At 44.2% G+C, this 72,089-nt stretch overlaps 1 protein-coding gene and 1 long non-coding RNA gene across 2 annotated transcripts; one reads left to right on the forward strand and one right to left on the reverse strand.

Moving 5' to 3' along the window:
* The first annotated feature begins 9,832 nt into the window (after window positions 1-9,832).
* LOC123150534 (uncharacterized) lies at window positions 9,833-12,832 on the forward strand. Its single transcript, XR_006475160.1, has 3 exons — window positions 9,833-10,431; window positions 12,257-12,389; window positions 12,483-12,832. It is a non-coding gene; the product is annotated as an uncharacterized lncRNA (long non-coding RNA).
* Window positions 12,833-23,661: 10,829 nt separating this feature from the next.
* On the reverse strand, window positions 23,662-25,246 carry LOC123154706 (uncharacterized). Its single transcript, XM_044573360.1, has 2 exons — window positions 24,457-25,246; window positions 23,662-24,331 (listed from the first exon to the last, which is right to left on the reverse strand). The coding sequence occupies exons 1-2, from the start codon at window positions 25,059-25,061 to the stop codon at window positions 23,722-23,724; spliced, it is 1,215 nt and encodes a 404-aa protein (XP_044429295.1). The 5' UTR covers window positions 25,062-25,246; the 3' UTR covers window positions 23,662-23,721.
* Between the last annotated feature and the right edge of the window lie 46,843 nt (window positions 25,247-72,089).

A 72,089-nucleotide genomic window follows, 5' to 3' on the forward strand; every position in this document is an offset into this window, starting at 1 on the left:
GCAAGGCTTAAGTGATGTGCATTACCGAGAGGGCCCAGAGATACCTCTCCGACATTCGGAGTGACAAATCCTAATCTCGAAATACGCCAACCCAACATGTACCTTTGGAGACACCTGTAGAGCTCCTTTATAATCACCCAGTTACGTTGTGACGTTTGGTAGCACACAAAGTGTTCCTCCGGCAAACGGGAGTTGCATAATCTCATAGTCATAGGAACATGTATAAGTCATGAAGAAAGCAATAGCAACATACTAAACGATCGGGTGCTAAGCTAATGGAATGGGTCATGTCAATCAGATCATTCAACTAATGATGTGATCCCGTTAATCAAATAACAACTCTTTGTCCATGGTTAGGAAACATAACCATCTTTGATTAACGAGCTAGTCAAGTAGAGGCATACTAGTGACACTCTGTTTGTCTATGTATTCACACATGTATTATGTTTCCGGTTAATACAATTCTAGCATGAATAATAAACATTTATCATGATATAAGGAAATAAATAATAACTTTATTATTGCCTCTAGGGCATATTTCCTTCAGTCTCCCACTTGCACTAGAGTCAATAATCTAGATCACATCGCCATGTGATTTAACATCAATAGTTCACATCTTTATGTGATTGGTTCACATCTCCATGTGACTAACACCCAAAGGGTTTACTAGATTCAATAATCTAGTTCACATCGCTATGTGATTAAGACCCAAAAAGTGATCATGTTTTGCTTGTGAGAGAAGTTTAGTCAACGGGTCTGCCACATTCAGATCCGCATGTATTTTGCAAATTTCTATGTCAACAATGCTCTGCATGGAGCTACTCTAGCTAATTGCTCCCACTTTCAATATGTATCCAGATTGAGACTTAGAGTCATCTGGATCAGTGTCAAAACTTGCATCGACGTAACCCTTTACGACGAACCTTTTGTCACCTCCGTAATCGAGAAACATATCCTTATTCCAGTAAGGATAATTTTGACCGCTGTCCATTGATCTACTCCTAGATCACTATTGTACTCCCTCTCTTAACACAGTGTATGGTATACAATAGATCTGGTACACAGCATGGCATACTTTATAGAACCTATGACTGAGGCATAGGGAATGACTTTCATTCTCTTTCTATCTTCTGCCGTGGTCGGGCTTTGAGTCTTACTCAACTTCACACCTTGTAACACAGGCAAGAAACTTTTTCTTTGACTGTTCCATTTTGAACTACTTCAAAATCTTGTCAAGGTATGTACTCATTGAAAAAACTTATCAAGCGTCTTGATCTATCTCTATAGATCTTGATACTCAATATGTAAGCAGCTTCACCGAGGTCTTTCTTTGAAAAACTCCTTTCAAACACTCCTTTATGCTTTGCAGAATAATTCTACATTATTTCCGATCAACAATATGTCATTCACATATACTTATCAGAAATGTTGTAGTGCTCCCACTCACTTTCTTGTAAATACAGGCTTCACCGCAAGTCTGTATAAAACTATATGCTTTGATCAACTTATCAAAGCGTATATTCCAACTCCGAGATGCTTGCACCAGTCCATAAATGGATCGCTGGAGCTTGCATATTTTGTTAGCACCTTTAGGATTGACAAAACCATCTTGTTGCATCACATACAACTCTTCTTTAATAAATCCATTAAGGAATGCAGTTTTGTTTATCCATTTGCCAGATTTCATAAAATGCGGCAATTGCTAACATGATTCGGACAGACTTAAGCATAGATACGAGTGAGAAACTCTCATCGTAGTCAACACCTTGAACTTGTCGAAAACCTTTTGCGACAATTCTAGCTTTGTAGATAGTAACACTACTATCCGTGTCCGTCTTCCTCTTGAAGATCCATTTATTATCAATGGCTTGCCGATCCTCGGGCAAGTCCACCAAAGTCCACACTTTGTTCTCATACATGGATCCTATCTCAGATTTCATGGCCTCAAGCCATTTATCGGAATCTGGGCTCATCATCGCTTCCTCATAGTTCGTAGGTTCGTCATGGTCAAGTAACATGACCTCCAGAATAGGATTACCGTACCACTCTGGTGCGGATCTCACTCTGGTTTACCTACGAGATTCGGTAGTAACTTGATCTGAAGTTACATGATCATCATCATTAGCTTCCTCACTAATTGGTGTAGTAGTCACAGGAACAGATTTCTGTGATGAACTATTTTCCAATAAGGGAGAAGGTACAATTACCTTATCAAGTTTTCTACTTTCCTCCCACTCACTTCTTTCGAGAGAAACTCCTTCTCTAGAAAGGATCCATTCTTAGCAACGAATGTCTTGCCTTCGGATCTGTGATAGAAGGTGTACCCAACTGTCTCCTTTGGGTATCCTATGAAGACATATTTCTCCGATTTGAGTTTGAGCTTATCGAGATGAAACTTTTTCACATAAGCATCGCAACTCCAAACTTTAAGAAACGACAGCTTAGGTTTCTTGCCAAACCATAGTTCACACGGTGTCGTCTCAACGGATTTAGATGGTGCCCTATTTAACGTGAATGCAGCTGTCTCTAATGCATAACCCCAAAACGATAGTGGTAGATCGGTAAGAGACATCATAGATCGCACTATATCTAATAAAGTACGGTTATGACGTTCGGACACACCATTACACTATGGTGTTCCAGGTGGCGTGAGTAGTGAAACTATTTCACATTGTTTTAATTGAAGGCCAAACTCGTAACTCAAATATTTTACCTCTGCGATCATATCGTAGAAACTTTTATTTTCTTGTCACGATGATTTTCCACTTCACTCTGAAATTATTTGAACTGTTCAAATGTTTCAGACTTATGTTTCATCAAGTAGATATCCCCATATCTGCTCAAATCATCTGTGAAGGTCAGAAAATAATGATACCTGCTGCAAGCCTTAATATTCATCAGACCACATACATCAGTATGTATGATTTCCAACAAATCTGTTGCTTGCTTCATTGTTCCGGAGAACGGCGTTTTAGTCATCTTGCCCATAAGGCATGGTTCGCAAGCATCAAGTGATTCATAATCAAGTGATTCCAAAAGCCCATCAGCATGTAGTTTCTTCATGCGCTTTACACCAATATGACTTAAACGGCAGTGCCACAAATAAGTTGCACTATCATTATTAACTTTGCATCTTTTGGTTTCAATATTATGAATATGTGTATCACTACGATCGAGATCCAACGAACTTGTTTCATTGGGTGTATGACCATCGAAGGTTTTATTCATGTAAACAGAACAACAATTATTCTCTGACTTTAATGAATAACCGTATTGCAATAAACATGATCAAATCATATTCATGCTCAACGCAAAAACCAAATAACACTTATTTAGGTTCAACACTAATCCCGAAAGTATAGGGGAGTGTGCGATGATGATCATATCAATCTTGGAACTACTTCCAACACACATCGTCACTTCACCCTTAACTAGTCTCTGTTTATTCTGCAACTCCTGTTTCGAGTTACTACTCTTAGCAACTGATCCAGTATCAAATACTGAGGGGTTGCTATAAACACTAGTAAAGTACACATCAATAACATGTATATCAAATATACTTTTGTTCACTTTGCCATCCTTCTTATCCGCCAAATACTTGGGGCAGTTCTGCTTCCAGTGACCAGTCCCTTTGCAGTAGAAGCACTTAGTCTCAGGCTTAGGACCAGACTTGGGCTTCTTCACTTGAGCAGCAACTTGCTTGCTGTTCTTCTTGAAGTTCCCCTTCTTCCCTTTGCCCTTTTCTTGAAACTAGTGGTCTTGTTAACCATCAACACTTGATGTTTTTCTTGATTTCTACCTTCGTCGATTTCAGCATCACGAAGAGCTTGGGAATTGTTTCCGTTATCCCTTGCATATTATAGTTCATCACGAAGTTCTACTAACTTGGTGATGGTGACTAGAGAATTCTGTCAATCACTATTTTATCTGGAAGATTAACTCCCACTTGATTCAAGTGATTGTAGTACCCAGACAATCTGAGCACATGCTCACTGCTTGAGCTATTCTCCTCCATCTTTTAGCTATAGAACTTGTTGGAGACTTCATATTTCTCAACTCGGGTATTTGCTTGAAATATTAACTTCAACTCCTGGAACATCTCATATGGTCCATGACGTTCAAAACGTCTTTGAAGTCCCGATTCTAAGCCGTTAAGCATGGTGCACTAAACTATCAAGTAGTCATCATATTGAGCTAGCCAAACGTTCATAACGTCTGCATCTGCTCCTGCAATAGGTCTGTCACCTAGCGGTGCATCAAGGACATAATTCTTCTGTGCAGCAATGAGGATAAACCTCAGATCACGGATCCAATCCGCATCATTGCTACTAACATCTTTCAACACAATTTTTCTCTAGGAACATATCAAAATAAACATATGAAAGCAACAACGCGAGCTATTGATCTACAACATAGATATGCTAATACTACCAGGACTAAGTTCATGATAAATTAAAGTTCAATTAATCATATTACTTAAGAACTCCCACTTAGATAGACATCCCTCTAATCCTCTAAGTGATCACGTGATCCAAATCAACTAAACCATAACCGATCATCACGTGAAATGGAGTAGCTTTCAATGGTGAACATCACTATGTTGATCATATCTACTATATGATTCACGCTCGACCTTTCGGTCTCAGTGTTCCGAGGCCATATCTGCATATGCTAGGCTCGTCAAGTTTAACCTGAGTATTCTGCGTGTGCAAAACTGGCTTGCACCTGTTGTAGATGGACGTAGAGCTTATCACACCCGATCATCACGTGGTGTCTGGGCACGATGAACTTTGGCAACGGTGCATACTCAGGGAGAACACTTTTATCTTGAAATTTAGTGAGGGATCATCTTATAATGCTACCGTCAATCAAAGGAAGATAAGATGCATAAAAGATAAACATCACATGCAATCAAAATATGTGACATGATATGGCCATCATCATCTTGTGCCTTTGATCTCCATCTCCAAAGCATCGTCATGATTTCCATCGTCACCGGCATGACACCATGATCTCCATCATCTTAATCTATATCAATATGTCATCACATGGTCGTCTCGCCAACTATTGCTCTTGCAACTATTGCTATCGCATAGCGATAAAGTAAAGCAATTATTTGGCACTTGCATCTTATGCAATAAAGAGACAACCATAAGGCTTTTGCCAGTTGCCGATAACTTCAACAAAACATGATCATCTCATACAACAACTTATATCTCATCACGTTTTGACCATATCACATCACAACATGCCCTGCAAAAACAAGTTAGACGTCCTCTACTTTGTTGTTGCAAGTTTTACGTGGCTGCTACGGGCTTAAGCAAGAACCAATCTTACCTACGCATCAAAACCACAACGATAATTTGTCAAGTTGGTGCTGTTTTAACCTTCGCACGGACCGGGCGTAGCCACACTCGGTTCAACTAAAGTTGGAGAAACTGACACCCGCCAGCCACCTGTGTGCAAAGCACGGCGGTAGAACCAGTCTCGCGTAAGCGTACGTGTAATGTCGGTCCGGGCCGCTTCATCCAACAATACCGCCGAACCAAAGTATGACATGCTGGTAAGCAGTATGACTTATATCACCCACAACTCACTTGTGTTCTACTCGTGCATATAACATCAAACCATAAAAACCTAGGCTCGGATACCACTGTTGGGGAACGTAGTAATTTCAAAAAAATTCCTACACACACGCAAGATCATGGTGATGCATAGCAACGAGATGGGAGAGTGTTGTCTACGTACCCTCATAGACCGAAGTGGAAGTGTTGATGCAACATAGAGGAAGTAGTCGTACGTCTTCCCGGTCCAACTGATCCAAGCACTGTTACTCCGGTACCTCCGAGTTCTTGGCACACGTTCAGCTCGATGACGCTCCCCAGCTCCGATCCAGCAAAGCTTCGGGGAGGAGTTCCGTCAGCACGACGGCGTGGTGACGATCTTGATGTTCAACCGTCGCAGGGCTTCGCCTAAGCACTGCTACAATATGACCGAGGTGAAATATGGTGGAGGGGGGCACCGCACACGGCTAAGGAACGATCACGAAGATCAACTTGTGTGTCTATGGGGTGCCCCCTGCCCCCGTATATAAAGGAGTGGAGGAGGGGAGGGCCGGCCCTCTCTATGGCGCGCCCTAAGGGAGTCCTACTCCCACCGGGAGTAGGATTCCCCGTTTCCTAGTCCAACTAGGAGCCCTTCCATGTAGTAGGAGTAGGAGCCAAGGAAGGGGAAGGAAGAAGGAAAGGAAGGAGGGGGCGCAGCCCCTCCCCCTAGTCCAATTCGGACTAGGCCTTGGGGGGGCGCGAGGCCTGCCCTAGGCAACCACTCTCTCTTTCCCGTATGGCCCAATAAGGCCCAATACATCTCCCCCCGTATTCTCGTAACTCCCCGGTACTTCGAAAAATACCCGAATCACTCGGAACCTTTCCGATGTCCGAATATAGTCGTCCAATATATCGATCTTTACGTCTCGACCATTTCGAGACTCCTCGTCATGTCCCCGATCTCATCCGGGACTCCGAACTCCTTCGGTACATCAAAACTCATAAACTCATAATATAACTGTCATCGAAACCTTAAGCGTGCGGACCCTACGGTTCGAGAACAATGTAGACATGACCGAGACACGTCTCCGGTCAATAACCAATAGCGGGACCTGGATGCCCATATTGGCTCCTACATGTTCTACGAAGATCTTTTATCGGTCAGACCGCATAACAACATACGTTGTTCCCTTTGTCATCGGTATGTTACTTGCCTGAGATTCGATCGTCGGTATCCAATACCTAGTTCAATCTCGTTACCGGCAAGTCTCTTTACTCGTTCCGTAATACATCATCCCGCAACTAACTCATTAGTTGCAATGCTTGCAAGGCTTAAGTGATGTGCATTACCGAGAGGGCCCAGAGATACCTCTCCGACATTCGGAGTGATAAATCCTAATCTCGAAATACGCCAACCCAACATGTACCTTTGGAGACACCTGTAGAGGTCCTTTATAATCACCCAGTTATGTTGTGACGTTTGGTAGCACACAAAGTGTTCCTCCGGCAAACGGGAGTTGCATAATCTCATAGTCATAGGAACATGTATAAGTCATGAAGAAAGCAATAGAAACATACTAAACAATCGGGTGCTAAGCTAATGGAATGGGTCATGTCAATCAGATCATTCAACTAATGATGTGATCCCGTTAATCAAATAACAACTCTTTCTCCATGGTTAGGAAACATAACCATCTTTGATTAACGAGCTAGTCAAGTAGAGGCATACTAGTGACACTCTGTTTGTCTATGTATTCACACATGTATTATGTTTCCAGTTAATACAATTCTAGCATGAATAATAAACATTTATCATGATATAAGGAAATAAATAATAACTTTATTATTGCCTCTAGGGCATATTTCCTTCACAAAGTGCCGGCTTAAAAAATATTGGTCTTGAAAAACTCATCTGACTTTCAGCCGGCTTGTAAAACTTGCCGGTTTATCATTGCCAAAATATCCGGTTTGTCAATATTGATAGCACTGGGTCATAATTGTTGCCGACGCCGGGTCATAGTTATTGGTAACACCGGGTCAATCTGGTTTACTCAAAACTGAGAATTTGAAGATTTTTCTCCCTTATATCCATATTACCTGTAGCCCCCAAGTCTTGAGCAGAAACAAAGTGATGACTTAAGACTTGCTTCAATATAAATACTGCCACTTTGAAGAAATCCATGTTGTTCATCTTAGTCACTAGTAAAGACTGAATACTCCATATATGTAGCCCCCAAGTGCCGGGTTGTTATGCAATAATGAGCAGGGACTTTATAAATATGATCATATAGACTTGAACAACAACGTATAGCCCCCAAGGGCCGGCTCAGTAAGATAACACTGAGCTGGGACTTTATATATACTTCTTTGAAAAGAACATCATATGATGTAACCCCCATCATGGGGCTTGAACCCACGTCCACAAGGTTAAGAGCTTTGTGCTTTACCAACTGAGTAATGGACCCTTCAATATAAGGAAATAAAACTTATGTACCTTGAATTGTTGACAGGAGCAATTGGTAGCCCCCAAGGGCCGACTCGTTATGATGTGATGAGTCGGGTCTTCAATAAGGCCAGTAAAATTGTCTTTGCATTAGCCCCCAAGTGCCATGGTGCATGCTGGCAGTGACATGAGACTTGCATATTTGATGTAATCTCAATTTGAATAATGTAGCCCCCAAGTGTCGGGTCGTAAGCCTGCAGCGACTCGGGACTATTCCTTTCTTGTAGAATAAATCATATCCATTGATAAAATAATAGCCAATGCGCTGAAGCGACTTTGAAAACCTCAATAATATTAGTTACTGATAACCATAATAAAAATCCAGCCATGTTGGCTACTGAAGATTTGAATAACCCGGTTTGAAAACCTTAATCATTCAATATCATAATAAAAATCCAGTCAAGTTTGGCTATTTAAAGATTCAAATACCTTATCTGTTTGACAAGTAAATCCGGAGTTTTAAATACCCGGCGGCTCTTGGCCGGTGGCGATTTAATACGCCTTCATTGTAAGCCGGAATTTTTGTAACCCGACGGCTTATAGCCTTTGAGAAAATCAAGAATTGATAACCCTTTTGATACATCAATTTCAATCTTTGATGATGGGCTTGAACTTAATCATTTATGTAAGTCATAGCTCTGTAAATCCTGCAGAGTTTAAACAACATATGCCCTGGCTACTTAACGTCAAAAACCAGGGCGGGTAACCACCCAAATGTAGTCTTACCCTGCACACAAGTAGATCACAAGAACTCTTGGCGGTTTACCGCAGGGCGGGTCATAATACCTCACATATAACCACTGTGATATTGATTTTGTACTGCCGGTTTACATGACCTGTGCAATAAGGGTGATGACCCAATCCTTAGAAGCCAATGCTTCTACATAGATGATGATTGTCATAAGCTGGCGACTTATAGTCGAAAAGTCAAGCCAGGTTAAGTATAAACCACTCATATACATTTGAGATATAATCCAAAAAAGTCTCAAGTCAAAAACCAAAATTGTTCACAAAAAAGACTTTTAAAAATTTAAGCCTTCTGATTCGTATACGATCAGAAAACCGTTCCAAAGGGGTTGAGCTAAGATTCGAATACGATCATATAGCCCCCAGTGGCTTTGGCGTTGCGCCGATCAAGAGGGTACCGACAGCTATGTTCTCTTTGGTTCGAATACGACCTATGTTTGAACAGGAAGCCCCCAAATGACCTTGAGAGGTTTTTAACGACCCTGATTCGAATACGATTCAAGTCGGACCCAAAAGGGGTTAAGCTATGATTCAGATACGATCAAGAAGCCCCCTAGTGAGTTTGGCTTTGCGCCGATCAAAAGGGTTACGACAACTATGTTCTCTTTGGTTCGAATACGACCTATGTTTGAACAGGAAGCCCCCAAGTGACCATATATTAGTATTGCACCGATCAAGAGGGTACCGACAGCTATGCTCGATGAGCAGGAAGCCCCCAAGTGACCATAATAAGATAAGCTGTAAGGCAGGATACCCATGTTTAAACCACGCATTATGGCAGCAAGTTCTCTTTGGCAATCTTTTTTTTCTGAGAACTCAAATCTTGCAAGAGATTAATTCTTTTTGAACCGCAACTTTAAACCGGATATTGAGAGCTTCAAAGCTTTGTAAGAAACAAATTTACCTTGAGCTGGATGTTGAACCGGATTTGATAGCTTGAAAGCTTTGCAGGAGAGAGATGTCTCTTGAGCCGGATTTTGGTGCCGTGGCAAGTATACTATAGGTATGTTAGCCGTGGCAAGGAATTGGTGGATTGTTTTCCATTCAGTTGTGTTCAACACTGAAAAATGGTATATCATTTTTTGTCCTTTCCAAATTAAAATATCAATCCGTAATTTTTTTGTCATTCACAAATTAAATTATCAGTGTAGAAGTCTATTTGAGCATTCATTTCCTATCCTTTTATAAACTAGAAGGCCACGCTAGGTTTCTTAGTGTAGTATTTGGAATGTTTGACCCTGAACTGGCCCTCTGTTCCAACTAACGAAAAAATGACCCTTTGTTGTGATTTTAGTTTTTGTATGTAAAATGATATTTGTAAAATTTTGTATTCGGTCTGCCATTTGCCAGTGAATTAGGGCTGCATTTTAGATTAGAACCATGAAGTAACTATGATGTGCACCGCTTGAAACCAGAGTGAGTCTAATGAAAGACGGGCATTTGATCATGTTCTATTTAATTATCGTTTCATTCGTTTCGTCGTTCCATCCCTCCCTGAACTGACCTTACCCACAACTCTTACCTTTTCATTTCATTTTATCAAGGAAAGACTGTGGGGTTTGTGTATCCTTATCCAAGACATTGTGAAGGCTTCAGATGCAGTTTACAAGAAGCAATTGGTGAGCTAATTCAGAGGTTAGGCCAATAGTAGAAAAAGGGTCAAATGTGAAGCACATTAGTGCCGGTTTGATTTTGGCCCGGTACTAATGGTACCATTAGTGCCGGTTCGAACGGATTTGCATTAATGTCGGCTCGTGTTGAACCTTTAGTACCGGTTCGTGGCACGAACCGGTACTAAAGGGGTGGTGGCAGGCTGGCGTCAGGCCGGGGCTCCACGATCACCTTTAGTACCGGTTCGTGCCATGAACCGGTACTAAAGGGGTCTGACCTATAGTACCGGTTTATGACACAAACCGGCACTATGGGGCAATTTTCAAACTCTACCCCCCCCCCCCTCGTCTGTCGCCATTTCAGTTCTGAAAAAAATCAAAAGAAAATGATAAAAACTTCAAAAAATAAAATCCTTCGAGAGGTAGTTATATTACTACATCTACTAGTTAGGAAAATTTGAAAACTACAATTTGGACATGTTTTGCAAAAAGTGTAGGGAAAATGTAAAACGGCTATAACTTTTGCATACGATGTCGGAAAAAACGTATAATATATCAAAAAATTCAGCACGAAAGTCCGCATCCGATGGAGACGGCCTACGGCCTGTTTGGAATTTTTTAAAATCCTCAAATTCCAAAAGGAAAAAAAGATATGGTTAAATTTCAGTCTTTTTTAAAAATGTTGGTTAAATCTGGTCAAACTACTTATTCAAGAAGTATTAATGTTACTACATAATTATTCAAGAATATTAGTGTTACTAAATAATTATTTCAATTTTTTGAATTTTGGTCAAACTATGGTCAAACTGTGGTCAAACTATGGTCAAACTTATTTAAGAAATATTAGCGTTACTAAATAATTACTGTTTTTTTAGAATAATAGTTTCAAACTCAAACGGTGAAATGTGTGACTTCATGCTCAAGCTAAACTTCTGAGGGTTAATAGGATTGACATCTTACTATTGTCAGGAAAACAACAAGTGCAGACTCGGAAACGAAGGAGAATAGAACCTAAAGTTAAGCGTGCTCGGGCTGGAGTAGTGAGATGGATGGGTGACCGGTCGGGAAGTTAGATGATTTGGAATGAGTGATCCATACTTGAGCAGTTAAGAGAGCTGATTAGAGACTAAATCATTAAATAATTCAGAAAAATTAAAAATCGAAAAAAAATTCAAATTTTTTTTTCCAAAATTTTCAAAAAAAAAATTCAAAAAAAACCCTACCGGTTGGTAACGCTTGTTACCAACCGGTACTAAAGGTCCCCCATACCAGGGCACGAGCTCACGCCACGTGGTGGCACTTTAGCGCCGGTTCGGCACGAACCGGTACTAAAAGGGGGGGGGGGAGGGGGGGCCTTTAGTGCCCACCCTTTAGTGCCGGTTATGGAACCGGCACTAAAGACCCTTACAAACCGGCGCTAAAGCTCCGTTTTCTACTAGTGGGCAACGCTTGTCATGATTTTTTATTTCTGAAGCCACATTAGCAAGCATCATAAATATAACTAAATGTTTGCTGGCTTCCGTAATTGCCTACATCAATGTAATCTTCCACATTGAAAACACTCATTTGAGATTTGCAAGAAGCCTGCATACTACTTACTGTTGATGCATTAACATTGCATCCTTCAGAATTAGCAAGCAGGGCATAATGTTAGGTGTCTGTTTGCGGAATTGCTGAAAATAATTGGTCTATTTAATCCATGAGAAATAGGAAGATTCTTGTAAACTGTAGTGTGCTACTTGCTATACTGGCTAAGCTACATGACTTACTCTTTAGCGACATTTCATATCGGCAGTGTGCTACTTGCTATACTGGCTAAGCTTAATTTTCTTCTTCCTGTGAACATGTAGATAAGTGAAATGATAATAAGAAGGTTAAATAATGTTGTTCAATCTTTCCGTCAAGCAACCTGTTTGGCCCCAAATGTCCGCACCGACGCGGTGACGCCCGTGGGCGCCACCGTTCCTTCCTGAAGGGCATCGGGTATTCCCCTTCCCCATGCCCGTCCGCGTACCGGGGGAAACCCTAGGACTTGTTCGGGCAGTAGCGTCATTGTTGTCGTGTTCCTTTTTGAAGGTGTTGCTTGGCATGCGGAGGTTCAAGGTGCTAGGAGCGAGGTGGTAAATCTCCGGTGAGCGCAGCGGTTGCGGGTCATCATCATTTTCGTCGATCCGACGTTGTTGACATTATTTTCTCTCTTCTTTCTCTTTTTCTTCTTTTGGGCGTGCTTGTGCTGTTTGCCCCAGCATTGGACTCTTGATTGTATTGGGTTGTTGCTATATCTATATAGCGGGGCGAAAGCCTATTTCGTAAGATTCTTCCATGAATTCAAGACTTGGCAAACCACTCCCATTACAAGGTTCCATAACACATGCTGGATTTGTATGCCAAGATATCTGAAGGGCAAAAACTTAGTACATTTATTCTGTTTTTTTAATAAATCTCCCTCTTGGAATGAGCTACAACTACTAACGAGTTATTCTTCTCATATATGTAAGAACACATTTCTATATATGGCTGCTATTAAGGCGACTTGATTGAGTACCGGCGAATTACCTTCAAAATGATTAAAGGAATGCTAAGATGGGCCTCCTTGAGTTTTGACCACGCCTAATAATACTTATGAATTACGGCTACTCTCCATGCAGTTTGGTACGGTTATTTCACCAACTAGCCCACTACTATGTGCTGGAAGTTATATTGTTACTTAATAGAGGCTACCCATTCTAAACTTCTTCTCTTTGACTGTGTTGTCAGATTAGTACATCCAATGGAACCTGACATTAATAATAAATTCCCTACAATGACGGTGTGCTTTATATGAAAAGGGTTGAATATAATTACCAAAGTTTGATGGACGTTACGTGGCATGCCAGTCATGCATATGGAGCACAAATGCAAATGTTCGTATTGTATTGACGATGCTCCCTTTGGAAATTAACATGCTTTGCCAATTATTTTGGACATGATGTATTAGCTTATTATTTGTCAGCCTATAGGTTTTATGTGAGTGAAAACTAAATATCACAGTTCTCAGACTGTTCTTGCCAACCCCTCCATATCAACTAGGTATGCAATGCATTATACTCCCTCTGTTCCTAAATATTTGTCTTTTTAGAGATTTCAACAAGTGACTACATACGGAGCAAAATAAGTGAATCTACACTCTAAAATATGTGTATATACATCCGTATGTGGTAGTCCATTTGAAATCTCTAAAAAGACAAATATTTAGGAACCGAGGGAGTATAAGACTATTTTTGTTGTTTTTCCTTGTATGTATTTTTAATTATGGTTATTACTTTCTGGAATAATCAACAGTTTAATCTATACTATTAAAGGGGAGCATGTAGGTCGTTTTGTTTCTGGGAGGGTGAGGCGCAGCCTCGCGAATGAGTGGAGAAGACAGTGTGCTCCGGGCCTCCTCCAAGCCCGCCGGCGACTTGTCGATTTATTGCTCTTCCCTTACAAGGTATGATATTCTTCTTCCCTTCGTATGTGTCCTCTTGCAAACATGCAGTTCTTGATTTGGTTGACGAAAGTAGTCTAGGATTTGACTAATTCTCTTCGAAAATGGATTATATTAGTTTGATTAGGTAAATATCTTCCCTGACAAGATCAGATCAATTTCCCCACCCTGTGATATTTGTTTGATTTCTTGAATTTAGCCAAGCGCCTTTGCCATGTGCCCCTAATTCCCCATCATTCTTTTTGTCACAGCTTGTCAGAAGTTGAAATTCCTTTCGGCATAGATCCCAACACCTTGGTAATACTTGAATTTGTCCTTGCATCTTCAATAAATCAAGCACTGGATTCACTAAATCTATTCAAGAGTTAAAATACTTTGTTTTTATATTTTTCAGTGAGATTTCTTAGCCGCTCGATCGCCTGATTTTATGTACTTTTTTTCAATAATATGAAACAATCTTTTTTATAACTTATTATAACCGTGATTGGGAGTATCTGCCCCTGCGTATGTACTCTTAGTGATCCTGTAGTATTTTGCGTATGTCTTTTGCTGCAGTATTTCCTAATGGTAACATGTATGGTTCCAAATTCCTAATTTCATATGTAATAGTTTTCCACACAATTCTGTAACGCAATCAAGTTTCTGGTTGCAGCATCTTGGAACATTAATTTTAGGGAACAAAATCCTCCATGTTTTGTCTTTAACTAATGGATAATAACAATGAAAATGCTCCGTTAGACGACCCATCATTTGATAGATAGCACCTGCATAAAAAGGCGTCCAGGTGTTATCTAGAATCCTAGATAGAAACTGCATAAAAAGGCGTTCAGGTGTTATCTATTGTTTGTAATGGAGTGCATGATAAAGTTGTTCTATATTTTTAAACAACTTCCTTTTATTTTGTGTATCAGCTGAGTTAGTCTACGTCGTTGAATTGCATTTTTATCTAAATATACATTGCAAGTAAAGTAAAGTTCAATTTTCTACACATGAAATCTGACATGTATTATGTTATATATGCACCAAGTAAATTTTTTAAAGCCCGTGGCAACGCACGGGCGTTATACTAGTGTAGGTAGATGATGAGTACCATCCGGAGATGGAAAACCCCAAAGCCGGTTAAAAGCAACACACCGAACCCCTGCTCCAATTAGGAATACGAATCCAAACTAGATGTGTTTCGATTGTATATTTGTAAGTGCATCTCCAATGCAAACGCTCAAACCTATATTTGGATTTGCTGCTTCAAACACTTTTTACTTCTCCAACTTAGCATTTTAAATCTAACTGAACCACTTTGAACAGTCGTAATCCTGTAGTGGGATCCCAAATCAGAAAGGTCTCGGGAAGTCCGGATGTCCACCACGTCGCACTCTTATAGTCCGGACCCACTCAAAAAACCGCCCGAAGCCTGGGTTTTTCACACTCAGTCCCTCCTCCTTTGCTCTGTCTCCGCTCTCAGAGCCTGCAACTACTGCCGCAACCCTGAACACCGCCTAGACCTTGCAGGACCTCTGCCGCTCCACCCAGCTGCCTTACTGTCAATGTTGCTACTGCATCCCCCCAGCATCCGCATGTCGCCCAGGTACCATTCGCCCCTGGCGATGTCATCCATGGCGGACGCCTTGGACGACAAGTGTTTGGTGGACGTCATAACACTTTTGTTTATGTTTTCATTACTTTGAAGCAAATGTGATGGATTCACACAAGGGGTACTTCTATGCCGAGCTGATGGATTCCTTTTCGTTGGATGATGACCAAGATGACGCCAAATGGCGATAATAATGATGATTCTTGATGAAACAGAACTTGCAAAGGAGAGCATGATCTCAACTTAAAAAACATGGTGATGCATACTGCAAAGTGCCCGCCTGGCTTCGTCGGCCATCACACCACAGACCGCATAGCGTCATGCTCGACGAGCTCCTCCTTATCCACCATGGATGTAACTCCAAAGGCGGTGAGGAGCTCAGTGCACCCCAAAGAGCTGAACTGGATGGCCGGCAGCGGGGTGAGCAACAACAACAATGCCGCCTTGCTCATGGGCGACATACAGAACACCAACTCAGCTGCAAGCGTAAAAGAAATTTTCCCTGCTACCTTTTCATTCTTTGGCCTTTTGCCGGTGCGATCACCGTCCTTCTTAGTTCTCACGATCATTAGCCGGCTACGTATTATTCTCATCATCGTCATCCTTGTTAAGACGGATAAGGAGGATCTCAGGGTGGCGGTGCCAACTCCACCTGACAATTCTATGTGACCATCGGGCCATGCATGGGACACTTGTATCGATCAAGTCAAAGAGGGTTCGTCACAAATGCTATTACATATGAATTCTGCAGCAGAAGGGTGCAGAGGCACTCAATTAGAACTTTCTAAAACTATGGATGATAAGGCGCTTGAGACTGTGGCAGTTTCAGAAATAGAAGTCGCTACATCCTACAGGCCGCAACTACGACAAAATCACACAATCTTCTTTACATGGAGTGCCAAACGCTGTCATGAGCGACTCCTTAGCAATTGCAGGAAATAAAGGAAAAATACACCAGCTCGAAGTCTGGAACTTCTTATGAAAAAACCAGCACCCGCCCTATGTTTCAGCAACAGTGAGATGATCATTTTGAGGTCAATAGCTCATGTGCGACGTTTTTCATGCGAATTGAAAGGAGTGCGACATTGTTGGAATGAATGGCTGTGATGCGACGTTTTAGAAGCAAACAATAGCTCCAATGCGACATGGCTCTGTTTAACCATGAAATGAAAAACATGAGGGGTTAGCGATTCGAGTTATGACACGCGGGACCTAGCAGTTACTCGCATGCGGGTGGGACCCACAACTTATCCACGCAAGCATGCCCGTGCTCATCAGCATGCCCCGAGCTGAGCCAGCCACGAGCCCGAGCCAGCCCACCCCACCCCCCGCCCTCCATTGCTTGCCCTGCCCCTTTCCTTTCCCACCTTCTTCTTCCTCTGCCTCGGCAACGAAGCGCGCCGCCGGCGAGTGATGTCTAGCTCGACTTCGGCCTCCCGCCAATCATGGATGCAGTATGGTCCACTGCCGTTGACAAGATGCCCCGATTGCCCGCACATGGAGCCTCTGAAGCGTTGACTTGTGTGAGGGAAGAAAATGGCAACTGTGGGCGCGAGTTTGTGAAATGCTTGAGCAAGCCACAGCCGGGGCAGGTTAGATCTGTGTTCTTGACCAATCCTATGGTCTAATTTCTCCCGATTTCTTTCTTTTTTTCCTCGAATTAGGGCGGTGGATCTGGGTGGTGGATCTAGGATTCATGCGCCTTCGGCCCCCTGTTTTTCACGTTCTGAAGAAATGTGGGCATTTTGAGTGGCTCGATGACTATGTTGAAAGGTTGAAATTGGAGGGATCAACCGGAACCCAAGATCTCAATTTTGGGGGGCGGCTTGCCGTGGAACAAGCCCCCAATTTGGCGGACAGAGCCGATCCGATGATGCACAGTGCAGAACTGAAGTGTGAATTGAAGAAAATTGGCAAGCAACTAAAGCATCTGATCGATTTGAAGCAGCAAGCAAATATGATGGCTGGAGCATTTTATGGTTGTGTCATTGATATGGGTTTATTTTACTTGAATTTCATCAATCGCTAGAATTTGTTAGAGTTTTAGTTAGTGTGTCAACTAGTTTCAGGGGTACCCAGTAGTTTGAGTTAGCCAGGGACCATTTGTTAGATGAATTTGAATTAGTGTGAAGCAAAACTTGCTTGAATTATTGTAATGATATTCTCAGGGGCCCTATTCAGTGTTCATGCTCTGTTTCCTCTGTTTTTGTTCTTCAGTTAACAGAATACACACCCAAATTCAGTTTCTAGTAAAAAAACAAAACTGGGCTGCCGAATAGATGTTGGGCCGTGAGAAAATGGGCCCTGAGAAAATAACCATGCCCAAGACCAGCCCACCCGCGTAGGGGCACCAGCCCACCTCTAACTTCGGCAAATAAAATAGGGCCCAATGAAATGTTACTTGTCCTTTTATTTTGGCCTTTTTCTTGCACTAAATTTTGTGATGGATCACTTTTTGATGCACTAAAACTAAATGTTAATTATTTTTATGCATGTCTATGGTTCCATGAACTAAATGAGTTGCATGCTTGCATGAAGTGCCCGAAGTAAATTAGTTTGCATTTCCTAGTTGCACCCATGTCCATAGTGGGTTTGCATGGGGCTCCTAGTTGCATGTCCATGGTTTGGGTGTGGTGATTGGGGTGTAGAAACCCGGGTCCGTAGCAACCCATAGCAATACACGAATAATAAGCAAAAACAAACCATAGCAATCCACAAATAATAGCACGAAACACACAATATATATAGTAGCATAACGATTGCAACCCATAGTTCCACGATAGCCTTACAACTCCATGATAACCTTACAACTTAAAGTACTAATAAAACTTAATAATAGTAGCATAACGATTACAACTTAAAAAACTAATATGATAGATCTAGATATATAGGGGGGCACCAAACGCGGGTTCTTTGGGTTCTTCTTCTCCTCCTCCTCCGGGGCCACCTTGCTCCTCCGGGCTCCGCCCTTCACTCCTCCACATTGTTGATGGGGTACGGAAGCGTGTGCATAACACCGTTGTTGGGGAAGATGGCGTTGAAGTCGGTGAAGATATTGTAGGTTGTGAAAGCTATGAACTCACAACCAACCCAATACGCTCGCCCGAGGAGATGGAAAGCATCGAAAGGGTTAGTGAACGTGGCGAGGAGCCCAACCAAAACGCCGTTGTGGTTGACCTCCTCAAAATGGTACATCCGAGGAGAGCCGCGGGGGAGGTGGCGGAAGCCGGCCGCAAGGAAGAACTCCGTTAACTCCCTTGCGCCCCTCCACCTCGAGATCGCCCAAACCCTAAGGGTTCTCTCTACATACACTTCGGCCGAGTAGAGCCTTTCCGGCACGGTTGGGGGGAAGCTTGCTTAAATATGAGGCCGTTTACCCTACCTTTGGAGGTCATTTGAGACACACTTTTCATGACTATGAGTTCAACTTACCAAAAGGGCTCGGAATGATCAGCAAGAAAACATATTTCAGTTGAGGTACTTTAGATAGCATTAAAACATTAATACCCGTCCCTAATTCAAATTTGAGCCAAAATTTGAATTTAAATTTGAATTTTATTTGGCTGGTTTAGACAAGGTACCAACAAACAAGTTCGAATAGAAATACGGGGATACATAGTGACTACCAGTACGTACCAAGTTACAAAAATTATTACATGCCCCAAATTTTCAAACTGTTCTCTGTTCTACCTCTTCCTACCACGTCGCGTGCCCTTCTTCGCCTTACCACTTCTTGTTTTTTGTTCTACTACACACACAAGTTCACTGATCATCTTGGTTTTCTTCACTGGTGTTTTCAACACCTCGCCAACACCCTCGTGATCAGTGTCTTCAGTCTCAATGTTGACAGCAGTTTCAGTTTCTTCGATGTGTACCTCAGCATGGGTTTCTTCAGTCTGAACCTCGACACGCTCAGGTTCAGTTTCAACCTCGAGAGCACTTTCTTCAGTCTGAATGTTTACTGCAGCAGGATTTTCTTCAGTCTGCTCAGGCTCAGGCACACTTCTCTTCTTTCTGCCGCCATTGACTCTTGATTTTTTTGTTGGCCAACACTGTTCAACAACAAGGGGCTGACTTGCTCGTTTCCTCCTGGTCATTGGGAAAATGTTATAGATATAGTAATTGGAAAAAAGCACCAAATCAAAACACAGACAAATAAACAAGAACATACTTTGGCTTATCAGGAGTGTAACGGCATTTGACAGATCCCACTCTGTGCCCAAGTTCCTGGCACAACTTGCATCTGTTTTTGTTACCTTTTTGGGCCCTTTTTGGCTTTCCATCTTTCTTTCCCTTCTTACTACTCCCACCTTTCTCAAACCATGCCTTGAATCTACTCTGTTTAGGCCTGCCAGCCTTTCTTTTCGTCAAGGGAGGACACATGGAAAATTCAATGTCCACTTCAGGCCACTGAGACTGATCTGTAAGTGCTGGAATTGGAGTAGCATATGCAGCTTTGAATCTTGCTACCGAATAATATTTATGCAAATATAGGTGCATGTTTATCTTCGGTTGGGATGCTAAGAAGAGAATGACATGCTCACATGGTTTACCAGTGTGTTGCCACTCGAGGCAAGTGCAATCATGCAATTCAGTGTTAACAACATGTCTCCTTCCAGTTTTGTTATCTCTAACTTCAGCACCCCAAGGTGAAGATTTTTCAACAAACAAATGTGAAAGACATCTGCTCCTATTGACCACCTGTTGTACCACTGCTGGAAGCTTATCACCTTGCAGACAATCACCTATCCTTTTTCTCAATTCCCACAACCGCATGAGCATGATCCTGATTTGGTCAACCATGTCATGCACAGGCAAATCTTTTAACTCCTTCACCTTGTTGTTGAAACTCTCTGCCAAATTATTGTTGATGTGGTCACACTTGATGGCAGTGTTGAATGCTGACATGTACCATAACAAAGAATGGCAGGTGTTTAGCCATGGACCAAACTCATCACATGCTGCCATTATCTTATCAAGATGATATTTATGTGTCTGTCTAGTGTAAGATCTTGCTGCTGGCCACATGCGTCCAAATTTTTCTCCTCTAAATTTTTTGATCAAATTCATCCACAAATGACCGAAGCACTCCCGCTGCTCAACATGTGGGAAAACATTTTTCACTGAATTTTCAAGCCCCTTGCATGCATCTGTGTGTATAGCCAAAGGTGACACTGGCCCTAGGCATCTTTTCAACTGGATCATGAACCATGTCCATAAAGCCTTTGTTTCTGACTGAAACAAGCCAACAGCAGTAGGAAACATCCAGTTATGTCCATCTAGAGCATTGTATGCTGCCAACTGACCATTCCACTTGCCTATCAAAAATGACGAGTCTATGCTCAAATATGGACGGCACCCTGCTTTGAACCCATCTATGCAAGGCTTCAAAGCCATAAAAAACTTGGAGAACTTGACTTCATATTCGGCTGATACCTTTGTATCTATCTCCACAACACTGCCAGGTGACCTCTTTTTCACTTCTGCTTTGAAGTTGTAAAGCATCCTAAATGTATTTGCCCAATCACCATATAAATTTTTCATTGCCCTTTGTTTCGCCTTCCACACTGTGGTATATTTCAGTTTAATGGGGTACATCTTTTCCAAGTCTACTTTGAGTTTCTTGGCAGTAGTGTTTGGTGTTTTGGCTAAAATTGGGGTGATCTTTTCTGCAACCCAAAGTTGTGATGTCATGGTTGATACTCTCTGTGAACTTGTAATACAATTATGTTGATTGGGGATTTGGTTAACCCTGACAGTACTTCCATCAGGTTGCAGTCTAGCAGACATGTACCACTTGCAAGGCTTCACACTACCATCAAATCCTCTGCACCTCACATAAAACTTCTTTCTATCAGTCCAAACAGTCTTGGCATCAAACTCATGTTTCACTGCATAAGTCTTGAAACACATCCTAAACTCCTTCATGCTTGGGAACAACTTTCCTACTTCAATGACAGGGTTTTCTTTGTCATACACATGAACCAGCTCATCATCATGTGCATCATCTACCTCATCTGCAACTTGTTCCATCAACTGTCCATCTGCTTCTTCATCAGCATTAGCAGGAAAACTAGATTCACCCCTCTCCTGCTTATCTCTGTCATCGACTGGAATGCCAAAAAGTTTGGCCATCTCAATGTCAGGCATTGGTGCAATGACCAAATCAGTAGGCTCATCTAATTCAACTACATTCCAATCAACAGTTGCTGCAGTTTTAGTTCTAGTCACCTGTCCCTCTTCGGGTATTACTGTAAGTCCAGTACACATGGGAATCAATGGCCTATGTGTAGCCCAATCATCATCTACCATCTGCACAACCAATTGTGATGGCACATATCCAACCTTCGAAAAAATGTTCAGATCAACGAGCTCAGCAAAAAAATTAGCCCGCTTGCTTGTCCAGCCATTTTGCCGATCGATTTCTTCAACAATCTGTTCACCATCTTCTATTCTCACATACTCTCCTTTCCAATCATCAAACCGCAACAGTGATACTTCTTTCTCTGGACCCCAAACAATATTCTCGCCAATTTTTTTCCACCCATTTCTTCACTGCCGTCTCTCCCATGTTCTATAGAACTTGTGGATCAATCTCTGTAAACTCAACCTCCCATTTAACAATAGTGTCTCTCTCAATGTTATGTATGCTACCATCAACTAATTTTGCCTTTGATGGAAAGAAATTGACTGTAAATTTGAAGGTCCGAGCGGCAGCATTCCCTCTGTCAGTGGCAGACAGTGTGAGCCCGTGAGAAAAAACAGACGAGGCCACCCCCTAATTGCATGCAAAATTGGATCGGAGAGAGGCACATTACCTATTCGAAGTTAAATCTGGCAGCTCCATCTCAGTATGTCCACGGGCTCCCCTAACAACCTATCGATTCCGCAAGCGAAAACAGAGGAAACGAGCTGAGATCTACGGGCTGGAGAGAGGAACGGGAGGGCGACTAGGGTTTGAATTCACTCACCATTTTCTGAGGACGAAGGCTCCGCCGCCGTTGAGAATGAGGGCTCCGCTGCCACCACCGAGATCGCAAGATCCGCCGCCACCGGAGAAGAAGGGGGGCAGAGTGGCGGGCCCGGTACGGTCGGGCGGCAGGGCACGGTCAGCTGTTTTGAGGAACAATTAAGTTGGACCCACATGTCCTAACATAAACGGGCGGGCTTGGTTCACGACCAATTTAACCACATTTAACAGCCATGTCGTGCGTGGGCTATTTGCCTGCTCAAAATTGTCGCACCACAAACATTTGCTCGAACAACGTCGCACTCTTGCCAATTCACCTCAAAAACATTACACATGAGTATTGACCCGATCATTTTGCCCTCTGAGTCGTCACTCACATTATGATTCTGCCGAACCAAAACTAAAATTGAAGACAACCAAGCAGAATCACAGTTTTCGAAACATCATGCACCATGTTACTAGCCAAATTAATCCATCAACACACTATGTTTAGTTGTTCACAGTAATGAAATATATAAACTCCTAACATAATCATGTGCCAATCAATCTACCATTACGAGTTAGGAAAATGCAAGTGCTTCATAATTTGTGCAAATTCTTCCGGGAAAGCAGAAAGCACTTCTCTTGAAGTATATAATGGAAAGAGCCTGGTTTATTTATTGGTAGAATCATTGCGGCCTTGTATCGAACCTTTACCGTTAACTTTAGGGCCTCATTTTAAGGCCAGGCGACAACCATCTTTCTAAAAGAAAAGTTGAATCATGGCGTCAAAGTAGAAACTGACTATAAAAGAGAAATGTACAAGTTCTGAATAAAATTCATGCACTAAGCAATTGTGATAGATGAATACATGGCATACTGATTCCATAATCTCTCTCTAAAACAAAGTATTACAAAAACAAAACAAAAATATTTACTCCCTATGTCCTATAATATAAAATGTTATTTTACAACTAATGTACTCATATATAGGTTGCAATAACATTTTATGTTATGGGAGTAAGGGAGTACTTACCAAATGATCAAAAGCTTGTCCAAGCACACATAATTATTCTGCTTATTCGAGAACTAAGAGTATAAATATCCAGGTCCAAGTTTGAATCCTAATCTTAATCTTTCTCTAAAACAAAGTAATAATTAATAGATATTTCCCTACATAGAAAAAACAAGAACCAAAGATTATTTGATACTGCTTCCAACACAGTGAGCTAGAAATAATCATAAACAAAAACAAGGACCCCAGGACTATGGTTTCATTATTTAGACTATTTGCAGCCCAAATGTACTACTCTGTGAAGTGATATAGAAGATGCCCAGTCACGCAGGGGGTGTACGGAAATGATCCTTGTATGCGAGCGCCACGTGAGTAATCTGCTAGCTGTGGTGTGCCCAGATACTGAAATTTTGAGCTGTTCAAATGAAAAGCCACTGCAACTGGTCGTTTGTATGATGCCAACGCCAAGAAAACAACTTCTTTGTAGGGATGAAACCCAAGAAAGGAGACATAGGTGTGGGAATAATGAGAAGAAGAATCTTCAATATTCACAATGTTATCATCGTTGGAGTCCCACTCCAAATTTTCCCTCCTTATGTTTCTACTGTTGCCATTCACATCATCATTGTCGTCCAAAATCCAAGTTTTTCCAATTCCCTCCATATAATCTGGCTGGCACAATGGTAGAGTTGCATTTCGCAGATCGATATGTTTCTTCGACACCCAATCTACCCGTTCACTTGATTCCATGAGAGTCCAAACCTGAAGTCGACATCCATCATGAACTGTTGCAAAGTACACACCATTTTCCGATTTCCCAACATAAGAGTGCATGTGAATGCTCTCCTCGTCATTTATGGGTGTTTTGATTACTCGGTACTTCCCATTCGATAAAGATAACCTGTAGAAATGTCAATTCATTCGAAAATAACATTAGAAACATTCTCCAGGATATATATAGAAAATTAGTGCTAGAAATTAAACGTGATTTTGCAGAGATGAACTAGTGCTAGAAAACTAGAGTACCTCACAACAAACACACCGTTAAAATGCACGTAGAGCCATCCTCGCCAATACACACTGCGGCTACCCATCTGACGGCTCCATGACATGGATAATGGATCTAATAGATCTAGTCGCGCATCAGTCATTGTCTCCGGAGCTTCTGCTTCACGAACAAATGATCTCTTCTCCCACTGCCTTGTGCTGGATGAGAACACATCTAACGTCCAGATGGATGGTGGCCATCGGATGAAAATCATGAAATCCTCTTCTAACTCATCGTGTGGGTTCAGTACCACCTTCTCGAGCTCGCGCGGCACCGAGAACACCTGATAGTGCAGCGATTCGGCAGGGTCAAACACAAGGTACGCGTCGCAGCCGTCGTCCTCCCACGGAAGATCTTCCCAGCGCCTGGTGGCGGGGTTGATCACGCAGAGGGTCCTCCGGTCACGGTGCAGTAGGAGGCCGCCGCAGTGATCCACGAGCCCTGTAGAGCTGCCGCCGTAGGAAGGCAGGAAGCTGAGATCGCTGTCGATCCGCGTGGAGGAGGGGCTGGCGAAGAAACGCGGCCGCGGGCGCGCGCGGTCACCGTAGTTGAAGAAGAGGCCGCGCACGGCGTGCGGGAGCATCTTGCGGAGCAGCAGGCGACGGCCGTCGACGATGGCGCACCACGCCTTGCGCACGCAGCGGGACACGGCGAGGTCGCGCGGCGGTAGGCGGCGGAGGATTTGGGCTAGCGCGTCGTCCGGCAGGGTTCCGTCTTGTCGTCCATGGCTGCCGCGCCGGGGGTGGCCTTAGATTGCGGTCCGTTCTGTTTGAGAGAGATGAAGAGGAAGACTGCTGCTGCTGTGTGTTTGTATGGAGATATATCCGTGCGGGCCGTTAAGGTATTTCACAAAATAATTCACATTAATTTTCAATCATCTTACTAGTAGATGTATTCTTGGAGGATCCCTGTGCATGTTTTGCAAAAACACCCCTCCCACTTCGGCGACGTGCCCCTTCCGTGCCATGAGAGTCCTAACGTTGTAACCGTCTTTCATCTCCTCTCCCCCCTCTTCCTTTCCTTGCTATCATCGGACAGCGTGATTGGGGCAAAGCCTGTGCGGCGCCACCGGCGGTAGGGCATCTCTCCCTCGTGTGTTGGTCCTTGGCGGCGCAGGCAGATCAATCGGGTGTAAGTGTCGCGCATGATGGCACGGTCCACGAGTGTGTTGCGGCGGCGACAAAGTGTACACTTCCCAACATCGCGGGGGGCGCGGTGGTGCCCTTGGGTGTGGTGACAGGGCGGGCTCGTAGCGGTGGTGTTGGTTGGGTGCGGTCTTGGCCCAAATTCGTTTGTGGTTGGCATGGGATGGCCGCCTCTAGTCGGCGTAGGGCTCAAGCGTGTTTGGGGATGGTGTTGTCTATTAGTGGCATGCAACAAGTGGTGGTAAGGATCTGATAGCTGGTTTTGTTGGGGGGGGGGGGCTTCAGAATGGGAGGCAGCCAGCCTCCGGGGCGCCCCTTCCTTGTCAGGATATAGATCGAATCTGGCCTGCGACATAGTGTTGGTCGTCTTCGTAGGTCTCTATCCTTGGTTGAGGTTTGGCTGTTGTATCCAGCTGGGATATGATGTTTGTGGTTGGGGACCCCCTTTGTGTGCCTTCGGCATTGGTGATGTCCGGTTCTGGCTGAGGTGGTGCTATGACACGATTGTACCGCTCCTGCATGGTGTGTGCCAAGGTGCCGGCTTTTCGATAGTCTGATGTTCTAACGGCGGCATGGTGTCATTCTTGGATGCCAAGGTGGGCTTAGTATGGGGAGGTTGTGTGGGTGGCATTGTAGCGAGCAACACTACATCGGGGGCAGCGCCTCCTCTTGGCTATGAAGGTAGCAAGGGCAGGGCGGTGTGTGATTCTGTTGTTGGCATGGCTTCGGCGGTGGCAATTCCCTGGTCAAGATTTTGAGGTCTCATGTTGGATGTAGTGTATATAATAGCTTTTATCGCCTTTCACATCAGGATCTCCAACCAGTAGGCCCTTCATCTTCAATTTTTGTCATAAAGATGTTTCACTTGACTATAGTACTTCACATGTATATAATCACCCTCCATTAGTAAGGTCGAGCTTGCATATTGAATTATCATGTCCCATTTTAACATTATTGCTATGTTCTAGACCGTGTGTAGTATAAAAATATTGATCAAATGGCTACTCTGTAATGTTGTTATAGTCACCATGTGGTAGTGGCATAGCCAGGAATAAAATGATGGGTGTGCACACTCTAAAAAAAATTCCTTCCTAATCCGAGTGTCGTACAATATTTTACAAAAGAATAACATAAATAGCCCAATCAAGTCTCACAACATTATAGTTTCGGAAACATACTCCAAATGTGCAAAATTACAATCAAATTGTCTGTCTAACATGGAAGATAAACAAGTAGAAAATTACAACACTAGTCAACTCTATGCTTTCGCATTGCCATGAAAGCTTCAACTATACCATCTTCACTTACTTTCAAGAACATATCTCGTGCAATAAATGTCACTAAGCAATAGTTCAAGAGATCACCACGCATACTATTTCACTAGTTTCATTGCCGAAAGTACTCCTTCAAGACTTGTCGTCGCCACCCGTAAGATCAATACCAATTTGATGAGTAAGTAGACCAAATCATACAGAGCATGCCTTTTTGTTTCAACAAGCATAATAGAGAGCTCACCAATATTACGTGCACATCTAGACCTAGCATCTTGTCTCATATCATTAATAAATGTGGCAAGTTGGAATTCAAGCCTTACCAAATCCGCGCTTGATATGTTCTTGGGGTCACTACTAGGGAAAAGCCTAGCAGTAGCACGGGGTGCTGCGCTACTAATAAGGCGCTACAGCTAAAGGTTAGCAGTATGTTGGTCAACACACGCTGCTGCTATAAGTACTTAGTAGTAGTGAGTTTTTCGTAACGCACTACTGGTAAGTACTAGCAGCGCACCTCTGCCCCGCGCTACTACTATTATTGCATATTCTATTTATTTTTTATTTTATGTCGTATTCATACACCATTATACAAGTTTTCATATAGTGACAATTTAGAGGTTGTTTTTACATCATAATGAGTTATTATATCACTAGGTGAAAGAACCATGGACTAGTTTCAAGTGGATGGATCCATCCACTTGAAACTAATCCGCGGTTCTTTCACCCAATGATATAATAAATCATCATCATCATCATCATCACCATTGAAAGTGCTAGTGATCGACTAGAGGGGGGTGAATAGGCGATTTTTATGAAAGTCTTCAAAACATGGAAGTTTCGAAGACAAACGATAGAAATAAACCTGTTACCATGCAGCGGAAGGTAGACTACACCAGGCAAACCATAGTCAAGTATTCAATGAAGTGAAAGCACAAAGACTAATAGCAGTTAGGCAGTATAGATCAGGATGGAAGATAGTATGAAGCCAATCAGAACAAGCAGTCACTCAGTGAAGACATAAAGATAATGCAACCAGGCAATGACTTCACAAGGACCAACTGTAAATAAAGAGATGGAAAGGATAGAACCAGTTGCTCGTTGAAGACAATGATTTGTTGGACCAGTTCCAGTTGCTGTGACAACTGTACGTCTGGTTAGGGAGGCTGAGATTTAACTCAGAAGATGATGTCTTCACCTTATTCCCCTTGAGCTAAGGACACCCAGTCCTCGCCCAATCACTCTAGTAAGTCTTTAAGGTAGACTTCCAAACCTTCATAGACTTTGTTCACCGGCGATCCACAACGACTCTTGGATGCTCAGAACGTGACGCCTGACCGGCCGGAGGATTCACAGTCCTCAAGTGTAATAAGTCTTCAGATCACACAGACAGGAAGACTTCAGTGATGCCTAACACTCTTTGGCTCTGGTTACTCTCTCAAAGGCTTCGAGGTGGGTTGCTCTCAAACGACAAAAGCCATGCACTAAATCTAAGCAGCCAACCAATTTATGGTGTAGGGGTGGGCTATTTATAGCCACTAGGCAACCTGACCCGATTTGTCCAAAATGACCCTGGGTCACTAAGGAACTGACGCATGTTCCAACGGTCAGATTTCAAACACACACGGCAACTTTACTTGGGCTACAAGCAAAGCTGACTTATCCAGCTCTGGATAAGATTTGCTCTAATTATCTTCGCTCGAAGACATAGGATTTTGGTTAAGCATTACTTCAGTCGTTCTGACTGGTTCACTTGGACCCCACTTAACAGTACGGTGGTTCCTATGACTCAACAAAGAAGAAAAGGAAACGACAAAACAACTAAGTCTTCGCGCTCCATAGTCTTCACGTGATGTCTTCTCTTGTCATAGTCTTCAATGTGAATGTCTTCACATACCACCTTTGTCTTCAATGTCTTCATACATTTTTAGGGGTCATCTCCAGTAGGAAAACCGAATCAATGAGGGACTTCTACCTGTGTTATCCTGCAATTCTCACAAACACATTAGTCCCTCAACCAGGTTTGTCGTCAATACTCCAAAACCAACTAGGGGTGGCACTAGATGCAATTACAATCTCCCCCTTTTTGGTGATTGATGACAAACTGGTTGAAGTTTTCAACGAGGATAAAAGTATGTGAAATTGTAAAGGATTTATGTATTGTCTTCTTAAGTAGCAGAAAGGCTCCCCCTGAAGATGTGCATATAAGTATTTTGCTTTTGAATGCAAATGCACATTGCAGGTTGTACTTGCGGAGCTCCTCTTCTACTTATGAAGACAATTCATCATGCATGAAAGGATATATGGAATATAATGACATGCATAATGAAGAATGGACGTCTGCAAAATGACTTTGTGCGGAATTTATCGTCGCACATGCGGAATTTATCATCGCATCACATAGTGTCGAAAAGGTAGCAGACGACCATCAAGTTTAAGTGTTACAACTCAAAAACGAACCAAATGTATCAAAAACGAGAGTTGTAAGCACTTGGCAAAAGTATCAAAAGTAAAGCAACCACCCATATGGACCCGCTTGAAGACTATCAACTCATATGCTTCTCCCCCTTTTGTCAGTAATGACCAAAAAGGTTTGAAGACATAGAGCTTCTACTCGTTCCCATGAGGAGTAGGCGAAGCAGCAGGGTCGTCGTTGAGGTCCGGTGGTGCAGAAGAACTTGGTGCAGTGCCGACACGCGCTGAAGGTGGAGGTGGTGAAGTGGCATCATCTTGATCATCTATCACTCTGGCATTCACCGTTGCAACTGAGGAAGAATAGTCAGAGTCTTCAAGTGAGGGAGTCTGACGCAAGTGAGCATTCCTTGGAGGAGTGGAGTCAAACTTGAATCTTTCTGTGAAGCCATCGTCTTGAAGATCTGCTTCAGCAGTGAGCAATGTCAAACTCTTCCAGGACCTCTGACAGGTTTCATGTGTAACAAAGGCATTCTTGGTGGCAAGATTGCGAATGCGATTGACGTCCACCAAGAGGCTTTGCATTTGACGCTTAAGCCAATCATGATGCTGAACGTGTTTCTGATGTAGAGCGACGAGAAGCTCTCTGTCATTGAGAACACGAGATCGCTTCTGAGGCCTTTGGGCAATGGTGCTTCCAGTGGCTTCAGTTTGGGCGCGAGGGGCACATGTGTTGCCAACCAAGGGATAAACACGAGAGACGGCCTGAACTCCTTCAATGGGCTGGGTGAAGCTTTGACGATCAACATTATGAAGATAAATTGGATCCTTTGCAGGCTCTGGGTAAATGGCTTCAACAGACAGATCAACCTCTGGCAAGAATACGAGATGATTACGCGCAGACGGCTGATAGTTGAAGGCAGAGTGAAGCTTGATAAGGTGCATTACCCATGGAGCATAGAACTTCAGACCAAAGATGTCGGAGCCAGATGCAGCCAACTGCCTGATGAAGAAGTCTTGAGCATTGAAGCTGATGTCATTGAAGATAGAGAAAACCAAAGTCTTCATTGCTCCTTAAGCTTCGCTGCAGATGAATGTCCTTTGACAGTCCATAGAGTTTTCCTGATGATATCGTAAATGGTACGGCGCAGATACCCTAGGTCTTCGACAAAGAATTCCGTTGGGTATTCAGCGTCGCGTGGCAGAGGCTTCATCATGCTCAGCATTTGGCTCAAGTTAGGCTCAGGCTTCTGGAAAATGCTCTCCAAAGCATTCTGGTGTTGTTGACAACCTGGTTCATAATATTCGCCAGGAGTGGCAGGGCTGTAAGCTCAATGATGTCTTGGGCTTTAGCTTCATGATGGACATCGCCCGTCATCCACTCAAGGATCCAAGTCTTCGGATCCCTGTTGTACACACGAATGTGGAGGGTAGCATAGAATTGAAGCAGAAGTTCTTCATTCCGGTGTTCCTTGGCAGCCACAAAGTTGAGCAGACCCGCATCATGGAAGCAGTCAAGGGCTTCTTCAAGGCATGGCAGTCCAGCAATGGCTTCACAATCAAGACGCATATGTGGGAAGATGCGCCCCTGATTGTACAAGATGCAAGAATAGTAGCTTCGCTACTGATAACTCCAGAATCAATCTGAGGAGATTCTAGGCCTTGTGTAGGGATTCTTGTCACTGTCAAAGAATGTGTTGTGTCCCTTGAATCCATTTAGATTAAACGATCCTGGTGACATTGCAGTACCTGGGAACTGTGGTAGCCTTGGCTTTGGCTTCTGGACTTGAGGCCTGTGCTCCACATGATAAGCAAATTGAGGTCGGGGAGCAGGCGGAGGAACCAGAATTGGCCAGCGGACTGTAACAAGCTGACCACGATCATATGCTTGCTCGATGGTGTGTGGCCTGGGAGGTGGTACAAGAGCAGAGGCATTGGCTTCAAGCTGCAGATTTGCATCAGGTGCAACATAAGCTTCAGGTGCAGCGACATCTGGCACCACATTAGCTTCAGTCATGACAACGTCATGGGCTTCAGTGTTCGTGGTAGCCTCAGTATTGGTAACCTCCACTTCAGGAGCTGGAGGGTCAGACATGTTCTCCTCAAGAACAACTTCAGGGTTGGTCGGGGGTGTAGCAACTCTTTCTTCATCTCTTGGTTCTTCTTCTTGATCATCGGCTGATGCAGCCGGAATATCTTCAGCCGTTTTGCCTTCAGATTCAGGGATGTTCGCAGTAGGAGAGGCTTTAGGAAAGACTTCGCGTGAAACGTATTGGCGCTCTTCTCCTTCTGGAACACTTGACAATGTGACATGTGGCCCTGGTCCTTTGCGAAGCCTGCGAAATGCTGGCGACGCCTGTGGAGATGGAGTTGGTTGGGCCTCAAAGTCTTCATTGTCAATCACCAGAGTGGTGACCTGGGTTGGGGGAGTAACTGGTGTTTCTTCATCACGAGGGGATTCTTGTGGGTGATCAGCCCATGAGTCATCCTGAGCAATTGGCATCAATGGATGGCCAATGCTGATGAGTTTGTTGTTCATGAGAACAGGCGATGATACCAAATTGTGCTCAATCTAAGGAAGGACTTCATCATCTTCAACATTGTCTTGATGACCAATGTCTTCAGCTGCGGTGGGGTCAACAGCTGGATTCTCTTCAGCTTCAGGAGCCTTTGTGGAAGCAGGCTCATGAACTACCACACAATGTTCTTGATGTGCAGAGGAAGGACGAGCAACCGAAATTGGCTCGACAACAAGGGGCTTTGTGGAAGCAGCCCGGTCTCTCTTCTTTGTTTTTCTTTTCTTGGTTGGTGGAGCATCATCAGTGGTGGCTTTGGTCTTGCGCTTTCTGGCTTCGGCTTTAGCTGCTCTCATTTTCTTGAACTCTGAAGCCACTGTGGGGACCTTAGGCTTCGAGCCTGTCATACTGGCCGGGAAGACAATGCGAGGTTCTTTCTGCCTTGATGCTTCTGGTTCGGCCACAGCTGGCTTCTTCTTTTTCTTGGTAGCCATTCTGGGATCGATGCCTGGTCGCCCCAAAGCCTTGCGCTTTTCAGCTTCATTGTAGCCTTGAACACATTTGATAGCTAGATTTTTCATGCGCTCACGAGAACCTTTTGCTTCTTCTCATTTCTTGTGGAATGCCTCCTTGAGCTCATGCATCATGACCTTGAAGTTTTGAATGTCTTCAACATTGAGCTTGGCCATGTGCTTCTTGAACTGAGCCTTTTCATGGTCAATCTTGTGCTTCAGCTCAACAATCTTCTGGGCAAGAGCTAGCTCAGGAGCAATGGCTCCATGGAAGGAGACGCCGAGGCCAATTGGGAGCTAAAGATCATCAAAACTGAGGTCTGGGCTGTCAAACCACTCATCAATAAACTTGTACAGAATCTCCATATCAAAGAGGGGAAGATCATCGAATATTTCCGCCTCTTGCTTTCTCTTTATCAGTTGCTCAAGAGCATCATCACCAAGATCGTCGTCGCTAGACAGATTAATGGCGTCATTCTCATTTCTCAAAACAGCAGCAGGAGTCAATACTTGACCTGTCGGTTGCATGGGCTTTTTCAACTTGTCAGACTTGGAGATGCGAGAGAGATCTTCAGACTGTACACTGGCTTCAAGAGGTGCAGTGGCCAGAGGCTTCGCCCGTGAGACCTTTGGTGCAGAGAGGGGCTTTGAAGCCTTTGGTTTCTTTTGCTTCACAGGCTTCGGTGGTGCAGGCACTTTATCAGAATCAGCGTCATCTGCAGAGTGGTCCACGGCTGCCCCTTGAACCTGAATGTGAGTGATGAGACCTTCTAAGTTGTAGAAGGGCCCAACAAGATTGGGTTCAGCTTCGCGTGTGCCGTCAGCACGTGGCGCAGAGGGGCCTGGGTTGAAGTCTAATCCCAAAGACTTCTTGTTTTCCTTGGCCAAGTTCTTTGCAGCATGATAGTTGCACTTGAATAGATTGTCATCTCGACACCATAGCAATGACGATGGGTCGGCATCAGTAGGTTGTGGCCCTCGGACCATGCAAGGGTAAAATCCTTGAGCAATGGCTTCAGTTCCGGTCTTCGGTTGAAGATTTTTATAAAGAATATCTCCCCACGGATGCGAGAGAGCATTCTTTTCAGCATACTCCTTGGTGACGAATCTATACTTGAACCATTGCTCGGCCTAGTATCTTCGAATCCATTGGATTCGTGTGTTGCTCTGACCATAGCTTTCTTTGGGGTCAGTTTTGTATAGTTCATAGAGATCTTCGGGCAGGTCCATTGATGTACCCCCACGGTGCTGCCTGCCACCCTTCCTTGCTGATTTCTCTTTTGCCATGAAGTTTAGACTGAAAGACTTCAACACTGTCAAAGTCTTCCATCTACTGATCAGACAGGAACTGGCTTCAAGAGAGTTTATGTGATGTTGTAAGAACTCTGAAAATGAATGCAGACTATGAGAACCAAGGGATTCTCCCTCGAACATGTACCTGTGATAGCATTAGAGATGCGAGGGAAGGGGAAGAGGTCATATGCATTCTTAGAAGATTTTGAAGATAAATCAGTTTAGAAGACATTGACTTCATAGTGCGAAGACATTCACTCATATGTAGAGAGTTGGTTCCAGATTTGTATGAATCCACGAATAAGTACAAGTGAGGAATCTAACTACTTTGTGAAGCATAAGTGAACATACTAGGCATGCTATGAGATGCAGGACAGGATAGATCCAACTTTGTAGGAACAGAAACCACTTGTGGTTGGAAAGGATGAATCTATCGGATCAAAAAGACTATAAAAAGAGTTTTTATTTACCACTCGAGGAACTGCTAGACGGAGTAGGAGATGAGGCCGAGCAGTTCGATCTTCCGTGCCCTAACTTAGCGACAGAGGACACCTACGGCGACGGCGGAGAAGATGATGTCCGCGGCTGGCGTGAGGACGACGTCGGTGAGGTCGCGGCAGCTAAGCGCTTTGTCGCCGGCGTTGTCGAGGGCTAGCGGTGGCGCTAGGGTTTGTGCGAGAGAGAAAAGTGGAAGAAGAGATAATGACTGGGGTGAGGCGTGTATTTATAGGGACAGGGACGGCACAACTTTATTACGCAGGTGCCCCTAGCGGTTCACATCTGAAGGACACGTGGCGATCATGCAACACATCGAAGGTTGTTCCACGTTCCCACGTACGCCTGGATTGTCGGGTGGTCGTTCCCACTTCTCCGGGTTTCAGGTAAAAATGATTGAGCATTGAAAACAGATTAATGTTTGTCTCTGTATCTTCTGCTGACAAGGACGCACAGAAGACATTCAACAGTTTCAATAGAATGCATATAATTTGGATAGATAGATTTGAGACGGGAGCATAGAGAGGTTAGGGTCCGATCACATTCACTTAGTTCAAAAGATTCAACTAGAAGACATAGCTATAAGTGAATGTTGTAGAGGACAGAAACCAAACCAATATAGTGAAGATAAACATGAAACCATGTTAACATTGAAGACAAACAAAATGCGAAGACTTTGCAACTATAACGCCAATAGAAAGTATTCCAAACAAAAGTTTGGTGGTGGCGTTACCCACCATATAGGAAGTATTAGACCTAGACACAGCGCACAATTATCATGGCGCTCCGAAGTCAAATTCCGCGTTAATATATTCACACTTAGAGTGTAAGTCTTCATTAGTTGAAGATATACGTTACTTCGTGTGTTTGCACATGCATAAGTGTTAGGATGTGTGCATGATCACAGGACATTTGAGGATTCCAAGATATTTAGCTCACACCGCAACTTGCAAAACCTTTTCTCATCCAAGGGCTTTGTGAAGATATCTGCCAGTTGCTCTTCAGTGCTGACGTGAATGATATCAATATCTTCCTTCATGACACTAGTAGAAAAAGGGTCAAATGTGAAGCACATTAGTGCCGGTTTGAATTTGAGCCGGCACTAATGTGTCCATTAGTGCCGGTTCCAACGGCTAGGCGGGGGGACATCATTAGTACCGGTTCATGGTGAACCTTTAGCACCGGTTCGTGCCACGAACCGGTACTAAAGTGAGTGGTGGCAGGATGTTGTCAGTCCGGGGCCCCTCCAGCATCTTTAGTACTGGGTTGTACCACGAACCGGTACTAAAGGTCGTCCTACATAGACCCTTCATCCACCCAAGATCGCTCTGTTCTTCCCCTTTCTCCTCTCCTCTCTGTTATTTTCCCTCTTCCTCTCAAGCTCATCACACATTTTGCCCAAAATTTGTCAAGATTTGAAGGCCCCCATCCATTCAAATGATCACAAAGGTTAGCAACTTTGTCCTGTCATCTCTCATTGCTAGATTAGCTCGTGTAATGCTTTATATAGTGATTGATTTTTGAGTTTAGTAATTTGGGAGGAATTATATATATGTGCTAGTACTTGATTTATATGCAATTTGAGGTCAGACATAACACTTAGTTTGCATATGTAGGTGTGGTTTACTTAGTGCCTTCTAAATCTCCGTCATAACCACCGTCGATCGCCCGCAACGTCCCGTCGCCGGCACCACCTTGTGGTGAGCCTCTTGTTCATGAAGTTTTATGTAAAAAATTGATGTTTGTGTGATTTGAATATATAGTTACTTGTATAATTATCTTACCCATACGTTGTTTGTTATACATAGTGCCATGGTTTTGATATCCGTCCCCGTCGGCCCTCGTCTGGGTTATGATTCGGATGTGGTATATTCTCTTTTAAAACTACTCATTGCATTTCATGTTTATGATAAATTATGCCCATCAAGTTGACATAGATATTTGTATGTAGGAGGTAGTTGAAAGAGAGGTTAAATTTAGTTGAGGGGGAGAAGATGGAATTGGAGTTGCATGTTGCCGATGTCGTCGATGATCACAAGATTAAGATGGAGAAAATGCGCTTGAAGATTAGAAAGATTAGAAAATATGCCATTCATAGTGAGGCTTGGTATCATTATGCTGTTGGATCAATTGTTACCTTAGTTGCAATCTTGATCGCATTTGTTGTTGCATTTAAATTCTTTAGCTAGAGAGTTATTTGTTGGTTGCATTTAAGTGTTGTATGAACTTTATGTATTGTATTAATTTGGTGTTTTCGGTGCTGTGTATTGAAGATGAGCCGGCAATGGATGTACGATGACTGATGCTCTCCCGAGTTCATTAATGGCGTGCATACTTTTCTGCTTGCGGTTGAGGCAAACAAGCGGGCGGATGGTTTTATGCCTTGTCCATGTGCTGGCTGTAAGAATGGTCACAATTACTCTACGTCAAGAACCATTCACGTCCACCTGTTTGAGTCCGGTTTCATGCCCCACTATAATGTTTGGACCAAGCATGGAGAAAGAGGGGTTATGATGGAAAACAATGAAGAAGAAGAGGACGACGACAGCTATCCTGGCCATGGGTTCCCTGAATACGATGATACAACAATGAGGGAGAAGCTGAGCCGGTAATGCGGGAAGAAGCTGAGCCGGTAATGCGGGAAGAAGCTGAAGAAGAGGCATCGGATGAGCCCATTGATGATCTAGGTCGGGCCATTGCTGATGCAAAGAGAAACTGCGCAAGTGATTTGGAGAAGAAGAAGTTGCAGCGCATGTTAGAGGAGCACAAAAAATTGTCGTACCCGAATTGCGTAGGTGACAAGAAAAAGCTGGGCACCACACTGGAATTGCTACAATGGAAGGCAGAGAATGGTGTATCTGACAAGGGATTTGTAAAGTTGCTGGTAATGATAAAGAATATGCTTCCAAAGGACAACGAATTGCCCGAGAGTACGTACGAAGCAAAGAAGGTTGTCTGCCCTCTAGGGTTAGAGGTGCAGAACATACATGCATGCCCTAATGATTGCATCCTCTACCGCGGTGAGTACGAGGATTTGAACGCTTGCCCGGTATGCGGTGCATTGCGCTATAAGATCAGCCGCGATGACCCTGGTGATGTCGAGGGTGAGCGCCCCAGGAGGAAGATTCCTGCCAAGGTGATGTGGTATGCTCCTATAATACCACGGTTGAAACGTTTGTTCCAAAACAAAAAGCATGCCAAGGCGATGTGATGGCACAGAGAAGACCGTAAGAAAGACGGAAAGTTGAGAGTACCCGCTGACGGGTTACAGTGGAGAAAAATCGAAAGAAAGTATGGGAAGGAGTTTGCAGATGATGCAAGGAACGTATGGTTTGGTCTAAGCGCAGATGGCATTAATCATTTTGGGGAGCAGAGCAGCAACCATAGCACCTGGCCTGTGACTCTATGTTTGTATAACCTTCCTCCTTGGTTGTGCATGAAGCAGAAGTTTATTATGATGCCAGTGCTCATCCAAGGCCCTAAGCAACCCGGCAACGACATTGATGTGTACATAAGGCCATTAGTTGAAGAACTCTTACAACTGTGGAATGGAACAGGTGTACGTGCGTGGGATGAGAACATGGGGGAAGAATTTGACCTAAAGGCGTTGCTGTTCGTGACCATCAATGATTGGCCTGCTCTCAGTAACCTTTCAGGACAGACAAACAAGGGATACCGCGCATGCACGCACTGTTTGGACGATACCGACAGTATTATTTGGCTAATTGTAAGAAGAATGTGTACCTGGACATCGTCGATTTCTTCCGAGCAGGCATCCCGTAAGAAAGAAAGGCAAGCATTTCAAAGGTGAGGCGGATCACCGGACGAAGCCTCGCCACCGTACTGGTGCTGATGTACATGATATGGTCCAGGATTTGAAGGTGGTCTTTGGAAAGGGTCCTGGTGGACAACCTATTCCGAATGACGCTGACGGACGCGCACCCATGTGGAAGAAGAAATCTATATTTTGGGACCTGCCCTATTGGAAATACCTAGAGGTCCGCTCCGCAATCGACGTGATGCACGTGACGAAGAATCTTTGTGTGACCCTGCTTGGCTTCTTGGGCATGTATGGGAAGACAAAAGATACACCTGAGGCACGGGAGGACCAGCAACGTATGCACGGAAAAGACGGCATACATCAAGGTCATGAAAGCTACGCTCTTACCAAAGAAGAGAAGGAAATCTTCTTTGAATGCCCGCTCAGTATTAAGGTACCATCTGGCTTCTCGTCGCATATAAAGGGAATAATAAACATGGCAGAGAAAAAGTTCCAGAACCTAAAGTCTCATGACTGCCACGTGATTATGACACAACTGCTTCCGGTTGCATTGAGGGGGCTTTTACCGGAAAACGTTCGATTAGCCGTTGTGAAGCTATGTGCATTCCTCAATGCAATCTCTCAGAAGGTAATCGATCCAGAAATCATACCAAGGTTAGAGAATGATTTGGTGCAATGTGTTGTCAGTTTCGAGTTGGTGTTCCCACCATCCTTCTTCAACATCATGACGCACATCCTAGTTCACCTATGCGAAGAGATTAACGTTTTGGGTCCCGTATTTATACACAATATGTTCCCCTTCGAGAGGTTCATGGGAGTCTTAAAGAAATATGTTCATAACCGTGCTAGGCCAGAAGGAAGCATCTCCAAGGGCCATGAAAATGAGGAGGTCATTGAGTTTTGTATTGACTTTATTCCTGACCTTAAACCGATTGGTGTTCCTGAATCGCGGCATAAGGGCAGACTGGATGGAAAAGGCACCCTAGGAGGGGAACAAATAATATGTATGGACGGACATTCTCTCACTGAAGCACACTACACAGTTCTACAGAATTCCTCCTTGGTGGCTCCGTATATGGATGAACACAAGAATTTGCTACGTTCCAAACACCCGGAGCGGTCTAATGACTGGATTACACGTGAACAAACCAGGTGTTTCGTCAGCTGGTTGCAGACACGTACCATGCATGACGCCTCTATTGAAGATGACCTGTACTTGCTGTCCCAGTTACCATCTTCGAATATAATGACTTTCAAAGGGTACGAGATAAATGGTAATACATTTTACATGATCGCCCAAGGTAAGAAGAGCACCAACCAAAACAGTGGTGTCCGCTTTGATGTAGAAACCAAGACAGGAAAGGAAACATATTATGGCTATATACAGGACATATGGGAACTTGACTATCGACATGGTTTGAAGGTCCCTTTGTTTCGGTGCAAATGGGTAAATATGACACGAGGCGGGGTAACGGAAGACCCGCAGTACGGAATGAAAACAGTGGATCTCAACAATCTTGCGTATGTAGACGAACCATTCGTCCTAGCCAATGATGTGGCACAGGTTTTCTATGTGAAGGACATGTCTACCAAGCCGAGAAAAAGAAAAGATAAGGAAGCGAATGCATCGTACGATGAGCCAAAGCGGCACATAGTTCTTTCTGGGAAGAGAAACATCGTGGGAGTGGATGACAAGACAGACATGTCAGGAGATTATGAAAAGTTTGATGAAATTGCTCCATTCACAGTGAATATTGACTCGAGCATCAAGTTAAATGATGAAGATTTTCCATGGCTACGGCGCAAAGGGACACACGCGAAGAAAAAGTTTCACACCCAAAGATCTGGGATGTGATCGGCTTCACTATCATCACTTTTTTCTGTGTTTCACACCCAGGAGGGAATCTCTGTAATAGTTAGGGTAGCTAGTTATGTGTTTTGGCATTTGAAATGCGAAGAAATTTTATGTGCAAGCAAATTCTTTCATGCATTTACTGATTTTTTTAGCTAAATGACCCTGAAATTGAAAAGCATTTCAAATAAACTCAGAAAAGGTTGAAAGTTGGCATGGTATCTTAATTTCATCCACATAGCATGTGCAAAAAAGTAGAGAGGGTTACCGCAAAAACTGGATGCACTTCGTGTACAAAATAGACAATCTCTTTCGAAGTATCAGGGTTTCGGACGAAAACTCATCCATTACAAAGGCATTTCCTTTTTTAAATAACCTAAGCATTACCAAATTGAATATAATGATAAAAAACACTAATATTAAACATAAGAAAAAAGAATCACTGAAAAATCTATTTTCAAAGTTAAGTTATTCACAAACTAGTAATTCACACAAATTTCAAATAATTCAAAATTTAAACTATTCAAATTTGTAAACTACCGGTACTAACAGAAAGTTTGTAATTTTTTGTACCTAAAGCAAAATTATTCACAAAGAAACTCTAAATACAGCAAAAAACAACTCAAAAATAAATAAAACAAAAATAAATAAAGCAAAAAAAAGCCCACCTACTGCGCCACAGCGGCCTCCAGACGACTAGAAACCCAACCTGTTGTTGGGCCAGGATGCAGGCCCGCAAAGGTCCAGTAGGCCCACAGGGCAGCACAGAACATTTAGGCCCAGTTGGCCTGCTTTGGAGAGGAGCTCGAGGGAGCTACCGCACAGGGGCTTATAAACTAGTGCGGACGCCCCTCGGCTAGCGAAGTGGGACTAAACATGACGCACCGCACCTGCGCCAGTGCACCCCCTTTAGTACCGGGTGGTGGCTCAAACCGGTACTAAAGGGGGGGGGGGTCTTTAGTACTGGTTGGAGCCACCACCCGGTACTAAAGGGGTGCCGTCCCCGCCGCTTGGCCTGGCCAAAACAGACCTTTAGTACCGGTTGGTGGCTCCAACCAGTACTAAAGGTTGTTCTATATAAGAAAACACTACAAAAAAATTGTCAGTTTCTCATCTCTCCCTCTGCTTCTTTCTCCTCTGCCTTGTCGCCGCCGCCCCTCATCGCCGCCCCCGTCGCCGTCCCCATCGCCGTCCGTCGCCGTCGCCGTCCCCGTCCCCGTCGTGCCGCGCCCCGTCACCGCGCCCCGCCCCGTCCTCCCGTCGTCCCTGCTCGGCCCGTCCCCGTCGTCACCGCCCCGTCCCCGTCGCCGTCTCCGTTTCCGTCTCCGTCCCCGTCGCCGCCCCCCGTCGTCGCGCCTCGCCGGCGAGCTCCTGCCCCGGCCGCCATGTACCACACACACACACACACACATTGTTATAGTAATGTTAGCAATCTTTCTGTTTTTAGTTATAGAATTATTAGAAATGTTAGTTATACAGAAATGTTTTTAAGTTATAGAAATATTAGAAATGTTAGTTATATAGAAATGTTAGTTATATAGAAATATTAGAAATGTTAGTTATATTAGAAATGTTAGTTATATAGAAATGTTTTTTAGTTATAGAAATATTAGAAATGTTAGTTTTAGTTATAGAAATATTAGAAATGTTAGTTTAGTTATAAAATTTAAAATTTGCATATATGAAATCACAATCCATCATTTAAAAAATGTTACTTTACTTTTGCGGCATATAGTATTTGTTGTCGACGATGCCCGACCCGCATCCTCGCCGTCGACTTGTTCGCGACGATGTCCTGCTTCAGAGGACCCATGTCCGGGACTGGGCTCCACCGGGCTGGCACTGGGAGGTGCTACCTTCAGGGGCGCGACGCTTAGTGAGGAACCCGGCCCCGGGTCCCGTCGTTGACCCTGATCTCCTTTGGTGGCGTTCGCGTGGGCCACTTTCGGTGCGGAGGGAGCCGGCCCCGCCAGAGGTGGTACGTCGCCGTGTCAGGGAGGAGGACGAGCACGCCCATCGCTACATGACTGCTATGGACGTCAGGTTCTCCAATACCTATCAGGTTCTTTTGGGAGATCACCCGAGCTTCCAGTGATGGTTCCTTCTCTTTGGGTCACTAGTGCAGAACCGGGCAATAGCACCGGTTCGTAAGGCCCTTTAGTGCCGGTTTCATAACCGGCACTAAAGTGTGGTCACTAAAGGCCCCCCACTTTAGTACCGGTTCAGCACGAACCGGTGCTAAAGGGCAACCACGTGGCACGAGCCAGCTCCGGGGGCCGGGAGCCCTTTAGTACCGGTTGGTAACACCAACCGGTACTAAAATGTTTGGGGGGGTTTTTGGTTTTATGATTTCTTTTTCATTTAATTTTGTGTTTTCCATTTTAATTCTTTTTCGTTTGCTGGTATTTTACGATACTACACATTGTACACGTTATTAATTCACACATACACACATGTATAGCTATACACAATTTCTCCTACATATGCATGTTGTCTTCGGAGCCAGTGGCATTAGGCTAATTGGTGCCTTCGGAGCACGATGACAATTGGAAGTGGTTCATGACCTGATCGATGGGGGCGGTAGCAGGTAATAGTATTCTCCCTTCGGATTTATGACCTGGTCGAGCAAAAATCCCGCTATTAGGTTGCTTGGCTAATAAAACGGGATGGACTCATCTGCTCTTGATTGTGCAGCCGACAAATTCAGGATGTGACAACTGTTCAGGAACCGTCGCTATTTTCTTGCTGTCAACTGCTGCCCTGGACATCGGACAGGCATGTTTCAGAATTCCATTGCGCAGATATGAGCAAACCTCGTGCGAGGGTCAGAAGAACGGAAGTAGAACGGAGTAAGAACAGAAGAGCTAGAGAGTGAGCTGCAGGTGAGAGGGTCAGAAGGAGAGTTCAGAGTAGTTTCTTCCATTACTTGCTGAAACAGCTGATATAGCTTATAACCTGCCTCTTTGCCAAGTGCGCTAGCCCATGCTGCTCACGCCACGTCTTCCCCTGTTCCACTTCCTGTTGTCGTGGCTGCACTGTAGCCAGTCATGACATCGGTTCACCCTTGAGGCGCACCTAGTTCCCAAGCTGCAGCGGACGGATTGCGCTTGTGCAGCACCGCATCATCTCATCTCCCGAGGTCGCCATCCCCTGTGGCAGATTGCTTCATTGCACTAGAATTTGCAGATTGCCCTTCTTCACCGGGCGACTGTCCAGGATTCTTCAGGTTCCAAATCCTGTAACACCGGACTCGACAGAGAAGTGTACTGGGTGTAAATCTGGGACAAGAGGCTTAAGTTGTGACATATGGAGGTCTAACTTGCATGTTGCCGGGCCAATCTTCTCCAGAATGGTATATGGTCCAAAAAATGTGAAATGCAAGCTTAGGAAAAGGTCAACTGACAACTTATGCCTGGGCAGCAGCTCACGAGGTGTTTCTGAATCAACTGGAGCATATGCAAAAAAATTACAGGCTCACATGCGCAAAAAGATGTGCAAAAAAAAAAATCTCTAGTCTTTCCTACATATGAGCTTAATAGGTGGCATGGAGCTGGAGGGGTACATTGCCCTGGATATGCTTCTTTTTTTAATCAGATTCAGTATGTGTAGTGGGTCTGATTATAGCTATGTGTTAATTGATGTTCAAATTTTGTAGGCACAATCATACACTTTAATCTAGTTGTCGCGGAATACAGCATTGGACAATATATTAATTTTGAAACAAAAAAGATGGAATGAAACTTGAGACTATAAAAGGAATATCCATGTATGCATGTGAATCGGCAAAAATAGTGTATATGTGGAGATACGGATGATACATACCGGCAATGAGGACCACGCAAAGCAAATTTCAGAAGCTGGTAAGGCATCGAAGTGGATGTTGAAGTGTTCGTTGGTGCTGCGGAAGCTATATATTCTGCCATGAGTTCTTTCTTGGTTATATACCACCAAGCATATCTTTGATTGATGCATCCCTGTTTCACGGTGAGCCACCGGACCATTTAAATACCCCTCTGCACAAAGATTACTGGAGTGACTCCTAAGACTGGTCAATAACGCTCTAATTGGACTGGAAAACAGTCAGAAAGTAGTACGTACTTACAGCAAGTAAATGACAAGGACATATATAGTGCCCTGAATTTATCTAGTTATGTCACTACTGATGTCCAGCTAACCAACGCGTGTTGAATATTCCACTAGACTAATTCACTGACTTTGCTGGCTTCATGTTTTCTCCACTTTTTATGTTTTATTCCAATAAGTTATTCATTTTTAGATTTCATGTTAGTCCTGTTAGATGCTCTAGCTAGTAGGTAATGTGCCTCAAAAGAAGTGATGAGATCACTTCTTGGAAGATGAGAGTACCTTACCGTTTCTTGCTAAACATGGCTAGGGTTTGCAAACTAAGACATGTTAACTTGAGAACAGATGCCCAGAAGGGGCAGGCGGGGGAAACCTTAGCCGCTGCCATCCCCGTCTCCCCCAACTCCCATCCCACTCACCTCGTTGTTGTCAAAGGAAACTAACAAGCAACACCAATGGCAGCAGTGGGCGGGCTTTCCTCCTCAATGCAGGGGCCCTCGCAGCTGGCGCGTTGCAATTCACCCTGAACGGACTGTGCATTGGTGGACATTGAACGTCAAGGTAGCGTCCTTGAGTCTTCTTGGTGATGGTCGTGCTGCTCTAGCTACTGTGATAGCACAATGGCAAGCCGTGCTGTCGGCCCTGGTTCGCAATGGATACTTCCATATCACCGATTCGCTACAATGGTGGATATTTCTGGTTCCCTTTTAATGTGGCGCCGGCAGCGACACATGTTCTCGATCCCTGAAAGGAGGCGATTTGCAATGTCATGTGACAGACTTGATCTACTCAGATGTTGGCTGCCTCTAAGTGTCCGCACACACGTCCATTATTTTGCTCCTGGCGGCACGACGCTAAGCTACTTTATATCTAGGGCACATGGTGGCCAGTTTCGGCAGAGTTTGGACTGCTCAACATGGCCTGCGAAGGCATGTGCTATAGCAAATCCAACCACTCTACTTTGTGCTTGATGCTTGGGTTAGGCCCTTGTCTAAGAAGCCCCACATCACTAGACTAAATCAGCCCTACATGGACGGTCCATACTCTCCGCGTCATGAGAGTGGTGTCGATAGAAGTGTCCTTAGGCACTTCTCGACATCATGGGAGTGGTTTTGATACCGGTGTCCTTAGGCGCTACTCAACATCATGTGTTGCGTAAGCAAGATTCCAGTTGTGTGGATAGGTCGACATCAGGCCCTGGTTGTGTTTTTTTGTGATGATTGGTCGACATGTGGTAGCAGATTGGCATCATCGGTGACTTCGGTTAGATGGTAATGTTGGGGAACGTAGTAATTTCAAAAAAAATCCTATGCACACGCAAGATCATGGTGATGCATAGAACCGAGAGGGGAGAGTGTTGTCTACGTACCCCCGTAGACCGTTCGCGGAAGCGTTATATCAACGCGGTTGATATAGTCGTACGTCTTCACGTTCGACCGATCCAAGTACCGAAAGCACGGCACCTCCGAGTTCTGCACACATTCGGCTCGGTGACGTCCTCGCCTTCTCGATCCAGCAAGAGGGGAGAAGTAGTAGATGAGTTCCGGCAGCACGACGGCATGGTGACGGTGTTGGTGAAGAACAATCTCCGCAGGGCTTCCCCTAAGCACTACGAAAACTATGACAGAGGATAAACTAGAGGGGACGGGGTTGCCGGCACACGGCTTGGTGTTTCTTGATCTGTCTTTGGTGCTAGCCCTACCCCTCTATTTATATGTTGAGCCCTGGGGTCAAAACTTGGAGTAAAAGCCTCCTCAAAGTCGGTTTCACCCGAAAGGCAAGAGTCCTTCTCGGACTCCAGGGCTAGACGTCAGGGTTCCCGGCGTCTACCCCCTAGATGCCAGGGTTCCTGGCGTCTAGCCTCTGGTCTCCGCAAAACTTCCTTTTGCACTTTCCAAAAGCCTCGTGGGCTTTCCCCTTTGGCCCAGATAAAGTGTTCTCGTGCCCAAACATTTCGGGAAACATCCGGAACCCCTTCCGGTGAATTCCGGAACCCTTCCGGAGATCAAACACTACTATCCCATATATCAAACTGTATCTCCGGACCATTCCGGAGTTCCTCGTCATGTCCGTGATCTCATCCCGGACTCCGAACAACATTCGGTCATCAACATACATAACTCATATAGTACTATATCATCAACGAATGTTAAGCAACAACATTCGGGCTCCTACATATTCTATGAAGATCTTTATCGGTCAGACTGCATAACAACATACGTTGTTCCCTTTGTCATCGGTATGTTACTTGCCCGAGATTCGATCGTCGGTATCTCAATACCTAGTTCAATCTCGATACCGGCAAGTCTCTTTACTCGTTCCGTAATACATCATCCCGCAACTAACTCATTAGTTGCAATGCTTGCAAGGCTTATAGTGATGTGCATTACCGAGTGGGCCCAGAGATACCTCTCCGACAATCGGAGTGACAAATCCTAATCTCGAAATACGCCAACCCAACAAGTACCTTTGGAGACACCTGTAGAACATCTTTATAATCACCCAGTTACGTTGTGACGTTTGGTGGCACACAAAGTGTTCCTCCGGTAAACGGGAGTTGCATAATCTCATAGTCATAGGAACATGTATAAGTCATGAAGAAAGCAATAGCAACAAACTAAACGATCAAGTGCTAAGCTAACGGAATGGGTCAAGTCAATCACATAATTCTCCTAATGATGTGATCCCGTTAATCAAATGACAACTCATGTATATGGTTAGGAAACTTAACCATCTTTGATCAACGAGCTAGTCAAGTAGAGGCATACTAGTGACACTCTATTTGTCTATGTATTCACACTTGTATTATGTTTCCGGTTAATACAATTCTAGCATGAATAATAAACATTTATCATGAAATAAGGAAATAAATAATAACTTTATTATTGCCTCTAGGGCATATTTCCTTCAGTCTCCCACTTGCACTAGAGTCAATAATCTAGATTACACAGTAATGATTCTAACACCCATGGAAGCTTGGAGCTGATCATGTTTTGCTCGTGGAAGAGGCTTAGTCAACGGGTCTGCAACATTCAGATTCGTATGTATCTTGCAAATTTCTATGTCTCCCACATGGACTAAATCCCGGATGGAATTGAAGCATCTCTTGATTGCTTGGTTCTCTTGTGAAATCTAGATTCCTTTGCCAAGGCAATTGCACCAGTATTGTCACAAAAGATTTTCATTTGACCCGATGCACTAGGTATGACACCTAGATCGGATATGAACTCCTTAATCCAGACTCCTTCATTTGCTGCTTCCGAAGCAGCTATGTACTCCGCTTCACACGTAGATCCCGCCACGACGCTTTGTTTAGAACTGCACCAACTGACAGCTCCACCGTTTAATATAAACACGTATCCGGTTTGCGATTTAGAATCGTCCGGATCAGTGTCAAAGCTTGCATCAACGTAACCATTTACGATGAGCTCTTTGTCACCTCCATAAACGAGAAACATATCCTTAGTCCTTTTCAGGTATTTCAGGATGTTCTTGACCGCTGTCCAGTGATCCACTCCTGGAAGACTTTGGTACCTCCCTGCTAGACTTATAGCAAGGCACACATCAGGTCTGGTACACAGCATTGCATACATGATAGAGCCTATGGCTGAAGCATAGGGAACATCTTTTATCTTCTCTCTATCTCCTGCAGTGGTCGGGCATTGAGTCTTACTCAACTTCACACCTTGTAACACAGGCAAGAATCCTTTCTTTGCTTGATCCATTTTGAATCTTTTTAAAACTTTGTCAAGGTATGTGCTTTGTGAAAGTCCAATTAAGCGTCTTGATCTATCTCTATAGATCTTGATGCCCAATATGTAAGCAGTTTCACCGATGTCTTTCATAGAAAAACTTTTGTTCAAGTATCCCTTTATGCTATCCAGAAATTCTATATCATTTCCAATTAGTAATATGTCATCCACATATAATATCAGAAATTCTACAGAGCTCCCACTCACTTTCTTGTAAATACAGGCTTCTCCAAAAGTCTGTACAAAACCAAATGCTTTGATCACACTATCAAAGCGTTTATTCCAACTCCGAGAGGCTTGCACCAGTCCATAAATGGATCGCTGGAGCTTGCACACTTTGTTAGCTCTCTTTGGATCGACAAAACCTTCCGGTTGCATCATATACAACTCTTCTTCCAGAAATCCATTCAGGAATGCAGTTTTGACATCCATCTGCCAAATTTCATAATCATGAAATGCGGCAATTGCTAACATGATTCGGACAGACTTAAGCATCGCTACGGGTGAGAAGGTCTCATCATAGTCAATCCCTTGAACTTGTCGAAAACCTTTTGCAACAAGTCGAGCTTTGTAGACAGTAACATTACCGTCAGCGTCGGTCTTCTTCTTGAAGATCCATTTATTCTCAATTGCTTGCCGATCAACGGGCAAGTCAACCAAAGTCCACATTTTGTTCTCATACATGGATCCCATCTCAGATTTCATGGCTTCTAGACATTTTGCGGAATCTGGGCTCACCATCGCTTCTTCATAGTTCGTAGGTTCATCATGATCTAGTAGCATGACTTCCAGAACAGGATTACCGTACCACTAGTAGAAAACAGGGCTTTGGTCCAGGCCGGGTCAGCCCATTAGTCCCGGTTCAGTCTAGAATGGGGACCAATGTGGGCATTGGTCCCGGTTCTGAGCCCAGGGGGCCGGCCGGGCCACGTGGGCCATTGGTCCCGGTTGGTGGGATGAACCGGGACCAATGGGCCTCGCTCCTGGCCCACCACCATTAGTCCCGGTTGGTGGCTTGAACCGGGACCAAAGGCTCCCCTTTAGTCCCGGTTCATGCCACCAACCGGGACCAATGAGGTGCCTATATATACCCCCTCGCGCAAGAGCAGAGCACAATGCTCTGTTTTTTCTGGCCAAGGGGGAGAGGGCTTTGTGGTGCTCTAGCTCACCTCCTATGCACATGAGGTGTTCGATGGAATGCCTGAGCCACACTACTTAAGCTTTCTCCTCTCGAAGCTCGACCTCCAAGCTCCATTTTCCTCGAGATTTGTCTAGATTTAGCGGTCCGTCACGCCCCGTCCCCGTCTTCACCGCCGTCGATCACCCGCGCCGATCTCATCACCGACATCACCGTGGTGAGCCTCTTGTTCTTATCTTCTTTCTGAAAGGAAAAATATTCTTACTTGTATGTTTAGATAGATACTTGTATCATTTTCTTACATTTATTATTGCATCTTATATAGTGCGATGGTTTTGGTATCCGCCCCCGTCGGCCCTCGTCCTGTCTATGATTCGGATGTGGTATGTATATTATCTTTATAACTATTGGTTCATTTATTGTTTATGAAAATTATGCCGACCAACGTGACATAGATTTTATTTATCTAGGATGTATGTGAATCGGAAATGCCAACCGACCCTATTGTCGAGAGGTTAAATTTAGTTGAAGAAGAAAACAATTTGTTGAAGGAAAAAATAAAAAAATTGAGGAGGAGAAGATGATATTGGAGTTGCATGTTGCGGATGTCGTCGATGATCACAAGATCAAGATGGATGCAATGCGCTTGAAGATTAGAAAGATTAGAAAATATGCCATTCATACCGAGGCTTGGTATCATTATGCCGTTGGATCAATTGTTACCTTGGTTGCGATTATGATCGCATTTGTTTTCGCATTGAAATGTTTTACATAGTTTCAATGTATGGTTTAATTAATTAGATGCTCTGGAGAGCTATATGTTGTTAGATGAGAACTATGTATGCACTTTGGTTTTAATGTAATGATGAACTTCTATTAATTTGGACACTTAATTATATATAATGCACGCAGATGAACCGGCAATGGATGTACGGTGACAGACACACCCGCGAGTACATTAAGGGCGTGCATGAGTTTCTCGATGCGGCTGAGGCAAACAAGCAGAATGGTTTTATGTGTTGTCCATGCACTGAATGTGGGAATACGAGGTCTTACTCTAACCGGAAAATCCTTCACTCCCACCTGCTTTACAAGGGTTTCATGCCACACTATAATGTTTGGACGAGGCACGGAGAAATAGGGGTTATGATGGAAGACGGCGAAGAAGAAGAGTATGATGACAACTATGTGCCCCCTAAATATGGTGATGCTGCAACGGGGGAGCTGGTGAACATCAAGAGGAACCAGACGATGTGCCCAATGATGCTGCCACGGGTGAAGCTGCTGAAGATCAAGAGGAACCAGACGATGTTCCCGATGATGATGATCTCCGCCGGGTCATTGTCGATGCAAGGATGCAATGCATTAATCAAAAGGAGAAGCTGAAGTTCAATCACATGTTAGAGGATCACAAAAAAGGGTTATACCCCAATTGCGAAGATGGCAACACAAAGCTCGGTACCGTACTGGAATTGCTGCAGTGGAAGGCAGAGAATGATGTGGCTGACAAAGGATTTGAGAAGCTACTGAAAATATTGAAGAAGAAGCTTCCAAAGGATAACGAATTTCCCGACAGTACATACGCAGCAAAGAAGGTCGTATGCCCTCTAGGATTGGAGGTGGAGAAGATACATGCATGCCCTAATGACTGCATCCTCTACCGCGGTGCATACAAGGATCTGAACGCATGCCCGGTATGCGGTGCATTGCGGTATAAGATCAGACGAGATGACCCTGGTGATGTTGACGGCGAGCCCCCCAGGAAGAGGGTTCCTGCGAAGGTGATGTGGTATGCTCCTATAATACCACGGTTGAAACGTCTGTTCAAAAACGAAGAGCATTCCAAGTTGATGCGATGGCACAGTGAGAACCGAAAAAAAGATGGGAAGTTGAGAGCACCTGCTGACGGGTCGCAGTGGAGAAAAATCGAGAGAAAGTACTGGGATGAGTTTGCAAAGGACCCAAGGAATGTATGGTTTGCTTTAAGCACGGATGGCATTAATCCTTTCGGGGAGCAGAGCAGCAATCACAGCACCTGGCCCATGACTCTATATATGTATAACCTTCCTCCTTGGATGTGCATGAAGCGGAAGTTCATTATGATGCCAGTTCTCATCCAAGGCCCTAAGCAACCAGGCAACGACATTGATGTGTACCTAAGGCCATTAGTTGAAGAACTTTTACAGCTTTGGAATGGAAATGGTGTACGTACGTGGGATGAGCACAGACAGGAGGAATTTAACCTTAAGGCGTTGCTGTTCGTGACCATCAACGATTGGCCCGCTCTCAGTAACCTTTCAGGACAGACAAACAAAGGATACCACGCATGCACGCACTGTTTAGATGACACTGAAAGTATATACTTGGACAAATGCAGGAAGAATTTGTACCTGGGCCATCGTCGATTTCTTCCGACCAACCATCAATGTCGAAAGAAAGGCAAGCATTTCAAAGACGAGGCAGATCACCGGAAGAAGCCCGCCATGCGCACCGGTGATCACGTGCTTGCTATGGTCAATGATTTACACTACGTAATCTTTGGAAAGGGTCCCGGTGGACTAGCTGTTCTGAATGACGCTGAGGGACACGCACCCATGTGGAAGAAGAAATCTATATTTTGGGACCTACCCTACTGGAAAGATCTAGAGGTCCGCTCCTCAATCGACGTGATGCACGTGACGAAGAACCTTTGCGTGAACCTGCTAGGCTTCTTGGGCGTGTATGGGAAGACAAAAGATACACCTGAGGCACGGGAGGACCTGCAATGTTTGCACGAAAAAGACGGCATGCCTCCGAAGCAGTATAAAGGTCCTGCCAGCTACGCTCTTACGAAAGAAGAGAAAGAAATCTTCTTTGAATGCCTGCTCAGTATGAAGGTCACGACTGGCTTCTCGTCGAATATAAAGGGAATAATAAATATGCCAGAGAAAAAGTTTCAGAACCTAAAGTCTCATGACTGCCACGTGATTATGACGCAACTGCTTCCGGTTGCATTGAGGGGGCTTCTACCGGAAAACGTCCGATTAGCCATTGTGAAGCTATGTGCATTCCTCAATGCAATCTCTCAGAAGGTGATCGATCCAGAAATCGTACCAAGGCTAAGGAGTGATGTGGCGCAATGTCTTGTCAGTTTCGAGCTGGTGTTCCCACCATCCTTCTTCAATATCATGACGCACGTCCTAGTTCATCTAGTCGACGAGATTGTCATCCTGGGGCCCGTATTTCTACACAATATGTTCCCCTTTGAGAGGTTCATGGGAGTCCTAAAGAAATATGTCCGTAACCGCGCTAGGCCAGAAGGAAGCATCTCCATGGGCCATCAAACAGAGGATGTTATCGGGTTTTGTGTTGACTTCATTCCTGGCCTTAACAAGATAGGTCTCCCTAAATCGCGGTATGAGGGGAGACTGACTGGAAAAGGCACTCTTGGAAGAGACTCAATAATATGCAGGGACGGATATTCTTGGTCTCAAGCACACTACACAGTTCTACAGAACTCTACCTTGGTGACCCCGTATGTCGATGAACACAAGAACAGTCTGCGCTCCAAACACCCGGAGCAGTGCGATGACTGGATTACATGTGAACACATCAGGACTTTCAGCAGTTGGTTGGAAACACGTCTCAGAGGTGACAACACTGTTTGTGATGAGTTGTACTTGTTGTCCAGGGGACCATCTTTGACTGTATTGACTTACAAAGGATACGAGATAAATGGGAATACATTTTACACGATCGCCCAAGATCAAAAGAGCACCAACCAAAACAGCGGTGTCCGCTTTGATGCAGCAACCGAGAACGGAAAGGATACATATTATGGTTACATAGTGGACATATGGGAACTTGACTACGGACCTGATTTTAAGGTCCCTTTGTTTAAGTGCAAATGGGTCAATCTGTTAGGCGCCGGGGTACAGGTAGACCCACAGTACGGAATGACAACAGTGGATCTGAAAAATCATGGGTACACTGACGAACCGTTCGTCCTAGCCAATGATGTGGCACAGGTTATCTATGTGAAGGACATGTCTACCAAACTGAGAAAAAGAAAAGATAAGGAAGCGAATACATCATACGATGAGCCAAAGCGCCACATAGTTCTTTCAGGAAAAAGGGACATCCTGGGAGTGGACGACAAGACAGACATGTCTGAAGATTATGAAAAGTTTCATGAAATTCCTCCCTTCAATGTCAAGGCTGACCCAAGCATCCTGATAAACATTGAAGATTATCCATGGTTACGGCGCAATAAGCAAATGACACAAGCGAAGAAAAAGTGAAGACTTTCTCCCGCAACTATTATGATGATACCATGCCAAATTTATAACAGACGAACATGCTACCATTGTCCGTTTTGTACATGCACATGCTATGTGGGTGAAATTATGATACCATCCCAACTTTCAACTTTTTCAGAGTTCATTTGAAATGCTTTCATGTCTTATGGTTCAAGGTTTTATGTGTTGAGGCAAATGGATCAATATGTCAGGAGGCGGGGTACAGGTAGACCCACAGTACGGTATGACAACAGTGGATCTAAACAATCTTGGGTACACAGACGAACCATTCGTCCTAGCCAATGATGCGGCGCAGTTATTGTCCAAAACTTTGATACTTCGAAAGTGATTGTCCATTTTGTACACGAAGTGCATCAAGTTTTTGTCGTAACCCTCTCTACTTTTTGGAACATGCTATGTGGGTGAAATGATGATACCATGCCAACTTTCAACCATTTCAGAGTTCATTTTTAAATGCTTTCCAATTTCAGAGTCATTTAGCTCAAAGAATGAATTAATAGCAAACAGAATGAACTACAAAACTTTTATGAAAATAAAAACAATCAATTAAAATATTATGTTATGATCAACTAAAATAAAACTAAAATATTCTTCAATAGCAAAAATAATATAATTATTGTGACCTAAAATAAAACTATATTATGTTATGATAGCAAACAGTATGATAAATATTATGCTCAAAGAATGAATTAATAGCAAACAGAATAAACTACAAAACTTTTATGAAAACAAAAACAATCAATTAAAATATTATGTTATGATCAACTAAAATAAAACTACAATATTCTTCAATAGCAAAAAGAATATAATTTTTGTGACCTAAAATCAAACTATAAGTATTTAATTGTAAGTATAAATAAAAAATAAATAGCAAAAAAGAAAAAAAAATCTATTTTTATAGTAAAGTTATTCATAAACTAGTGATTCACAAAGTTTTTAAAAAATACAAATTTAAACTATTCAAAATTTTAAAACTAATGGCACTAACAGAAAGTTTATAATTGTTGTGACCTAAAATCAAAAAGAAATCACTAAAAACTATAAGTATTTAGTTGTAAGTATAAATAAAAAATAAATAGAAAAAAAATTCTATTTTTATAGTAAAGTTATTCATAAACTAGTGATTCACACATTTTTTTAAAAATTCAAATTTAAACTATTCAAAATTTAAAACTAATGGCACTAGCAGAAAGTTTATAATTTTTGTGACCTAAAAGCAAAAAAGAAATCACTAAAAAACTGTAGTATTTAGTTTTAAGTAGAAATAAAAAAATAAAAAACCAAAAAAAATTAGAAATAAAAAACAAAAAACAAAAAAAAATGCCACCTACTGGGCCTCCACGGCCTGAATACGACTAGAAACCCTACATGGGCCTGGATTCAGGCCCGCAGAAGGCCCAATAGGCCCACAGGCAGTAGCAAGTTTAGGCCCGAAAGCCTGCATTAGAGAGGAGCTCGAATGGGGAGGCACACCAGCGCTTATAAATAAGTGCCGGCGCCCTTCAGCTAGCGATGTGGGACTAAATTTTTGGGCGCGGGGCAGCACAAGGCCATTGGTCCCGGTTGGTGGCACCAACCGGGACTAAATGGGGGCATTGGTCATGGTTCGTGGCACCAACCGGGACCAATGCCCACCTTTGGTCCCGGTTGGTGCCACCAACCGGGACCAAAGGGAGCATTAGTCCCGGGTCGTAGCACGAACCGGGACCATTGCTCTGGCTATATAAGCCAACACTTGTGAAATTTTGGCCAACCGCTTCCATTCGCCCCGACGCCCCCAGGCCGTTCGTCGTCGTTGTCGCCGCCCCGAGCCCGTCGTCGCCCGCTCCCCGTCGCCATCGCCCCGCGCCCTCCGCCCCTGCCGGCCCCGACACCATCACCGTCGCCGCGTGCGCCGCCCCTGCCCCGACCCCGTCGCCGTCGCCGTCGCCGTGCGCGCCACCCGTTCCCCGACCCCGTCGTCGTCGCCGCGCGCGCCGCCCCTTCCCCGACCCGACCCCGTCGCTGTCGCCGCGCGCGCCGCCTCTTCCCCAACCCCGTCGCCGTCGCCCCGACCACACGCCGCCACCTTCGGTCCGGCCGCCGGCGCCCTTTATCACTGATTTTAGGTTGATGATATGATGATGTTGATGATATGATGATGTTTTTTTTCTGTTGATAATATGATGATGATGTTTTTTTCTGTTGATGATATGATGATGTTTTTTTCTGTTGATGATATAATGATGTTTTTTTTCATATATGCATTTTTTCATATATGTATTAATTTTTTTAAGTTGTTAGTAGATATCGATTTTAGGTTAGTGCATTTTATCACTGATTTTAGGTTAGTTGATCGATTTAGTGCATTTTATGTTTGTTGCATTTTAGGTTAGTGCATTTTATGTTAGTGGAGAGGAAAAATTAAAATAAGGAAAAGGAAAATAAGTAGAAGAGGAAGAAGAAGAAAAAAAGAGGAGAAGAAGAAGGAATAGAGGAGCTTCTTCTCCTTTTTTTCTCCTCTTTTTTTCTTCTTCTTCTTAATTTTTATCGGGAATGAGGGTGTCGGGGATCGCCGAGGGGTCGAGGGTCGGGAACTAGGGTAGAGGGTCGAAGGTCGTTAAGGGGTCAAGGGTCGAGGGTTTCAGGGTCGAGGGTTCTATAGGGTCGAGGGTTCCAGGGTCGTCGAGGGGTCGAGGGTTCCAGGGTCGTCGAGTGGTCGAGGGTTCCAGGGTCGTCGAGAGTTCGAGGGGTCGAGGATCGCTGAGGGGTCGAGAGAGGTTTCCTAGTGTCAAAGTATTGAAGAAATCCATGCCTTCATCATTAGCCGGAAGTAACCAGGGCATGTTGGTACGAAGTTCTGCAAAGTTGTTCTGGAATGGAGTCCCGGATAGAATAATCCGCCTTTTGGTACGAATTCAGCAAAGGCCTTCCAAATAGCGATATTCGGAAGGCTCTTGCTGAACTTTGTACCAAAAAGCGAATTATCCTATCTGGGACTCCGTTCCAGAACAACTTTGAAGAGCTTCGTACCATCATGCACATGTTACTTTCGCCTAATGATGAAGACATGGTTTTGTTGAATCCTTTGACACTAGGCAACCTCCCGACCCCTCGGCGATCCTCTCGAACATGAGAGGAAGAAGAGGGTCGTCTAGGGGTCGAGGGTTCCAGGGTCGTCGAGGGTTCGAGGGGTCGAGGATCGCCGAGGGGTCGAGAGAGGTTTCCTAGTGTCAAAGTATTGAAGAAATCCATGCCTTCATCATTAGCCGGAAGTAACCAGGGCATGTTGGTACGAAGTTCTGCAAAGTTGTTCTGGAATGGAGTCCCGGATAGAATAATCCGCCTTTTGGTACGAATTCAGCAAAGGCCTTCCAAATAGCGATATTCGGAAGGCTCTTTCTGAACTTTGTACCAAAAAGCGAATTATCCTATCTGGGACTCCGTTCCAGAACAACTTTGAAGAGCTTCGTACCATCATGCACATGTTACTTTCGCCTAATGATGAAGACATGGTTTTGTTGAATCCTTTGACACTAGGCAACCTCCCAACCCCTCGGCGATCCTCTCGAACATGAGAGGAAGAAGAGGATAAAAAAAGAAGAGGAAGAAGAAAAAAAAGAGGAGAAGAAAGAATAGAGGAGTTCTTCTCCTCTATTCTTTCTTCACCTCTTTTTTTTCTTCTTCTTCCTCTTTTTTTATCGGGAACAAGGGTCGTCGAGGGACATAGATGTAGTGTCGTCGTTGTCGATATATACCCCCTCCCGATAGCTTACTATGATTAGGTAGCTAGTTCTATGTTTGGCACTAATATATCCATCTGTCATGTTTGAATAATAATTGCCATGTTGTAAATATTTGTAGAAACTATGGACACCGCCCTAGATGAAGCAAAAGAAGCGTTGTTGAGGGACATAATCGCAGAAGGAAGTGATGCCATCTCATTTTTTCTCAATGAAACTGATGGTCTGGAAGGAGAGGGTGAACAAGCTGGCTACGGTGACCTAATACCGGTGCAAGAAGAAGAACATGAGGACGGCTCCGGTGACCCAATGCCGGTGCAAGAAGGAGACCGTGATGACGGCTCCGGTGACCGAACCGAGTCCGGCCAGGTATATATATTAGTTAAGCCTATGCTGACTAGCTGATTGATGCATTCATTGTTTTGGTATGTACACATATTAATTAAGTCTTTGTTCTTTTTTCTAGCCCTCCGGATCGAGAACAACTTCGGTAAAGAGACGAGGCCCGAAGAAAAAGTTGAGCTCGGATGAAAAGTTTGAGATCATAGCAATCGCGCCCGATGGCCAACCTATTGAACCCCTCAGGACAAAGAGCGCATTTGTTGCTCAGTGCGGGGTTCTGGTTAGGGACAAGATCCCGATAAGCATCCAGCAATGGTTTAAGCCGGCTACAGAAGACCCTGAGGTGTCTTATGTCAATGATATGCAGAAAAATGATCTTTGGACTGAGCTGAAGTCAAATTTCACCCTACCGCCAGAGGATAATCCAGAGAACCCAGTTAAAGAGAAATTAATCAAGTCTTTTGCTCTGAAGAGGATGGCAGAATTATCCAGGAGGTGGAAGAAAGAGCTGAATAAGTTTGTCGAAAATAATGAGACACCAGAATTCAAGGGCAGATATGAGAAGATCAGAGATCACTGGCCCGCATTTGTGGCCCCCAAGACATCGGAAAAGAGTAAGAAGATGTCGGCGACAAACAAGCAAAATGCTGCGAAGAAGAAGCTTCACCATCGCACGGGGTCAGGTGGCTACCTCGTAGCCCGGCCTAAGTGGTCCAAGACTGAGAATGATCTTGTTCATAAAGGGATCGAACCAGAGACAATTAACTGGCCAGACCGTTGCCGGACTTGGTTCTTCGGGGCTGGCGGAACCTTGGACCCTGTAACAGGGAAGTGCATTTGGACGAACGATCAAATGGACATACCAGTCAGTAAGCTTAAGTAGTATATCGAAGCAACGCAGGAAGGGACGTTCTTTCTAGACAGAGAGAACGACGAGCTCACAATGGCCCTCGGGAATCCTGAGCACCCTGGACGGACACGAGGCACGCCAGGCTCCATTCCGTGGAAGGTTGGGTTTCCGGACGCTGGCGGTTACAAATCCCATGAGAGGAGGAAAAAAGTGCAGCAGACCCAAATGCAGGCGCTGCAAGCAAGGGTAGACGCGATAGAGGAACGAGAAACAAATCGTAGCAAACGTACTGCCGAAGCCTCCCCCGAAGCTACCCCGCCATCTCAGCGCAGAACCAGCGTGGCTTCCACCGAGCTGCTTCAGCCGGAGCATGCCTTGATGGCTCCTGCCAGCTATCCCGTGGATGCTATCACGGAGTCTCAAAATTGCCACCTTATGACGCAATGGATGAATTTGAAGGTCAAGGCGGCTGATGGCTCTATTTATCCTACTGAACCCGGCGCAACTTTTCACTGCCGGCCGATTCCAGAAGGATATGCTAGGGTGATGGTGGATGAAATAACGGAGGAATTTGAGGACCTCCAGCTTGACCACCCTACCGGTGAAGGGGAGACTCGGCTGGGGTCTGCTCTGAAGACTCCATGCCTATGGCGGAAGGAGCTCATCAACCTTCCGAACTGGACGCCTCCACCTCCTCCTCCTCCTCCGGCGAGTCAGGGCACTCCGCCTCCTCCACCGCCTCCTCCTCCGGAGAGTGATGATCAGGGCCCTCGGTCGGCTCCTTCTCTGGCGCATGGCGGCACTCCGCCTCCTTCTCCGCCTGTGCCGACGCGCCCGAGCAGCCAACCTCCTCCTTCTCCGCCTCGTCAGCAAGGGCGGAAGAGACCTATCGCCGCTCCAGCTGCTCCGGCGCGTCGTAGTCCTTCTCCTCCGCCTCGTAAGCAAGTAAAGAAGACAACCGCTCCGTCTGCTCGGTCGGCGTCTAGCAGTACAACCAAAGGCGGGAGGACATACAGATTCGGTCCTTCTCTAAAGACTCCAGAGAAGTTACCATATGAGAGGACCCCGGAGGAGAACGCCGAGATCGCGCGAACCGAAGTGGATGACCGGTTTCAAGCGTTGAGAGCAAAGAGACATCCACCTCCGGAGGAGAAGGTAGATCGGGTGAAAGTGAAGCGCACTCTGGCTGCCCTGACAAAACCACCGAAGTCTCCGCCGACAGGAAACTATGACCGCATTATTGGAAAGGAATTTGCCGAAGTGGAGCGGTCGAGAAGTACTGTCAGTGATCAAAGGCTGAAAGAACGACGAGCTGGGAAACAAATTGCCCAGCTCGGCGAACAAGCGAAGCAATCGTGCCCCCCGCTCAAGGTGCCTAGCCACAACGTCGCTAATGATCCGAGGATGGTGTCCGGTTATAGCAATCTTGCAGATTACCTGCCTGACGAAGTACATTATGAACCCATGGACATGCAGATACAAAGATACGAGTACGGGAAGCCTCTCATCAAAGATGAAAGATCTCTATCAACGATGATGCGAAGATTGCATGATTGGTACTTGAAAATCTGCAGAGACTCTGGGGGGAGGAGTACTTTGTATGTGAAAGTTAAAAAGGAGCATGACCTCGTTGGAATTGATCTGTTGCCTGTTCCATTTGAGGAGTTCTATCAGTTTTTCAATCAATTGGCCCTCGATAAAACAACGGTCGCCTGCTACTGTCTGTAAGTAGTACTACTTCTGTCATTAAGTTTCTCTATATAGCTTAGCTCTTTCATTGCATGTATTTATAATCATCCTCACTATATTATGCAGATTGAAGATCGCCGAATTGAAGAAAAGACAAGTCGGTGATATTGGGTTCATTAACACATATCTCATAGATGCAACTCAGGTTAAATTTCATGCCGCAGCTACCGAGGCCAACTTGCTACGATCGTTCGTAATAAATGAAAACAAAGATATAATACTCTTTCCTTACAACTTCAAGTGAGTGTTACTATCTTGTGCGTATTCGGTTTCCCTTATATATTAGTCAAGGTTATAGTAATGTAATTGATGAGTTATGCATGCGTGTGCAGTTTCCACTATATTCTCCTAGACATTAAGCTTGAGCAGGGACTAGTAACCGTCTTAGACTCAAGACGAAAAGATCCCCAGGACTATGCAGACATGACTCAAATACTCGAGAAAATTCCATATCAGCAACTTTGTTCATTTCCTGATATATCAAGTAATTGTTTTCTTTGTCCGGCAGGGTTTGGAGAAAATTCACCAGAAAAGCTCCGAGACTGCCGAAGGAGCTGCAATTTAGACACCCGAAAGTAAGTACTATAGTAGCATTTTTAAGCGCATCTACTAGTCATTCAAGCGCTAGTTTCATCAATACCATTTGGCATTCTTGCTTATCAGTTTGATTAACCTCTATTTCTTGTAAAGTGGTTGTGGCAGGAACAAGGGAATGATTTCTGTGGATACTATGTTTGCGAGTCCATCCGCCACACGACTTGTGAGCGGGGCTACATTGAAGAACAATATGAAGTACGTAAATAACAACATTCACAATTTTATTTTATTACCATCATTTGTGTTGAGTTTCATTCATTAGAGATAATTATTGTATATATGTAGCCGGTAGTGTCAGATAGATATACGAGAACTTGTTGTTTGACCAATCTCTCGGAGAAGGAGAGGTGGTCGATATCACTTCTCTCTGTATGCATATATGTTCATGACGATCTTCTGTTTCCTTCGTTTGCTTACTAGCTAGCCAGCGTGTCTAGTCCTCTCTATACGTATGTATAGTACGTAGCGTCGACCAAGCACGGACATAAGAGAGGACACTTCTCTCTATTAATTATAGCTAGCTAACACAATATATGAAACACCTAAATTAACCCCCCAAAACCCCCAACCCCCCCCCCCTTCAAAAAAAAACAAAAACCCCAGCCACAGAAATGCTGACGCGTGGATGCCTATTGGTCCCGGTTGGTGCCACCAACCGGGAACAAAGGGTCTCCTGTCTGGGCTCTGCGCACTGCCCACGTGGAGGCCCATCAGTCCCGGTTCTGGATTGAACCGGGACTAAAGGGTCGGGGCATTAGTACCGACACTTTAGTCCCGGTTCAGGAACCGGGACTAAAGGCCCTTACGAACCGGGACTATAGGCCCTTTTTCTACCAGTGTACCACTCTGGTGCGGATCTTACTCTGGTTGATCTACGAGGTTCAGTAATAACTTGATCTGAAGTTTCATGATCATCATCATTAACTTCCTCACTAATTGGTGTAGGTGTCACAGAAACCGGTTTCTGTGATGAACTACTTTCCAATAAGGGAGCAGGTACAGTTACCTCATCAAGTTCTATTTTCCTCCGACTCACTTCTTTCGAGAGAAACTCCTTCTCTAGAAAGGATCCATTCTTGGCAACGAATGTCTTGCCTTCGGATCTGTGATAGAATGTGTACCCAACAGTCTCCTTTGGGTATCCTATGAAGACACATTTCTCCGATTTGGGTTCGAGCTTATCAGGTTGAAGCTTTTTCACATAAGCATCGCAGCCCCAAATTTTAAGAAACGACAACTTTGGTTTCTTGCCAAACGACAGTTCATAAGGCGTTGTCTCAATGGATTTCGATGGTGCCCTATTTAACGTGAATGCGGCCGTCTCTAAAGCATAACCCCAAAACGATAGTGGTAAATCAGTAAGAGACATCATAGATCGCACCATATCTAGTAAGGTACGATTACGACGTTCGGGCACACAATTATGCTGTGGTGTTCCGGGTGGCGTGAGTTGCGAAACTATTCCGCTTTGTTTCAAATGTAGACCAAACTCGTAACTTAAATATTCTCCTCCATGATCAGATCGTAGAAATTTTATTTTCTTGTTACGATGATTTTCAACTTCACTCTGAAATTCTTTGAACTTTTCAAATGTTTCAGATTTATGTTTCATTAAGTAGATATACCCATATCTGCTTAAATCATCTGTGAAGGTGAGAAAATAATGATATCCTCCACGAGCCTCAACATTCATCGGACCACATACATCTGTATGTATGATTTCCAACAAATCCGTTGCTCTCTCCATAGTACCGGAGAATGGCGTTTTGGTCATCTTGCCCATGAGACACGGTTCGCAAGTACCAAGTGATTCATAATCAAGTGATTCCAAAAGTCCATCAGTATGGAGTTTCTTCATGCGCTTTACACCGATATGACCTAAACGGCAGTGCCACAAATAAGTTGCACTATCATTCTCAACTCTGCATCTTTTGGTTTCAACATTATGAATATGTGTATCACTACTATCGAGATTCACCAAAAATAGACCACTCTTCAAGGGTGCATGACCATAAAAGATATTACTCATATAAATAGAACAACCATTATTCTCTGATTTAAATGAATAACCGTTTCGCATCAAACAAGATCCAGATATAATGTTCATGCTCAACGCTAGCACCAAATAACAATTATTTAGGTCTAAAACTAATCCCGAAGGTAGATGTAGAGGTAACGTGCCGACCGCCATCACATCGACTTTGCAACCATTTCCCACGCGCATCGTCATCTCGTCCTTTGCCAGTGTCTGCTTAATCCGTAGTCCCTGTTTCGAGTTGCAAATATTAGCAACAGAACCAGTATCAAATACCCAGGTGCTACCGCGAGCTCTAGTAAGGTACACATCAATAACATGTATATCACATATACCTTTGTTCACCTTGCCATCCTTCTTATCCGCCAAATACTTGGGGCAGTTCCGCTTCCAGTGTCCAGTCTGCTTGCAGTAGAAGCACTCAGTTTCAGGCTTAGATCCAGATTTGGGTTTCTTCTCCTGAGCAGCAACTTGTTTGCTGTTCTTCTTGAAGTTTCCCTTCTTCTTCCCTTTGCCCTTTTTCTTGAAACTGGCGGTCTTATTGACCATCAACACTTGATGCTCCTTCTTGATTTCTACCTCCACAGCCTTTAGCATTGCGAAGAGCTCGGGAATCGTCTTATCCATCCTTGCATGTTATAGTTCATCACGAAGCTCTTGTAGCTTGGTGGCAGTGATTGAAGAATTCTGTCAATGACACTATCAACAAGAAGATTAACTCCCAGTTGAGTCAAGTGATTATGATACCCAGACATTTCGAGTATATGTTCACTGACAGAACTATTCTCCTCCATCTTGCAGCTATAGAACTTATTGGAGACTTCATATCTCTCAATCCGGGCATTTGCTTGAAATATTAACTTCAACTCCTGAAACATCTCATATGCTCCATGACGTTCAAAATGTCGTTGAAGACCCGGTTCTAAGCCGTAAAGCATGGCACACTGAATGATCGAGTAGTTATCAGCTTTGCTCCGCCAGACGTTCATAACATCTGGTGTTGCTCCTGCAGTAGGCTTGGCACTTAGCGGTGCTTCCAGGACGTAATTCTTCTGTGCAGCAATGAGGATAATCCTCAAGTTACGGACCTAGTCCGATTAATTGCTACCATCATCTTTCAACTTTGCTTTCTCAAGAAACGCATTAAAATTCAACGGAACAACAGCACGGGCCATCTATCTACAATCAACATAGACAAGCAATATACTATCAGATACTAAGTTCATGATAAATTTAAGTTTAATTAATCATATTACTTAAGAACTCCCACTTAGAAAGACATCCCTCTAATCTTTTAAGTGATCACGTGATCCAAATCAACTAAACCATAACCGATCATCACGTGAAATGGAGTAGCTTTCAATGGTGAACATTAATATGTTGATCATATCTACTATATGATTCACGCTCGACCTTTCGGTCTCAGTGTTCCGAGGCCATATCTGCATATGCTAGGCTCTTCAAGTTTAACCTGAGTATTCTGCGTGTGCAAAAACTGGCTTGCACCCGTTGTAGATGGACGTAGAGCTTGTCACACCCGATCATCACGTGGTGTCTGGGCACGACGAACTTTGGCAACGGTGCATACTCAGAGAGAACACTTTTATCTTGAAATTTAGTGAGAGATCATCTTATAATGCTACTGTCAATCAAAGCAAGATAAGATGCATAAAAGATAAACATCACATGCAATCAATATAAGTGATATGATATGGCCATCATCATCTTGTGCTTGTGATCTCCATCTCCGAAGCACCGTCATGATCACCATCGTCACCGGTGCGACACCTTGACCACCATCGTAGCACCGTTGTCATCTCGCCAATCTTATGCTTCCACGACTATCGCTACCGCTTAGTGATAAAGTAAAGCATTACAATGCAATTGCATTCCATACAATAAAGCGACAACCATATGGCTCCTGCCAGTTGCCGATAACTCGGTTACAAAACATGATCATTTCATACAATAAAATTTAGCATCATGTCTTGACCATATCACATCACAACATGCCCTGCAAAAACAAGTTAGACGTCCTCTACTTTGTTGTTGCAAGTTTTACGTGGCTGCTACAGGCTTAAGCAAGAACCATTCTTACCTACGCATCAAAACCACAACGATAGTTTGTCAAGTTGGTGCTGTTTTAACCTTCACAAGGACCGGGCGTAGCCACACTTGGTTCAACTAAAGTTGGAGAAACCGACACCCGCCAGCCACATGTGTGCAAAGCACGTCGGTAGAACCAGTCTCGCGTAAGCGTACGCGTAATGTCGGTCCGGGCCGCTTCATCCAACAATACCGCCGAACCAAAGTATGACATGCTGGTAAGCAGTATGACTTATATCGCCCACAACTCACTTGTGTTCTACTCGTGCACAACATCAACGCATAAAACCTAGGCTCGGATGCCACTGTTGGGGAACGTAGTAATTTCAAAAAATTTCCTACGCACACGCAAGATCATGGTGATGCATAGCAACGAGAGGGGAGAGTGTTGTCTATGTACCCTCGTAGACCGTTCGCAGAAGCGTTATATCAACGCGGTTGATGTAGTCGTATGTCTTCACGTCCGACCGATCCAAGTACCGAAAGCATGGCACCTCCGAGTTCTGCACACGTTCGGCTCGGTGATGTCCTCGCCTTCTCGATCCAGCAAGAGGGGCGAAGTAGTAGATGAGTTCCGGCAGCACGACGGCGTGGTGACGGTGTTGGTGAAGAACAATCTCCGCAGGGCTTCGCCTAAGCACTACGAAAACTATGACGGAGGATAAACTAGAGGGGACAGGGTTGCCGGCACACGGCTTGGTGTTTCTTGATCTGTCTTTGGTGCTAGCCCTACCCCTCTATTTATATGTTGAGCCCTGGGGTCGAAACTTGGAGTAAAAGCCTCCTCAAAGTCGGTTTCGCCCGAAAGGCAAGAGTCCTTCTCGGATTCCAGGGCTAGATGCCAGGGTTCCCGGCGTCTACCCCCTAGACGCCAGGGTTCCTGGCGTCTAGCCTCTGGTCTCCGCAAAACTTCCTTTTGCACTTTCCAAAAGCCTCGTGGGCTTTCCCCTTTGGCCCAGATAAAGTGTTCTCGTGCCCAAACATTTCGGGAAACATCCGAAACCCCTTCCGGTGAATTCCGGAACCCTTCCGGAGATCAAACACTACTATCCCATATATCAAACTTTATCTCCGGACCATTCCGGAGTTCCTCGTCATGTCCGTGATCTCATCTCGGACTCCGAACAACATTCGGTCATCAACATACATAACTCATATAGTACTATATCGTCAGCGAATGTTAAGCGTGCGGACCCTACGGGTTCGAGAACTATGTAGACATGACCGAGACACCTCTCTGGTCAATAACCAATAGCGGGACCTGGATGCCCATATTGGCTCCTACATATTCTACGAAGATCTTTATCGGTCAGACCGCATAACAACATACGTTGTTCCCTTTGTCATCGGTATGTTACTTGCCCGAGATTCGATCGTCGGTATCTCAATACCTAGTTCAATCTCGTTACCGGCAAGTCTCTTTACTCGTTCATAATACATCATCCCGCAACTAACTCATTAGTTGCAATGCTTGCAAGGCTTATAGTGATGTGCATTACCGATTGGGCCCAGAGATACCTCTCCGACAATCGGAGTGACAAATCCTAATCTCGAAATACGCCAACCCAACAAGTACCTTTGGAGACACCTATAGAGCACCTTTATAATCACCCAGTTACGTTGTGACGTTTGGTGGCACACAAACTGTTCCATCGGTAAACGGGAGTTGCATAATCTCATAGTCATAGAAACATGTATAAGTCATGAAGAAAGCAATAGCAACAAACTAAACGATCAAGTGCTAAGCTAACGGAATGGGTCAAGTCAATCACATCATTGTCCTAATGATGTGATCCCGTTAATCAAATGACAACTCATGTATATGGTTAGGAAACTTAACTATCTTTGATCAACGACCTAGTCAAGTAGAGGCATACTAGTGACACTCTGTTTGTCTATGTATTCACACATGTATTATGTTTCCGGTTAATACAATTCTAGCATGAATTATAAACATTTATCATGAAATAAGGAAATAAATAATAACTTCATTATTGCCTCTAGGGCATATTTCCTTCAGGTAATAGGATCAAACGCCATCGCCTTCTCTCCCTCATTATGAAATGAATTTAATAACATCAAAAAATACACATAGTTAGATAATACTAAAGAGGACTGTGAATGATGGTACAATGTACTAGGGGTACCTTGCATGGTAGGAATTCTGCCTACCAGGACGTGGTGTGGACCATGCTCCACATCCTGCCAATAGTCCTCCTATAAAATTCCAGTTTTGCTAAAGCACATCTAGATGTGCCATAAGTATTGCACATTTAAGGCACATGTCATTGATCTTACGTTGAGATTCGTGTAAATATTTTCTTTTTTTTTTCTTTTTTTTCTTTTTATGCTTGATTCACTCACTTGGATGTGCAATAACTAGAGCACATCTAGATGTGCCCTAGACACACCCATTAAATTCATCAACTTGGCAAGCAAGGCGAGATCTAGCCGAGCTCTTAGGTCGGTCGTAACTAACTATAACACCTATAAATCCTAGGCCTCGTCCATGTTTCTAAGGCAAGGTCAAGGCCAGTTTAGAGGCATCTGACAATCTCATCATAGTCTCGATAGAGCCTGTTATTCTCCATTATAACCTCATAGGCACCCATACATTAATCAGGCATGAGTAGCGTATTAACTTAACCATGAGGGCCTACCTGCCCGCAAGGTGAATGTTGATGGGTCCTTCCGGAATAGTAGCTCAGACTGACATATCCATCAGGTCCAGCACTCAAGAGATAATCATTTTAGTGCCTGATGCCCCATAACATAATGGTGTCATCTGCGATAAGAGGATTAGTCAATAGCCGAAAAACCATTCGGGCAAGGAATATCAAGTGTCCAGGGATGAGGTGCTCACACATAAGTCCATAAGGGTTCAGAGCTGTGTAGTTGAAGCTGGTAGGCAAGCTGTTGAAATTAGGGTGCTGAGCTATTAGGTTCCGTTGCGAGTAATTCATCCGGTAGTTGAAGTTTGTCACTGTGATCTTGGCTCTCTAGTACTCCTTGTAGTTAGCCTTCACATGCCAATGAACTCTTATTGGGCACATATGAGTAGTGCATTGGACCAGAGGTGCCAAGCCGTTCTTGTCTTGACCATTCATGACAGAATCAAGATAAGGTGAGTTTCCCCTAAAAGAGTGTAGCATCCACTGTCAGATTGTTAGAGATAATATTCGAGAGTTAGGGATAAATATCTATTAAAGATATTAGAGATAAAATAGGTTTAAACAACATTGCCTTGCACTTCAAGTCTATCCCTCTCCTATGTACTCTATATATACCCCTACAAAGGTCAAATCAATACAACACACAATAATACAAATAGCCATCATATAATTTTCACATGGTATAAGAGACATTAGACCAACGTCATCGATCTTTGGTCACAATCACACCTTCCGTGGCACGCCGCCCCGGGGAGATCAATCTTTTCTCTCCGGGGCGTGGCAACCGATCTGATCATAGATTAGATTAGATCAATTTTGAAATTTTCAGTTTTATAGATTAGATCCAATTTAGCCACTAATAAATCCCAGGTTCGGATCTAATTCCGGTGAAAAGCTGTGCAGAATCGGCATCAGGTTAATGTACATGGTTGTGCGTCCCTACGGCAATGCACGGGGCACGAGGTGGACATCCGGCCAGTTCGTCTGCACCGACCAGGGATGAGGACGCGCTTCGGCTCGCAACGATGACCAGCGCCATGTGCGCATGGGCTCTACATCGACAATCCGCCCAGCCGTGCGCCGCATGGCTGCAGTCCATCTCCAAGAGCCCGCAGCCTCGTCGACTCCATAGCCCATGCACGCATCGAACAGCAAGAACACGGTCGTGTGCACATGCATACGTGCGTGGCAACACTCGCCACAGGCCTGACTCGCCATAATGAACATGCGTACGAGCATGGCATGAGCTATGGACTCCAGCCATGGCCCTTCTGCAGGGTCGACCGGCAACGCGGACGCCGGACCGTTCTGCATACATGCATGGCATGAGCCGTGGACTCCAGCCACGGCCCTTGTGCAGGGTGTCGCTCTCATGTAGAGATTTCGATCCGATCTATACACTAGTGCAGAACCAGACAATAGCAACGGTTCGTAAGGCCCTTTAGTGCCGATTTAGAAACCGGCACTAAAGTTTCGGCACTAAAGCCTCCCCCCCCCCCTTTAGTACCGGTTCAGCACGAACCGGTGCTAAAGGGCAACCACGTGGCACGAGCCAGCTCCGGGGGTCGGGAGCCCTTTAGTACCGGTTGGTAACACCAACCGGTACTAAAATGTTTGGGGGGTTTTTGGTTTTATGATTTCTTTTTCATTTAATTTTGTGTTTTCCATTTTAATTCTTTTTCGTTTGCTGGTATTTTACGGTACTACACATTGTACACGTTATGCATATATATATATATATATATATATATATATATATACATATATATATATATATATATATATACATATAATTTCTAGTATAACCAATCATATATATATCATCAATATTAATGTCTCACAAACCATATTAATTCACACATACACACATGTATAGCTATATACAATTTCTCCTACATATGCATGTTGCCTTCGGAGCCAGTGGCATTAGCCTAATTGGTGCCTTCGGAGCACGATGACAATTGGAAGTGGTTCATGGGGGCGGTAGCGGGTAATAGTATTCTCCCTTCGGATTTATGACCTGGTCGAGCAAAAATCCCGCTATTTCTTCTTGAAGTGCTTCTACGCGCTCCGTTGGTAGGAGCTTGTCCCGCACTTCTTTGAACTGTTAAGAAGGAGATCAATATGCATGTGTATTAGTTGTGTGACTAGATATCGATAATGATGTAAAAATTGTGAATAGTGTTCTGACAAGCGTACCCATTCCTGTCTTTGAGATCTGCTCCTTTCGGACGCCATCATGCGAATGTTGTCGCAAACGCAGAATGCACACAAATCAGTCCCCTGCGCCTGCTTCGGGGCCTTTATTACGAGAATGAAATTTAATTTGATCAGATAATAATTAATCAAGCATGATAATTAAAGAGATGGCAGCTAGCTAGCTAGGCAGCTAGTACTACTTAATTACTTACCTTGGCTCGAAACCATTTCAGCTTTGGTTTCCATTCGCCTTCCGTGACGCTGATGAACCTTGCCCAAGCCCTGCCCGCCGACAAAGAAAATGAATTAAGGGGTTATTAAATAGTTCATATCATGAAATGACAAATTACTAAATAGGCCGAGATATATAGTTAATAATGATTGAAATTAACTGTTGACTATTCCGACCAAGATGTTATAGTCATTTTGTTTTTTAAGTAGCGAGTCCAGTATTTCAACTGTTCCGGTGTCAACTTTAATGATACACAAGATCCAGTGAAATCTGCATGCACACACGTTTGCATGTCTTAATTAAGCGGGCATATGTAAGCAAAAACATGTAGCTAGCTAGCTAGTAGGCAAAAACAGAGAATTTGTAGTACAAGAAAGTGTGACTCACTGGAAGTTGTAAGGAAGTAGTATATCTTCATTGTATTTGAGGCGCTTCAAGAACTCTAGCATGCTGTCCTCTACCTCTTTTTCTTGATGCTTGTTCATTTTCCATGTGTATTCATTAACGGTGTTTGAGTCAATGAACCCAATGTCATAGCATCCACCTTTTCTCATTTCATACATCTTCATCATGCATAATACCACAGAAAAGAATATAGTGAGGATAATTACAGGTAATGATTGATCAAAAGGATCACTACAGCTAGCTTGAGACTTAAATTACAGAAAGAAATCACTTACAGACAATAGCAACTGACGATAGATTTGTCGAGTGCGTCTTGATTGTATAACTGAAACAGTTCAGGATACTCAACGGCCACAGCTTTCTCATGGTAGTAATCATCCTTCTTGACATTCACCATGAGGGACTCTCGATTGGATCTCTTGGTAATGTCCATGTACCATTGATGCAATTCATACATTCTCGTTGGGAGCTTGTTGACATCTTCTGGCTCGACCAAAGGTTGGCCCCGGACATATTTCCGTTTTATTTCCTCCTCTGTAATCCCAGGCATGTCCTCGATCTCGAGGAGTTGTCCAACAGTGATCTTGAGTTCTTCAGCCTGCATTATATGCTCCTGGGTTATTACCACATCGCCCACATCGGGAACGTAAATTGTTTGGCCACAATAATATTGGGCGCGCGTACTGTCACGTGTTGTTGGCGGCACAACAAGTGGGGGGATCGATTGCGCCGCCTGTTTTCCCAGCTGGGCAACGGTTTTCCCGCATTTTTTGATAGCTGCTTGTTGTTTGCTCGAGCTCGAGCTCGCCTCCTGCTGTAGACGTCGTCGATGTAACTTCCTGATGTGGCGCTCATAGTCTGTGTCAACAGGCTTAGGAGCTGGTGGTTCAGCCATACGAATGAAGTGGTCAACTACTTCCACAGGAACTTTCTCCCTTGGCGGCGGTGGCGGTTTCGGTCCAAAATGGGCGTCGAGTTCTGCCTGCACTATGGCATTGGTTTGCTCCTCGGTCCTGTCGTAAGCCCTCATAGGAAGAGGAGTAGTGAGGTTTGGACCATATTTATATCGCTTGCATCCGCCTGTACTTCCTGTACTATGACCTCGACTCGTACCGCTACGCACCATAGTTGCGGGGTGTCTCTTCTGCGATTGCTGAGGCGGCGGAGACGGCTGACGGGGCTGAGTTGGACGAGGAGGAGTGGCCTGAAGTTGTGCCGGACTTTCACTGGCCTGAGGTTGTGCCGGACTTGGAGGAGGAGTGCACGTCTGATGCTATGTCGGACTTGGAGGAGGAGTGGCCTGACACTTTGCCGGACTTGGAGGAGGAGGAGTGGCCTCACGCGTTGGTGGACTTGGAGGAGCGGGAGTCTGCTGACTCGGTGGCGGACTTCGACGAGGAGTCGGGTGACGCGGTGTCGGTGGCCTTCGAAAGATGATGCAATCCTTTCTCCATAGGATGACACGATGTATGGCCTCTCCCAATGTGTGCTCGTCGTCACCTCCAGGAATGTCAAGCTGTAGCTCCGAATATGGGTCCACCACCTCATCAACCAAGACACGAGCATAGCCCGCTGGAATCGGGTTGCAATGGAAGGTTGCCTCGGGGGAATTTGAAAAAGCAACGGCGTCCGCCACCTTCATGGATACACTACTAGGAAAAGGTCTACTAATGGCGCACCTAATTTGGCCATTAATGGCGCATTAGTGGTGCGCCATTAGTAGCACGCCATTAATATATTTTACTAATGGCGCACCACTGGTGCGCCATTAGTATCTGGTATACTAATGGCGCACCTCAGATGCGCCATTAGTATATACAACAGTGCGCCATTAGTATGCCTCCCAGGGGCCATGTATACCCATGTGCTTTGGCATACTAATGGCGCACGACAGCAAGATGCGCCATTAGTAACTTCGGCATACTAATGACGCACTATTTAGTGATGCGCCATTAGTATCCTTTGGCATACTAATGGCGCACTATGATGTGATGCGCCATTAGTATGAATATTAGGGTTTTTTTTATTTTTTTATTTTCTGTTTTTTGCACAGGTTACAAAATGTATAATTGGACAAAATATAGACAGCACACATCAACAACAGATTCATTGAATACAATAGAAAATTAGTCTCTGAATACAATTCATCATTTTAGT

This window comes from Triticum aestivum, chromosome 7A (assembly GCF_018294505.1).
Source record: "Triticum aestivum cultivar Chinese Spring chromosome 7A, IWGSC CS RefSeq v2.1, whole genome shotgun sequence".
Classification (NCBI taxonomy): domain Eukaryota; kingdom Viridiplantae; phylum Streptophyta; class Magnoliopsida; order Poales; family Poaceae; genus Triticum; species Triticum aestivum.

Bases quoted from the DNA above. Each gene is read 5' to 3' on its own strand.
- LOC123154706 (XM_044573360.1), bottom strand. From the start codon at position 25,061: ATGCTCCCGCACGCCGTGCGCGGCCTCTTCTTCAACTACGGTGACCGC. The intron at 24,332-24,456 runs GTACTCTAGTTT...ACATTTCTACAG, and splicing joins AACGGTGTGTTTGTTGTGAG to GTTATCTTTATCGAATGGGA.